At 44.4% G+C, this 72,089-nt stretch overlaps 1 protein-coding gene, 1 long non-coding RNA gene and 1 pseudogene across 2 annotated transcripts; all 3 read right to left on the bottom strand.

Annotated features, from left to right (window-relative positions):
- Positions 1–17,394: 17,394 nt before the first annotated feature.
- On the bottom strand, positions 17,395–18,058 carry LOC136454935 (probable galactinol--sucrose galactosyltransferase 6; annotated as a pseudogene).
- Positions 18,059–27,050: 8,992 nt separating this feature from the next.
- On the bottom strand, positions 27,051–27,566 carry LOC136452619 (uncharacterized). Its single transcript, XR_010758860.1, has 3 exons — positions 27,423–27,566; positions 27,284–27,361; positions 27,051–27,224 (listed from the first exon to the last, which is right to left on the bottom strand). It is a non-coding gene; the product is annotated as an uncharacterized lncRNA (long non-coding RNA).
- Positions 27,567–54,061: 26,495 nt separating this feature from the next.
- On the bottom strand, positions 54,062–61,491 carry LOC136450240 (long chain acyl-CoA synthetase 4-like). The gene is made up of 19 exons (XM_066450616.1): positions 61,262–61,491; positions 60,060–60,123; positions 59,884–59,973; positions 59,634–59,690; positions 59,429–59,477; positions 59,167–59,243; positions 58,688–58,727; positions 58,513–58,607; positions 57,961–58,128; positions 57,762–57,872; positions 57,586–57,673; positions 56,792–56,858; positions 56,569–56,644; positions 56,365–56,482; positions 55,564–55,809; positions 55,243–55,382; positions 54,892–55,074; positions 54,677–54,796; positions 54,062–54,380 (listed from the first exon to the last, which is right to left on the bottom strand). Exons 1-19 carry the CDS (start codon positions 61,402–61,404, stop codon positions 54,345–54,347), a joined length of 1,968 nt encoding a protein of 655 aa, XP_066306713.1. The 5' UTR covers positions 61,405–61,491; the 3' UTR covers positions 54,062–54,344.
- Positions 61,492–72,089: the final 10,598 nt, after the last annotated feature.

Below are 72,089 nucleotides of genomic sequence, written 5' to 3'. Positions count from 1 at the left end.
TTAATCGAGGTTATCCTATTATTGAAACCTAAGATCAGAATAATGGCTAAAACATCGGTTCCGGTCAGTCATGATTTGGTTTCGATTAGTTCTGTTGGGTTCAACACCTTAGAGCATGATATTAAGCATGCCTGCACGGATGACCCTTTTGAAAGCAAGGCTGAATATTGCACCTAGCTTGCTGCCGTAGGACTCTCGACAGTGCACAATGGGCCATGCTGGAGAGTGGGATCTCCTTATCGACAAGGACCTTGAGTACAACAAACAAGTCAACGATTGCTTGCTGATTTGACCTTACCAGGGCACTCGCTTCCTCTGTGTAGGAGTACCCAACGCCCATCGGAGCATCTTGCGCCCAGCGCACCATTGCCATCACAAAGTAGTCAAGGACAAAGAATAAGAATTACAGATGTGATGAAATGAAAAGACTATGGTTTTGCTGCCCAAGTACAAAGATCAAGTTCGTACAACTCAACAATTTTCAGTCACGTCCACTTTTGTGGCTTGAAGTCAACATCTATAGCTAGCTCTTAGGGTTGCCCACCCCTTAGGAGAGCCAAGTCACCTCCTATGGTTGATGATTTCTTGTATATGTTGCTAGATCTTTCCACCACTAAGAATCCAAAAAATGAAAATGACAATGTTGAGACTTGAATTCAAATGGACATATTCCACCACTAAGAATCTAACCAACTGAGCGATGTTTATATGTCACATACAAAGTATCATTTAAGTTGAACGAGGGTTGTAAGGCTTATCGTAGATTCTTGTACGCGTATGTTACATCGCATATAAAGTATCATTTAAGGCTGACAAAAGTTGTAAGTTTTATCATAGATTCTTCATTCTTTTGTATGTTGTACCTAGGTATGCATCAGTAATCGAGAACAAACTTGGTCAAATGGAGCACTTTCAACCAACTACATGTGCCAAGAGTTTTTTTTCCGAAAGATCATGCGACAAGAGTTAAAGATGATGCTCTACCTTGTCGGGTGATAGTGTTCCTATGCGCGTGACCATTTTAGCAACAGTTAGGAGCGCGTTAACGCGTGACAGACGCGCTCTTCGGGAGAGCGCGACCCCACCGCCGCCGCCACCCACCGTTGCCATAGCCATTCTTCGTCCCCGCCCAACCTGGCCCGACCGCCTCCTCTACTGCCCCCTTTCGGTGACGTCATCGCCACTTCCACCTTGCCGCTGTATCTCCCATCCCTACTGTTTGGCCTGTCTACCTCCCCAAAACTTTTTTCTAAGGCCGCCAGAGGTGAGAAAGAAGAGAGAAGAGAGAGGGCAGGGGTCGCGCCGTCGTGGGTTTACCTTTGCGCAAGGGTTATAGAACAATACTCCTATCCTGGAGCAACGGTTCAAAAAGGGAATACTGCTATGACAGTAAACGGTAACTAATAGCTTACAAACACGTTAAAATGATTATTACTATATAGTAGCGTTGACCTAGTATTCATCAGTCATATTGAATTGCGCGAACATATATACGTATACGACGGTGATAGCAGTGCACTTAATCAAGAGAGTGATTCTTTTACCAATACTCCGGCAACCATTAGGCCTAACTTTTGATCAAAGCTCCTTGACACGGTAACGACGACATGAGCACTAATGGTACTACACTATAAAAAAAATGGACTCGACCACCAAAAGATCGACAGATGCTCTTGCTTAATCAATCATCAAGCGTGACGTTGACAGGATCAGCGGTTCCGCAAGCGGCAAGGCCTGCTGTCGCGCTTCCATGGGCGCGCTGCACAAGGAGCGGCCGCGTGCGGCGCGGGTCATCCGTGGCATGCATGGTCGTGGACGCTTGTCTGGGTGGGTGGAGCGGAGAAATAGCAGGCGGCCTGCGCCGTTTGGAGCGCGGCGAGGGGACGCGTGTCGACGGTTGCGGACATGCGGGCCATGCCGGGGGTCCAGGTGCAGCGCGCGCCCTGCTCCCGCCCCACGTCTCCGCCTCCGCGCGCAGCACGGCAGCCTGTGTACTCCTAGTACTCCTGTGTGCCGGGCCCCGTCGCCCCCACGCCGTGCGACGTGGAGACCGGGCGCGGCAGTTATAACGGACGCGTGCCCTGTCGCCCTCGGTCTCGGTACGACGAGGGATGGACATGGACCACGACGGGCCTGGCGCTTTCGTACGCCCGCAGGTTCGCCGCGCCGCTCGCCACGTGTGGCGCGCGCGCCACCGAAAAGCTAGCCTCGCTATCCGGGCCGGGGCCCCAGACCCGCCTCCATCTTTTAAAACCGCGCGGCTGAATGGCGGGTCGTCACTGACTACTCGGTCTCGGTCGCGTCGGTGTACAGTGTGGGTGTCGTTTGAAGCTCTCTCCATCGTGTAGTGGCGATGGCGTGTGGCGTGTACTGAGAGACGGTCCGGCGCGTACGTAGCGCCTTTCGGTGGCGCCTGGTGCTGGTGCTGCGTTACTGCGTACTAGCTCTTGTGACTAATGGTTTTGGAAGCTTTGAGTGACGATGCTTCTCAGCCGTGATTAAGCGGTGGAGTGCAATGATCTGAGATTTAAGCGGTGGAGTACAGATCACCATGGAGTTTTAGCCAGTTATTACTGCTTGCATTCCGCTTGTCTAATCGACAATGTGTACTTCTTGTCCTCCTTTTATGTTCGACAAGGACGTGTACGTATATACAATCGAACGTAGATTATGTGGTAGCCCGTCATGATAAGCCGTACACGACCAAAAGATTCCACCACGTAAAGGTGAAAGATGCATGTCATCAACCAAGCGTGGTTGTTTCGTTTGTGTGAGCCTGTGTACTACCTAGACTAGACCTAGAAGCAAGCTACCACAAACTGTAAAGCGACGCATATGTACGTGGCACGCTAGACCTTGCGCTAGCTGCTCGTTATCTGAAAAGTCACCGCAACAAGGCTACGTGGCTCCTCGGCCAAATAAAGTGATTCCTTCGCTGACTCAGGCCCGGTTTAGTTTTGAAAAAAAATTTTGCTAGCTACAGTAAAAGAGCATGTTTGGACATATATACGGAGTACTAAATGTACATGAAAAAAAACTAATTGCACAGTTCTCGGCAAAATCGCGAGACGAATCTTTTAAGCCTAATCAGTCCACGAAAAGCCTTAAGTGCTACAGTAAACCTCATGTGCTAATGACCGATTAATTAGTATCATTAGATTCGTCTCGCAGTTTCCTGATGGGTTCTGTAATTTGTTTTTTTATTAGTACCCAAAAACCCTTCCCGACATCCTTCCGACACATCCGATGTGACACCCAAAAATTTTCGCCTCTCCGACTAAACACACCCTCACTCAGGCGTGTCGCCGATAGAAGATAAAAAAAATGTTTTCGTATTCACTTTATTCTGTGTACTCTTACGAATACAAGAAACGTTTTTAATTTTGTTCTTTTTTCGACGGAAGTACTCGTACACGCACAGCACACAGGATGAAATGTGTGTACACGTATACAGTACCAGCTACTCCGCTGACATCCTACGCCAACTACCAACAGAAAAGCGCAGAGAGTCGCAGACGCATGAACATACACGTGGGGCACGAGAGAGCCTACAGGCAGACACGCAGCCGTGAGGCCGTGAAGGCAGCGGCGCCGCATCCAGGAAGCGGTGCGCCTGCGCTCGTCTTGTCGTCCACTGGCAGGCGGGCCACATGACCTCATGCATCTTGCACCCTCTCGGAAGAGGCCAAATTTCCAAATGATGAGACGATCGACGACTGCGTCACGCATGGACGCACTTCGATCGGCACCACTAGATGGAACCACGCATGCAGCTATACGGTCTGTTCGCCGGTGGATTTATGGACTGATAAGTCCGGTTGATAAGTCCGGTTAGTATTGATTTGTTATGAGAGAAAAATACTATTAATTGACTGATAAGCTCTAACTGAAACCAACAAACGAACAGGCTGATAATGCACACAACCGCAGGCCACGATAAGGCCCACCGAACTATATCTATCTCAGCGGTCCAGCCCTGAACCCCTCCACCATCCAGAACAACAATGGTTCAACATTCAACAACAATTTGGGTACAAGGTCACCTGAGCTATCCACCGATCCACATCAGTTTTGGCTCCTATCTCCACCGGCACCGCTTTCTTTTTCTTTTCGATGGCACGGCCGCTTTCTTCTTATATTCAAATAGAAATAGTGGGACTTGGGTCATGTCAGCTTCAGTTTCTCCTTCAACCGCTATCTTCTTTCTTAGACGGCATATCTGCTTTCTTTTGATATTATGACATATGGTAGATAGTAGACCACCACAGAACTTAATAATGGTAATAATAACTGTAAATGGCAACTTTTGGTAATAATTCACCAATTCCACGTGCAAATAATAAAGGGATGTAACATTTCATAGACAGGACTAGATTAGTCCATGACAATACCTCGGTATTCTCCTCCATCGTAGCCTTTCCCGTAAGACCATATTGCATTCCATGTCATACATGGCCCTGAACTTATCGGCCATGATAATATGCCAGAAATTTCTTAATACAAGCAAGACCCAAGTAAAAGCTACACTTTACCCTTCCTGCCATGGAGAACCTAGCGGACGCAAGATTAATCTAACAATTTTGGGATAGTCTGGGATATGTAGATGGGTCGGTAGGGAGAGGAGAGGTGGGGTTCCTGCTTTCCTGGCCTTAATGCGGCTACAGCGCCATTGGATGGAGTTGTGGCTGGGGCAGCGGGGCTGGGGGCCAACGAAGGCAAAGGCGATGGCGGCAGCGCAAGGGGCTTGGGCGGCTTCGCTGGTAGGTGGCGGTGGCGGAATGGCAGATGAGGCTAGAGTGGCGGCGGTGGCGGATGGGGCTAGAGCGGCGGCGGAGGCGTCGGTGGAAGGGGCTCGCGCGTTGGCGGTGGAAGGGGCTTGAGCAGCGGCGGTGGGAAGAAGATGCGTGCAGACCGCGGAAGGAAGAAGCACGAGGAAGAGAGAGGGACCGAAAAAAGTTAAATGCATCATTGGTCCATTAACTTTTACCTATGTTTCACTTAGATCCATCAACTACAAAAGTGGCTTTTTAGGTCCATAAACTTTTGAAGTGATGTATCTCTAGTCCATATCCCTTCATTTATCTTTTTAATCTGACGTGGCAGTCCACGGTGTCGCTGCATGCATACATGGCGGGAGCGGAACGGCCGAGCAAGCAGCCCAGCTTGCATGGTGTGGCGATCGAGCCATGGGGCGCGGCCGGCGACGGGGACACGTACGGGCCAGGCCACAAGCAGTCCAGTACGCACGCATGCCATTTGGCAGCTAGCGACCGAACCGCCGGGAACTAGCTTGCCCGTCGAGCTCTGGCCGGCCTCTAGTCTTCCCGGGAGATGGTCGAGGCGCCGGCCGTCGTGGTGGTGCGGGCGTACGACGACGACGACGCGCGCGACCGCGCCGGCGTGAAGGAGGTGGAGCGCACGTGCAAGGTCGGGTGTATGAGCGGCGACGGCAAGATGTGCCTCTTCACGGACCTCCTCGGCGACCCGCTCTGCCGCATTCGCCACTCGCCGGACTCCCTCATGCTGGTACGTATACACGACCACGTACGTGCTGCTCGCTCTCTCTGTCTATAGACCCACGTTGTGGTCGTGCCTGGCTGGGGGCTACGGGCCGGCTGCGGCTAAGCACAGTAAGCAAGCACCACAGGCCCAGCGGCTTGTAACACCTCGGTGTTAAGCATGCATTAACATTCCATCTCATGAGCATAATCATCATTTCATTATGCATAAGCAGCATCTATGCATTCCATTCTAAAGAAAGGAAGTGTCATTTCATGTGGTGCTGAAATTAAATTGAAATTCATAATGTTTAAACTATTTGAAATACCATGCTCATGTTGGGTGATATGATTTCTTGGTTTGATCACTAAGATAGCTTATAAATATTTAGGATACAATTTGGAGCAAAGTTTATATTTAAATTTTTGCCAAATTTTGCTTTTAAAAATAATTCTTCAAAATTAGGGTTTTAAATTAATATTGATTTTAATTTTGTAATTCAAAATCTATTTGGAATTTGACTTTGGTCATAAAAGCAAAGTTGTAGAGAATAAAGTTTTGAGCAACTTTTATTTTTGGGCCAAAGTTTGAAACTTCTTTGAAAAAGTTCAAAAATTTGTTTGAATGAAATAGGGAGAGAAAAGAAATTGAAAAAAAAAATCATTTTTACCTTGAATGGGCCACCGCCTCCCTTTCGGCCCAGCTCGCAAAGCTGGCCCGGCCTGCCTCCGTGCCGCCGTCCACTCGCCCGCGCCAGCGCCCCGACCGCGTCTGGCCGCGACCGCCGCGTGGCGGCCATGCGCCGGCAAACTCGCCGCGCGGCACCATCGGCCTACCGTGTCCCGACCGTCCTCGCGCTGCCTTCAAGGCTCGGCCAGACGCGCCCTAGCGTCGCACTCCCCCTGCCTCTCTCGCTCGGACAGCAGCAGCAGCGCACGCGCCCACCACCGCCCGCACAAGCTTCCTCGCCGGAGTTGGCCGTTCTGGCTGCTCCAGTTCACCGTCGACCACTCTGTCTCGCCAGTAGCTCCGCCTCCACCTCGCGCACCCCATGCTCGCGTCGCTTCGACGTGGTAAGCCTTCACCGGCCAGGAATTCCTCACCGGAGTGAGCTTCTCCTCGCCGGAGCTTGGCTCCACACGGACAACCCCTCTCCGCTCCACTTCACTCCCTTTCTCCTTCCGATTTCGCGCGCTTTAGCACCGCCTTGCCCTTGCGAACCTCATGCGCGCCTCCCCGTACCTTGCTGTGGCCGAGAAGTGCCCGCACGCGGGCATGCCGTGCCACCGTGTCGCCATGCGCGCCGGCGAGCTAGCTTCCGAGCTCCTCCAGTGCCCATTCTTGGCTGAAAGCTCTAGTTTGGTTTTGGTGAATTGATGAAACCCTAAGTGCTAACCTAGTTTATCAAGTGATCATGAGATAGGTAGCACACTCCAAGTTTGGGATGCCTATACTCTTGTGGAGAGTGCTCAGCTATGTAGGCTATCTTGATGGAATGGAGCCCCGCTACTTCTGGACAAATGAGCAGTTGGGGGAAGGTCTCTTGGTTACTGTGGAGGCCGTTGTTCATCCCTGAGGTGATGATTCTGAGTGGACTGGTTTGCGTTATGAGTGCAACTAGCAGGGAACCGCCTGAAGGAAGCAGCTAACGCAGGGCAGTCCTTGGTATACTGAGGGATATCATGGATCATTTCCTATGGAGTTGGCAGCCGCTTTAGTTGGAGTCTTTCTGAGGGGCAACCCCTCCACTGACTCAGTGGCAGCAAGCAAGAGGAAGATCTCTAGAGATTGGTGCATCAGAAGGACAGAACAGTGATAACCCTTCTATGAGCGCCATGTTCGTAGTGATGAAGGCTTTCGATGGAGTAAGAAGGTAGCCTGAGACGCGTGTCTAGTGCTCTTGGTCATGCCTGTGATGATCGATGTCAGCTTCAAAGGGACCATGACACCGAAATGGAGAGGCTCAGTGCAGAGATGGCTCAGTTGACTCATCAGAGGGATCAGGCGACCTAGAGGACTAGAGCCTATGAGGGAGACATGCGTGCACTGAGAGAGCAGGTCGAGCGTCTGACCCCCACCAACAGGAACGCTGAGCGCATGTTGATCCATGTGCTCCACCAGAGGAATGAAGCCTAGTCCGTAGAAGATGTTCTAAGAGCTTGATAGGTTGAGCTAGAGCAGTAGCTGGCCAATGCAGAAGAGTACAACGACAACCTACATGAGGAGGTTCATCAGCTGAATAACCAGCTCCACCCTTACGTTCTGCCTAGAGCCACAGAGATGGATCTAGATGAGGACGAGGATCCCGAAGAGCTTGAGGCACCAGCTGATGATGACGACGATGATGTAGATGGTGACGATGTCGACATCTCTGACCTAGACAGCGACCATGATGAGTAGGCTAGTAGTTGTTGCGCTAGCTACTAGGGTTTCGTTTGCGATGACCTTTTGCATGGTTGACATGTCTGGCATGTACTCTTGAGTAGAACGACTAAGACCTTGATGTAATGTTGGAAAACTTGGATGTGTTTGTGGCGATATCTGAATGTCAAAAGTCAAGTGTATGTATGCTGGCAATTTGGTTGTATTGGACGCGATGTGTGCGCTTCAGTAATCTAATTAGTAATGTTGTGTTAATTAGAATGACTTATTGTGCCCCTATTTTATTGTATGAATTTATTCTCTCCAGTAAATTCAGTACGGCATAATTTTTCATTCACCTGCAATTTCTACAACATCGCCTAATAATTACTGTTGCTGAAATATACAGATGCCGAACACTTGTCGTACTGTGTATGACGCGACTGAGGTAGGTGGCAGTGCCGCTGGGAATGAGAACCGTGATCCACCACCACCACCTCCTCCTCCACCATACACCGTGGAATAGTTCTTCGCACAGTTCCTTGGAAGTCAACGCAACATGGAGGGCATATAGCAGAACATGGAAGCTACATTGCGCCATATTGCTGACAACACCCACCATGGGTTAAACCTAGGTGGACATGAAGCGAATCAGCATAGCAGTTTTAAGGACTTTATGGACACCAGACCGCCAATTTTCATAGAAGCGGCAGAGCCATTGGATGCGGAAGAGTGGATAAACACCATGAAAGATAAGTTTCGTGTTCTAAGGATGACAGAAGTGTTGAAAACTGAGTATGCAGCTCATTAGCTACAAGGCCCTGTAGGAATGTGGTGGAAGCACCACCGCACCACTTTCCCCCTAATGCCCACATTACTTGGAGGGAGTTCACGGAGGCTTTTCATGGAGTTTACATTCCACTGGGTTTGACCAAAATGAAGTTTGGAGAATTTCTAGCACTGAACCAAGGCACCAAGACAGTGACCCAGTATCTACATGCATTCAATAATCTAAGTCGCTATGCCTCTGACATGGTGAATATCGATGCCAAAAAGATCGCTAGTTTCAAGAGAGGTCTGAATCCCAAGATGATGAAGCACGTGGGTACCAACACAAGAACTGGTTTCAATGACTTTGTTAGTGACTGCTTAAAGCAAGAAAAGAACAATGTATATGCTACATCTAAGACTCGTAAGAGGGCTTTTGAATCAGGTCCATCCCAGCCAAGGGCCCCGATGGCAAATTGTTCTGCATATCGTCCGCCTGCCCCTGGTGCAAGGTTCAGGCCACCCCAATAGAGGAATCAGAAGCCATTCAAGATGGTGGTGCCACAAGCCAAGACCGGACAAGGCAGTTCATCTAGAGCTGCTACTCAAGTAAGAGGACTGTGTTTCAACTGCAATCAACCTAGGCACTTTGCAAAGTTTTGCCCATATCCCAAGAGGCAGCAGAATCAGTACCAAGCTCGTGTGCACCACACCACCATTGATGACATCCCGGAACCCATGACAGCCGGTATGTTTCCTATCAACAATCATCCTGCAGTTGTTTTGTTTGATTCTAGATCATTGCATTCATTCATAAGTTAAGCATTTGCAAGAAAGTATGAGCAAAAGATAGTTGAATTGGAATGTGCTTATCGGATCAGTTCAGCTAGGGCTGATCTGTTAACTAATCAGATAATCCAGGGGGATAACCCTATGTATAGCAAACAGGTAGTATCAGCTTAACTTGATAGGTATGCTAGGTCTAGTTCTAGATGTGATTATAGGAATGAATTGGATGAATAAGATGGGAGTAGTAATTGATGTTGGAGGAAGAAGTATTTCTCTCAAGGAACCTATTGGAGAAGGTACATTTCAAGTAACCTTACCTAGGAGAATAGATCTAACCCGTACAACTTATGCAGTCCAAACTACTCTCCTAGCCAAGATTCTAGTAGTGTGCGAGTTTCCGGACATGTTTCCAGATGAGTTACTCGGTCTTCCACCAGACAGAGATGTTGAGTTTGCCATTGAGTTAATCCCTAGAACACCACCGATCTCAAGAAGGCCTTATCGGATGCCTTCAAATGAATTAGCCGAGTTGAAGAAACAACTCTAAGATCTGTTGACTAAGGGTTTAATTCGTCCAAGTTCATCGGAATGGGGATGTCCCGCACTGTTCGTGAAGAAGAAGGATAACTCCTTATAGATGTGCGCGGACTACCGGCCACTGAATGCGGTGATAATTAAAAACAAGTATCCTCTACCTTGGATTGATATCTTGTTTGATCAATTGTCAAAAGCCAAGGTGTTCTCCAAGATAGATTTGAGATCAGGGTACCATTAGATCAAGATTAGACCACAAGATATACCCAAAACCGCGTTCTCCACCAGATATGGTTTGTACGAGTATCTTTTCATGTCCTTTGGTTTGATAAATGCTCCTGCATACTTTATGTATCTAATGAATTCGGTCTTTATGCTGGAGTTGGATAAGTTCGTGATTATGTTCATTGATGACATTCTAGTATACTCAGAGAACGAATAGGATCATGAAGAGCACCTAAGAATTGTCTTGACTAGGCTCAGAGATCACCAGCTGTATGCTAAGTTTAGTAAATGTGAGTTCTGGCTGAAGATAGTTCCTTTTCTCGGTCATGTGTTATCTGAGAATGGAATCTCAGTGGATCCTAGTAAGGTACAAGAGGTTATGGACTGGAAGGCACCAAGCACAGTTCATGAGGTTCAGAGTTTTCTTGGATTAGCCGGTTACTATCGTCATTTTATACTGGACTTCTCGAAGATTGCCAAGCCAATGACAAGTTTGCTACAAAAGGATCATAAGTTCGTTTGGACAAAGGAGTGTGAGACAGCTTTCTACACCTTGTGGAATTTGCTAACCACTGCTCCTATTCTGGCGCAACCGGATATAGAGAAGCCGTTTGATGTGTTTTGTGATGCATCAAAGAATAGTTTAGGATGTGTTCTGATGCAAGATGGAAGGGTCATTGCTTATGCCTCACATTAGTTGAGGAAGCATGAGGTTAACTATCCTACGCACGATTTAGAGCTTGCGGCTGTTGTGCATGCTCTAAAGATTTGGAGACACTACTTGCTTGGGAATGTGTGTGATATCTTTATAGATCATAAGAGTCTCAAGTACATATTTACTCTGTCTGAGTTGAATATGCGACAAAGAAGATGGTTAGAGCTAATAAAGGATTATAATATGAATGTGCACTATCATCCAGGAGAGGCAAATGTTGTGGCAGATGCCTTAAGTAGGAAGTCACATTCTCTTGTTGTGCAACCATTGTTTGAAGATGGGTTCAATTTGTTGCATCCTGCTGTGTTGCATAATATCCAGGTTAGTTGTACCTTGGAAAGCAAGATCATTGAGGGTCAGAGAACAGATAAGGGAATATTCCATACCAAGGAGAAAATAAAGAAAGAACCGTCCAAGCACTTTAGAGTGGATGAACAAGGAGTGTTATGGTTTAAGGACTGTCTGGTTGTACCTAAAGATCGAGAGCTCAAGAACAAATTGATGGATGAAGCTCATCACTCTAAGCTGTCTATCCATCCTGGAAGTAACAAAATGTACCAAGAATTGAGACCTTGTTATTGGTGGACGAAGATGAAGAAGGAGATTGCAGCGTATGTTGCTCGTTGCGACATGTGTTGTAGAGTGAAAGCTCTTCACATGAGACCCGCAGGAATGTTGCAACCTTTGTCAGTACCAGATTAGAAATGGGATGATATAAGTATGGATTTTATCACCGATTTCCCCACCACACCAAAAGGGAATGATTCAATTTGGGTAATTATAGATCGCCTTACCAAATTAGCTCACTTTTTACCAGTCAAAACAACATTTCGACCACCTCAGTATGCTGAGAAGTACATTGTAGAGATTGTTCGATTACATGGTATACCAAAGACTATCATGTCTGACCGTGGGTCACAGTTTACCGCTCATTTTTGGGAGCATCTTTATAAAGGTTTGGGTACTAGCTTGATTCAGAGTACAACTTACCACCCACAGACAGATGGGCAGACGAAGCGAGTTAACGCTGTTCTTGAAGATATGCTTAGAGCTTGTGTGTTATTGTCTGAGGGTTCATGGGAATCATGGTTACCTTTAGCAGAGTTTGCTTACAACAACAGTTACCAAGAGAGTATCAAGATGGCTCCATTTGAAGCATTGTATGGCAGGAAATGTAGGACACCATTGAATTGGGTTGAGCCTGGAGAAAGAAGGTTTTACATAATCGATTTTGTTGACGAGGCTAAGAAAAAGGTTCATATTATCCAACAAAACATGAAAGCGGCATAGTCATGCTAGAAGAGTTATGCCAATAAGAGAAGGAGACCGCTTGAGTTTGAGGTAGGTGACTACATTTATCTGAAGGTTACTCCAATGAAGAAAGTACAACTGTTTGGAGTAAAGAGAAAACTTGCTCCTAGATTTATAGGACCATACATGATCATAGAGAAGAAGGGTCCCGTGGCTTATAAGTTACAGTTACCAGAAGCGATGGGTTCGATCTTCCCAGTCTTCCATGTATCACAGTTGAAGAAGTGCTTGCATGTTCCGGAAGAGAGAATAGAACCTCAGAGCATTTAGCTCAAATCAGACTTGGAATACCGTGAGCAACCGGTTCGAGTTTTGGACACTAAGGACCGAGTCACTCGGAATAAATTGGTGAGAACATATAAGATACAGTGGAGTCATCACGATGATGGTGATATGACGTGGGAAACAGGAGAATATCTGCAAAATGCTTATAAGGATTTTTATAACAAATGGTTCGTAACTCAAAATCTCGGGACAAGATTCTTATAAGTGGGGAGGGCTGTAACACCTCGGTGTTAAGCATGCATTAACATTCCATCTCATGAGCATAATCATCATTTCATTATGCATAAGCAGCATCTATGGATTCCATTCTAAAGAAAGGAAGTGTCATTTCATGTGGTGCTGAAATTAATTTGGAATTCATCATGTTTAAACTATTTGAAATGCCATGCTCATGTTGGGTGATATGATTTCTTGGTTTGATCACTAAGATAGCTTATAAATATTTAGGATACAATTTGGAGCAAAGTTTATATTTAATTTTTTACCAAATTTTGCTTTTAAAAATAATTCTTCAAAATTAGGGTTTTGAATTAATATTGATTTTAATTTTGTTATTCAAAATCTATTTGGAATTTGACTTTGGTCATAAAAGCAAAGTTGTAGAGAATAAAATTTTGAGCAACTTTTATTTTTGGGCCAAAGTTTGAAACTGCTTTGAAAAAGTTCAAAAATTCGTTTGAATGAAATTGGGAGAGAAAAGAAATTGAAAAAAATCATTTTTACCTTGAATGGGCCGCCGCCTCCCTTTCGGCCTAGCTCGTAGAGCCGGCCTGGCTTGCCTCTGCGCTACCGTCCGCTCGCCCACGCTAGCGCCCCGACCGCGTCAGGCCGCGACCGCCGCGTGGTGGCCATGCGCCGGCAAACTCGCCGCGCGGCACCACCGGCCAGCCACATCCCGACCGTACCTGCGCTGCCTTCAAGGCTCGGCCAGACGCGCCCTGGCACCGCACTCCCCCCTGCCTCTCTCACTCGGACAGCAGCAGCAGCGCACGCGCTCGCCACCGCCCGCACAAGCTTCCTCGCCGGAGTTGGCCGTTCCGGCCGCTCCAGTTCGCCGTCGACCACTCCGTCTCGCCAGCAGCTCCGCCTCCACCTCGCGCACCCCGTGCTCGCGTCGCTTCGCCGTGGTAAGCCTTCACCGACCGGGAATTCCTCGCTGGAGTGAGCTTCTCCTCGCCGGAGCTTGGCTCCGAGCGGACAGCCCCTCTCCGCTCCACTTTGCTCCCTTTCTCCTTCTGATTTCACGCGCTTTAGCACCACCGCCTTGCCCTTGCGAACCACGTGTGCGCCTCCCCGTGCCTTGCTGTGGCCGGGAAGTGCCCGCACGCGGGCATGCCACGCCGCCGTGTCACCATGCGCGCCGACGAGCTAGCTTTCGAGCTCCTCCAGTGCCCGTTCTTGGCGCATCGGGTCCGCCTCGTAGCGGGAAGCCACTGGTGGTGACCTCACCGCCAGTGAGCTCCCCGGCGGCGAAAGCCAGCGGGTCAACGACGACCCCTGCCTCGGCTCCGGCTGACGCGTGGGCCCAGCTTGACCATGGGTCCCACGTGGCAGCACCTCTGGGTGCACTGCACCAGGTGCACCTAGCAGATTAGGGTTCGGTGGAATTTCAGTTTTAAAGAAAAGGAATTTTAAAATGATTTCAAAAATTGATGAAAAAGCTTGTAAAATGTATATCTCGAGTTATATTGCTCCAAAATTGATGAAACACATTTTGTTGTGTTCCTTGTCACCAAATCTACATGATAAAAATATTTTATGTCATTTTTGAGATACTTTATTGTAGAGCTTTATTTAATTCTTGATATTGCTGATATCTTGTAAAATGTTTAGTAAATCCTATATGTATCAGAAAAATATGATTCCAATTTGATTGGTCTATTCTTGAGATGTACTTTCTGTGAAAAATATATGCCATGTATGTTCTGTAGAGAAATATTGAGGTGTAGTTCAAGTGCTTTTAATTGATGATTTTTGTTATTTTAATAGAGAGCAAAAATTGTATAAAACATGTGTATGATAATTTTTGTACAGTGATTGTTTACTGTGTAGAACATAGGAAAAATACCAAATCTGTTGTTTGACACTTTTCATAGTACAAAGTATTTTCATGCTCGTAATTATGCCATAACTTGTCATTTTTGTGTAGGCTATTTTACTTATGCAAATGCCATGAAACTTTTATGGTAGTCTACTTAGAGTAATACTATGCTACTGTAATTTTCTTAGATTTTTATGAGCACCAGAAATATATGTTGCTGTTATAGCCCTAGTTTAAAATGAAATAAACAAATCTTCTTTAATGCATGATTAGTTAATAATGTTTGGTTTGGTGTATCTTTGAAGCATCTTAGATTGCTGCGGTGACTTAGCATGTTAGTATAGTGGTTGTAGTAGTAGTATGGTAGTACATGTTCTTGGATGATATTGGCTACCTTGTAGAAGGGCTTTACTTCTACTATGTCCAATAAAGTTAAACATGTTCATCTACATTTCATGCATCATGATCATTACATGTCATCTCTTCGATACACCTATGCATTAGCACTCATACATCTGCATCATACAGGATCGCAAGAGGAGTTGCTAGCAGTAGTTCAGGAAGAGCAGATCGGGACAGATCCACAAGAAGTCTAGGCACAGGAGGTGCCAGAGGAAGAGGAGCCGGGAGAGGACTTGCCCGAGTGCGTGGATCATCAACCTAGTTCGTTCGAACGAGGCAAGCCCCGGAGCATTATAAGTCTCCTAATTTATAAAAGCAATTCTTTTTATATATATGAGTTTATATATTGTTGCATTAAGTTGTAGGAGTTGATTGAAATCATTGATGCATTTATTACTATCCTTGCCTACCTTATTACCTTTTATCCTGTTAGGTCAGGATCGAATAACTGCTTAGTCTTGCTTAGACCGGTAGCGATCGGTGATATCCGGTCACCTACATTATAGGTGGTTACTAGAAGAATTTAGCTATGGAAAGAATAATATCCTGGAATTAACCATGTGTGATGGATAATTGGAGACCAGATGGGAAAAGTTGGAGGCAACCAGACAGGGTTCTAGGGTGCTGTTAGTTTCTGTCTGTGTCGATTAAGGATCGATCGTTGCTCGTCCCTCTTATCATATTGAACGCATGCCTCACATTTAGCTGGCTAAATAAAGTACCTTTCGACCGTGAAGCTAGTGACACTATTTGAGCCGGGATAAACTAGGATTGGCAGACTAGTGCTGAAGGGGGTATGACGGGGACGCGAAGAGTGAGCCCAAGGTGCGTCCTGGCAGTCAGGTAGTCCTTGGGTAGTGCGGTCCCGGCTGTTATCCCGCGGCTACTTGGAAAGTGTCATTGGTGACCTGTAGCTCACTTGATCGGTGAGTGTGGTTTGTGTGAGGAATAAATCACCAGCTGGTTAGGAATCGATTCGAATCGCCATCGCTCCTAGATAGTGAGCACTTGACTCGAGCTACGACATTGTAGTAATTATTATAGAACAATGATGGTTATCTGGATGGTATGAGATATGCTAAATCTAAATTGGTAACTGGATGTTATTGGTTAATCAAGTGATTGCTATAGTACAGGTGCTTACCTAGATGGATAGGTCATAATAAAGATGATGCAAAGTACTTAAAATTGTTTCTTCATGATAGCTTATGCTTTTCGCAAATAAGTCAGCTAGCCCACTAAAGAAAGCCTTGCATAATCCTTGGTGTCGCTTTATTTTGGTTTAAGATGGGTAAGTCTAGCTGAGTACCTTCTCGTACTCAGGGCGTTGTTCCCATTGTTGTTGCAGATGGTCAAATGTACTACGGCTATTGCATTAACTGCCTGTACCCGGTGATGGGTGACAACTAGGACCAAGGGCAATGGTCACTCCGTATCTCTCATCTGATGCTTTTGTTGGAGATGACTACCTACTGGCACTGTATCTGAACCAAAAGTGTGTGTGTGGCTTCAAAACTATTTGCTTCCGCTATTTCAGTTTAAACTTGGGTTGTAATAACTTTATATTCTAAACTCTGATGCACCCAACTGTCATTGCAAACTTTATGTAACATGTGATGGTACTTGCTAAACTTGTACGATCTTGGTTTGTATGTCGATTGGTTTGAAATCCTTTGGGGTTTCATGGACTACCGGGTTATACGGGCTTAAGTTTGTTAAATTATCTGCTTTAGCGGAAGATTTCCTGACTTAATCTCGTATAATTGGTCGGTTCTGTTACATGGCTGGCCGGCCAGATGCAGCAATGTGAGGTGGTGAGCTGCTGGGCTCGCTCGACCCGTCAACCTAGCCTACCACCTGTCCGAGCTGCTGTACCGCTGGCACTTCACCAACATCGAGTTCTTCCCCACCGACATCGGCGTCGTCCTGTCCAACGACCTATCGCTGGGCACATTCCTGGCCCTGCCGTCGGGGTTGTCGTCATGGACGGGACTGGGGTGGTAGGGCGTGGAGGCGTTCCTGGCCACGCCACCACCGTCGTGGGCCATGCTCAGCGTGTGGAACTGCATGGACGCATGCTGGCCATGATGCTGCTCCTAAAGGGTGATGACGGGTGGGCATGGTACATTGCGGTGGATGCGCTGGCGTTCGTGGCGGCCAGCCTCGGGAGGCCTAGTGGCGGGTGGGGCGGCAGCACCGGCGTGGGGACCAGGGTCGGCGAAAGGCTCTGGAGCAGGTGGGCCACACGATTTCGGTGCATGGGAGCTCGGTGCAGCTGCGCTGTCGGGAGAGAGCGAGGCTGGCTATCCTCCTCCTCGTGTGACCGGCCACCGCTGTCTGTCTCATGTATCGTGCGAGAGCACCCATGCCACGGCACTGAGAACCCATGCAGCGTGCACGTGCGACACTTGGACGGACGTGTACACATCACCAGGGGGCCATCCCATCACCCACCGGCCATCGCTTACCAGTAGAGGGCGTTAGTGTTTGTGGCTCATGTAGGCGATGATGCCATTCTCTGAGAAGTTCTTTGCTATGGAGGTGTCGAGCGCCTGGTGGTACTGCCTGGTGAGCTGCACATGGCCGTTGTGGCCCACGCTGAGCATCTCTAGGATGCACTGCATGTCCACCTTGACGTCGTCAACTCCGGCGGTGGCGAGGTATGCGTGGAGCTCGTCGTAGAAATGGTACATGGTGTGTGGGTGCACGAGGTCGAGCCCCTGCACGGTGAGCACGCCGGTCTTCATGCCGAGCGCGTTCTCCATGATGCCTGGCGAGACCTTGGGGAACTACACGCTGGAGCAGTAGTGCTTCATCTCAGGCTCGCTAGGACAGACGCTGCCCCAATAGCTGGTGATCACGTGCCAGACGTAGACGTACTTGAGCCCGTACTCCTCCTTTGCCGCGCGCACCACCGTCTTGATGCCAGCGGTCGGGTCATCCACTTTCTGGCACTTGTTGTTCTCCTTGATGCCGGTGAGACGAGACAGGACGGGTGGCTTGTCCTCTTCGGTAGGTTCATCGGTGTTGGTGGTGGACTTGTCGATGCCGACAGACTGCCAGCCATCATCGATGATGATGAACTTGGACTGCCAGCCATCGTCGATGATCTTGAACCTGGGTAACATCCTGGTAGAAGGCGTCCCAGGTGCACCAGCCAAAGTAGTCGACGATGCCCAGGAGCTTCTTCTCGGTGCAGACCTAGAACGTCCTGAGCATGGACTTGGCGACGACAACGGCGCTGGAGATGGCCGCAAAGGGGTCGGACTCCGCGGCGCCCATGAAGAGCGCACGCTCGAAGGACGCAGCGCACGTGTCGGCGTCCCCACTCTCGACGCAGAGCTCCACCACGTCGCCGGCGCTGCCTTGGAGGCTGGCATGGAACGCGCCCTCCACAAGGGGTAGGAATTGTTGACACCATTTTTTGCACGTGTCAAAATGATCGGAGTGGACTAATCGACAGGAGGAAAGTTACTGTATACGATGACAGCCGATGAAAGTCAGCTTGTAAAGATGGTTGCCGATGATTGGTGGTGATCGATGGAAAGGTTGATTTGGACTCGGGCGTTGCCGATGAGGTTGGAGGTGTTATTGTCGATGCCGATGAAGGAAGGTTTGAAGACTACTGCCGATGAAACAGGAAGTATGCCGATGGAGAGGAGGTCGGTGAGATTTCTATCATAATTGAGGCGGACAGGGAAATAGATAGGAGTTGATTTCCTTTTCTGTATTTATTAGAATATGATTCATGTAAGAGTCACGTATTTCCTTAGGTATGGATTTGGTGTCCTAGTTATGTTTGGTTATGTCTCTTTAGATCAGGGTATAAATATGGATTGAAGGGCAATGTAAAATATATATCGATCAATATCAAAAACCAATTTTTACTCCTATGTTGCATCTACTTACTTTTCGGCGATTTCATCAATTTGCATATTTTCCCTTTTCACGAGTTCTCATTGATTCGGCGAGTTGCATAGCTTTAGTGCGACTTTCGGCGATTCTCGAGTTCCGCGTGAGTACCTCTTGGCCGTGGCTTCCGGGCGTATCGCTGTTGTCAGGACCAAAGTGCTCGTATCTTCATCCTTGTCGATTAATAGGTCAAATCGACTGGCATGCTTTGGATATTGACTCGGGTATTAGCCCTTTGTGTTTGCAAATCTACTTTTGCATCAACACATCTTTTGGCACGCTCGGTGGAACCAATCAATCTGATCAATATGTTCAATTCCGAGATCAATTCAGAGAACATTATCGCGGTATCAGAAGAAGATCTTAAGGAAGAGCAGAGGCAGGCTATGGAAAAAGCTGTAGAAGAATACAGGCAGCTTTGTCTGAAATCGTTTAGCCTGAACAAGAGTGGACAAGTCATCCAGAAGCAAGATTTGCCGTTGCCTCGGCAGGTTACCTTTGACTCCAATCCTAGTAAACTTCAAGAGATGGTTAATTCTGTAGTAAATCATGCTTTAATTAATCATTCCAATGTGTTGTCCAGTACTGTTCATAATGCTGTGGTTCGAACTCTCAAAGAAGGACAAATGGCACCGCATTATGTTGGGCCTACCTATCATCAACCAGAGCTGGTATCTGTTAATACTCCATCGGCTCCCTCGACCGTTGTGGGTACAGAAGTTACTTCTCCAGTATCGGCAGGCTTACCTAATATTCAATCTACACCGATACGATCAGATCTAGTACTACCAGGAGGACGAGTTTAGCTTAATACAGATCTATCGGCATCAGCTATGTCAGGCCCTGTGTCTCAAAATAGCCAGATTCCTGCTAATTGGTGGGGATATGGTATGCCTCCGGAGTCCTCTGCTTTCAATCCTAGGTTACCTCAAGTATTTGACGCAGTAGGAAAAGCTCCTATACCATTGGCTGTTTCGCCGATGGTTCAAGTGCCTCAATATGCCACAGCAACTACTGTGCAACCAACTTTAGGAGGTTTCCAAATGCCTTTGGTTCAAACACCCAATTCAAGTCCATCGGCAAGCTTACTGCTGATGCAGCAGAAAGCCCCTGCTATGAGTCAAACTGGGGTTCAGTTCATGCCTCAAGCTGGTTATAATTATCCAACAATGTCAACAAATTACTAGCCATTGGTAAGTTTTGTACCGATGAGTTCTAATAATGGTTGGCCAGGACAGTTACCTGTTCAACATAGAGTTCAGCAAAATCAGCAGGTTGCAGGGGTTCAACAAGGTCATATGCAAGCTGGTTTCTAGAATCAAGCATCGGCAGCTCAGCCGATGAATCTTTTCCAGCAGGTTAATGGACCACAAGTAACGGCAAATATGCCGATTGCTGGAGATCGTGGGCCACAAATATATGTGGAGGGATATCAGCAGGTACCTCCTGTAGAAATTTAGCCAATTCGTCAGCAGGAGGCTGGTGCTTTTTGGGCCGATAAGATAGCAGAAATTATGAAGGATCAATTTGGGATAAAGCCCAAGGTCAATACTTATTCTTATCGGACTCCTTACCCCCCTGTATATGATTTAATTCCTCTCCCAAATCAGTACAAGATACCAGATTTCACTAAATTCTCTGGGCAAGATGATACATCAACAATGGAACACGTCAATCGCTTCATTATTCAATGTGGAGAGGCTGGTAGCAGAGATGAATTAAGAGTTCGATTGTTTTCATCATCTTTGTCTGGATCGGCATTTACATGGTTCATTTCATTACCACCAAATTCTATTATTACCTGGGCTGATCTAGAAAACAATTTTATAAGTATTTCTTTGCTGGAATTCATGAAAAGAAGCTTACCGATTTAGTAAAATTGAGACAACGTAATGATGAATCGGTAGAAAGCTTTGTGCAAAGGCTATGAGATGTAAAAAATAAGTGCTACAGCCTAGTGCTGGATGATCGGCAGCTTGCCGATTTGGCTTTCCAAGGGTTATTGCCACATCTCAAAGACAGATATGCTTCTCAGGAATTTGAAAGCCTCAGTCATCTCGTGCAAAGGATCTCTGATCAAGATACTAGGGTTTTTGAACCTAAAAAGAATTGGAGTAAAAAGGTATCATTTGTTGAAGAAGTAGGAGATTCTGATTCTGATGAGGAACCAGTTATCGGCTTAGCTGAGTGGGTTAAGAATAAAAAGCCGATATCTTGTCCCTTTGGTCAAAAAGAGCCAGAAAAGTTTACCTTTGATATCACCAAGGCCGACAAAATATTTGATCTTCTGCTTCAAGAGGGCCAAATTAAGCTGTCACCTAATCATGTTATCCCATCGGCAGAAGAGTTGAAGAAGATCTTGTACTGCAAATGGCACAATGCAACTTCACACAGTACAAATGAGTGTAAGGTGTTCAGGCAACAGTTACAATTGGCTATTGAATCTGGGAGAATTAAGTTTGGTATTTCCAAGGCCCAGAAGCCGATGAAAATTGATCAACACCCGTTTCCAGCAAATATGTTAGAGGCCAAAGGGAAGACCAAGGTATTGACGTCAGAGGCTGCTGAGAAAAACGCATTAGTGGATCCCCAACATCGGATAACTACCGATGATGCAAAAAGTAAGGGTTTGCTAGGAGAAAGCAATAATTCCAAAAATCCTCCTCGACCTGGCATTGTGATTACTCATCGAAGGCAGCAGGAGAATTGGCGCCAGCGAAATGACCGATATCGATAACAGCAAGAAGAGAGACGTCGAGAAGAATGGCATCGGCATAAAGATTATTGGAGGTGCCTGTTCTTCATTCATTGCTGGGAAGAAGGTATTAAATTGCCAACTATTGAAAATTGCCCTGAGTGCAATGGTTATTATGGGGTCAATCGGTCAGAAAGGAGGTTTCAACTGGCAATCAGGGTTTATTTATTAATGAGCCAATCAGAGGCAGGGCATCAGTGCATGATCGGCTGGGGGCAGACTAAGTGTACATGAGAGGCTTGGTAAACGCGCTGGATATTTTCCAAGGAATCAAGAGGAGCTTGAAGAGATGGCAAACGCAAGAGTTCCCGATGAAGAAATATTCTACAGGGACCCTAATATACGCCGTGTAGAATCAACTAGGACCTGTTATTAGCTGGTTTGGAAAACCAAGTTTCCTCGATGGTGCCCGGAGGGTCTGACAAAGACACAGAGAAGGAGGATGCAACGTGAGCATCAGGAGGATTTATACCGAGAGGAAAATTCTTCCAATGAGAGGTCCAGTCATCAGCAGTGGTAGGTAAAACACAAAAATAAGGGTCCATCGGCAGACGTTAATATGGTATTCATGTTGCCAATGGAGTTTTTGGCACTATCTGATAATGAGGAAGAAGTTGTTCTCTCTGATCAAGTAGCTCAGTTGACACTAGATCCAATGATGGCTGTTTTTGAGAAACCTACTGATGACGAGAGACAACATCTTAAGGCTTTGTTTGTGAAAGGCAGAGTTGATGGGCAGCCTGTATCTAAGATACTTATCGATGGAGGGGCTGCAATTAATATTATGCCTTATGTGATATATCGGAAACTTGGTAAGGGAGATCAAGATTTGGCCAAAACCGATATGATGCTGAAGGATTTTGAAGGCAATGTGTCACCGGCTAAGGGGGCAGTATGCGTCGAATTGACTATCGACAGCAAAACCTTGCCAACAACGTTCTTTGTCATTAATGGCAAGGGTGCATATAATCTGCTTCTAGGGAGGGATTGGATTCATGCTAATTGTTCTGTACCTTCTACAATGCATCAATGCCTCGTACAATGGATTGGGGATAAGATTGAGTTTGTCCCTGGTGATTCTTCTTATATCATCGCATCGGCAGAATCAGATACTTATGAGCGAACTAAATGCATATCAGGAGAGGTTTGGGAAAAAGAGTTCCTTAGAGTTGCTGATTATGAAATTCCACCGATCCAAGCAGTCGGTTCTGAAGAAGAGTTTTAATGGATAGGTTTGCCGATGATGGAAAATTAGGTCAAGGGTTCACATCGGTAGATGATTTAGTAGAAGTAGATATTGGTGATGGCGATAGGCCAAGGCCTACTTTTATTAGTGCTAAGTTAGATTCCAAGTGTAAGCAGCAAATGACTGATTTGTTAAAAGAGTATAAAGATTGTTTTGCTTGGGATTATACTGAGATGCCTGGATTAGACCGATCGATAGTTGAACATCGGTTACCTATCAAATCTGGATTTCGGCCACATCAGCAGCCAGCGCGCCGATGCAACCCTAATATACTTCCTGACATTAAGGCCGAAATAACTAAATTAATTGAGGCGAAGTTTATTCGGCAGTGTCGATATGCAGAGTGGATCTCTAATGTGGTTCCTGTTTATAAGAAAAATGGAAAACTTCGTGTTTGTATTGATTTCAGGAATCTTAACAAAGCCACACCAATGGATGGCTATCCAATGCCGATTGCTGATTTGTTGATTGATGCTGCAGCCGGACATCAAATTATCAGCTTCATGGATGGTAATGCAGGTTACAATCAAATATTCATGGCTGAAGAAGATATTCCCAAGACTGCTTTCAGATGTCCAGGTCATGTAGGGTTGTTTGAGTGGATAGTCATGACGTTTGGTTTGAAAAATGCCGGTGCTACTTATCAAAGAGCTATGAACTTTATTTTTCATGAATACATCGGCACATTAGTGGAGATCTACATTGATGATGTAGTGATTAAGTCTGGAGATATCACAAAACATCTAGCCGATCTACGAAAGATACTGGAGTGCACAAGGAAGCATGGATTGAAGATGAATCCTAATAAATGTGCATTTGGTGTATCGGCAGGTCAATTCTTGGGTTTTATGGTGCATCAGCGGGGCATCGAAATCAGTAGGAGGTCTATTGATGCAATTAACAAGGTGGTTGCTCCTGCCAATAAAACTGAATTGCAATCTTTGATTGGTAAGATTAATTTCATTAGAAGATTCATATCTAATCTGTCGGGTAAGATCAAGGCTTTCAGTCCATTACTTAAATTGAAAGCCGATCAGGAATTTGTATGGGAAGCTGAGCAGCAGTTAGCCCTAGACGAAATTAAGAGATATTTAACAAATCCTCCAGTGCTAGTTCCACCTCAACACGGGAAACCTTTCAGGTTGTATTTGTCAACTGATGATACCGTTATCGGTTCAGCTCTTATTCAGGAATTTGAAGGGAAAGAACGTGTTATTTATTATTTGAGCAGAAGACTAGTGGATGCTGAGACGAGGTATTCGACCATCGAAAAATTATGTCTGTGTTTATACTTTTCTTGTGTCAAATTAAGACATTATCTGTTATCTGCCGAATGTACGGTCATATGCAAAGACGACGTAGTCAAGTATATGCTGTCGATGCCGATATTAAGTGGTAGAATCGGCAAGTGGATGTTGGCATTGTCAGAATTTGAACTACGTTACGAATCGACTAAGGCAGTTAAGGGGCAAGTTATGGCTGATTTTGTCACTCAGCATTGTAATATAGTAGACTCTCTGGAGGTTGCTCCTTGGACACTTTTCTTCGATGGGTCTACATGTGGAGAAGGAGCAGGTATCGGCATTGTGTTGATTTCACCTCAAGGAAGGAAGTATGAGTTTTCATTGCCGATTGCTGCTACATCGACAAACAATCAGGCTGAATACCAAGCCTTGATAAAAGGTTTAGAATTGCTGAAGGAGATACGTGCCGATGCTGTTGAAATCTTTGGTGATTCTATGCTAGTTATAAATCAATTGGCTGGGATTTATGAATGCCGGAGTGAAGTTTTAATTTCGTATTATGAAAGATGTTTGCAATTATTGAAAGGGTTTAGAGATTTTCGTCTTGAACATATTTCTCGACTGCATAATGAAGAGGCTAATCGACTAGCTCAGCATGCTTCAGGGTATCAGCCTATTCAGGAAGTGCTAACATTGGCAGTCAATACCGATGATTGGAGAAAGGAGATTGTCGATTATTTAAAGGATCCATGTAAAAAGGTTGAAAGGCGTATAAGGTTCCAAGCTACCAAGTATGTGCTCCTCGATGATGAATTATATTATCGAACTATAGATGGAGTTTTACTCAGATGTGTTAGCAGTGATGAATCGAAAAGTTTGATGGGTGAAATTCATGAAGGAGTGTGTGGAGCGCATCAATCGGCTTTCAAGATGAAGTGGATGATCAGAAGGAATGGATACTATTGGCCGACTATTCTTGAAGATTGTTTTAAATATTTTAAAGGATGTCAGGGGTGTCAAAAGTTTGGTAATATTCAAAGAGCGCCTGCATCGGCTATGAACCCTATAATTAAACCTTGGCCGTTTCGGGGATGGGCTATTGATCTCATTGGTCAGATTTATCTGCCATCAAGCAAAGGACATAAATTTATTCTAGTTGCTACCGATTATTTCACAAAATGGGTTGAGGCAATTCCTTTAAAAAAGGTGACATCGGCTAACATGATCGATTTTGTGAAAGAGCATATTGTTTACCGATTTGGTATTCCTCAAACTATCACTACCGATCAGGGTACTATGTTTACATCAGGAGAATTTGATGAGTTTGCTGTGGGTATGGGAATTAAAGTTTTAAATTCTTCTCCATATTATGCTCAAGCTAATGGTCAGGCTGAGGCTTCTAACAAAGGGATCATCAAACTCATTAAGCGGAAAATTGAAGAAAATCCTAGGAGGTGGCATACAGTATTAAATGAAGCCTTGTGGTCGTATCGGATGTCATGTCGTGGTGCAACCAAAGTAACGCCTTATCAGTTAGTATATGGACATGACGCGGTATTGCCCTGGGAAATTAAAATTGGCTCTAGACGAATACGTTCTCAAAATCAGCTGACAGCCGATGATTATGATACTCTTATGAAGGATGAGTTGGAAGATGTGGCGGGTCATCGGTTAAGGGCTTTAGTTAGCATTGAAGAAAATAAGAAAAGAGTAGCCAGATGGTATGACAAGAAGGTGAAGGTAAAAGAGTTTGCCGATGGAGATCTGGTCTAGAAATTGATTTTACCGATTGGGACTAAAAGTTCAAAGTTTGGAAAGTGGTCTCCTAATTGGGAAGGTCCATATCGGATAAATCGGTCTGTTCCTAGGTAACTGCATATATTCTAGAAACCCTCGAAGGGGTCGTGTTTCCCAGAGCGTTAAATGGAAAATATTTAAAGAAATATTACCCTAGTATTTGGATGGATGCATAAAAGTATAAGTGCCGATAACAGTCCTATCGGCTAGAATTATACAAGGATGTCAATGTCTCGTAAAGTGCCGATGCAATAGACAAGATTTACAAATTTAACAAGGATTGGATAGCTAATATCGCATGCAGGCGAATTTGGTCGGCTTCCTTCATTTCTTTGATGTCTTCATCGGCAGCACCTTCTACAGGCTTGAGTTTTTTCTTCATGGCCAAGGCTTTGCGAGCCTAGGTGTCTCTCTCTTGCTGAAGGGCTTTGATGGCATTGGGTAGCTGGCTTTCTTCTTGTTGAGCATGAGTTAAGGCTGCCTCGATTTCTTTCAATTCAGCCAATAGAGCCATCTTCTTTGCTGATAAATCTAAGATTTTCTTTTTAAGTTCAGCGCCCGAAGTCTACAAGTTGCCAATGCCCTTGTGCTTCTCATCGGCAATTTGTTTTAGTTGTAACATCTCTTCTTTGAGTTGAGCCTAAGCTGCTCTATCGGCAATACGTTGAGCAGCCCGTTGATATTGCAGTTGGCGGCTTTCTAAATGGGCTGTTGAGAAGAGTACTTCTTCAACGTCGGCAGGGACCTGGCCACGGATTATTTTGAAAATTGCCTTTGCGGGGTCCGAGTCATCTACCAGTTGGGCGGTATCCTACTGTAACAAGCTCAGGAGAGCTTCCAACTTGGACTTAGTTTCTGCCGATATTGTTCCCAGTGCAAGGGAAGAACTTGTTTCTCTCCATCATCGTCAGAGACATCAATGGCAAAGGAGAATAGGCTGTTTGGGGAGTCTTGTTCCTGAGGAAAAGAAAAGGAGGTCAGTTAAGGATAAGTATGAGTATTGTAAATCAACTAGGTCAATCGGTTTACCTGTTTCAAGGCAATTTCCTATGCTTGACTGGAGGAAGCAGCCTGGAGTATGCCGTGTGGGGGATTGGCTGAGCTTGCCGATGTGATATCCTCTGTGATTCATCGGTGGTTGGCTCTTGGGGTATGATGACCGATGACATTGGGGCAGATGTGGGGATCGGCATGGACTTCTGTCGTTTTGGCTGTGCCTCGACATCTGTTAAGGCTTTGCGCTTTGCTTGGGCATCGGCAACGGTTGGCTAGGGGGCATCGGCACTTGTTGGTTGTGAAGCTTGGACATCTGGTACGCTTGCCGATGTACCCATTTGTTGCTGCAAAACAAGTGTAAGGTATGATATTTAACAGATAAAATGTGAAATCAAAGGGATACCTCTGAAGGTTTGTCAGAAGAAGTGGTGCTTGATATCGGAGGAATTGCCGATGACGATCCAGCAGCGGCTCTTACCCCCTGATGATTAATGTTAATATAGTTTGTGATCGGCATAAGTAGAAATAAGCAAGGTTGTTACCTTGAATGCCTTGACCAAGGTTGTAGCAGCAGCCGATGGAGTGGCCCTAGCTATAGCCAATTTGGACTTGGAGGTGATGGTCTTGGTACGGATCTTCTGGTGAGTCAAAGCAGCTAAGGTGGGGGCGTTGTAGCCGATCGGTGATATCGGGGAAACAGGCTGAAGATCGAAGGGTTTCCCACTTTTGCTCATAGTTGGTGCTGGGTTGTTAACCTGTCATGAGAAAGTTAGTTACCGATATATGAAAGGAAAAAGCGGAAGGGAGCTAAAAGGAACTTACTACGTCATCGGGAATGGCGTATTCAGGGTTGATCATGTGCCGATATGTGTGAGCAGATGTTGCAAACAGTTCTTCCCTCCACTCTCGCCACCATTGCTTATATGATTCGGTGATGAAAGATACTGGCGTCCAGACGGATATATCGACATTTGTAGTATCGACATCGGGGGAGAGTTGCACTACCCTATTCCAATCTATTCCGCAGGTGATTGTTTCTCGAGGTTTGATCACATCAGCAAAACAAAGTTTGATTGGTAGTTGCCCAAAAGCCAATTGACGGGATACTGCCGATGGGTTGTAAAACTCATATGTGATATTGGTGTTTTTCCCGCTACCGAATGTGTTTACTAGAATTGCCCTGGGAGTAATGATAGCCATCATGAGCTCATTATCTTGATTCGGAGTGTCATCGGCAAAGTTGAAAAGAAGGGGGAATCTATTTTCTTCGTCAATATAAGGCACCTAGGCCCTATGATCACGAGAAAGACCATTGTAGAAGCTTTGAAAGAATCTGCCGATCTGGTCTTCATTGGCTTCTGTTCCAGGGAGAACAATTATGGCTTCACCAAAATTGAGAGGTGAGCGTGTTGCCGATTCCTCGTCCCCAAGCACATGGTCTTCAGCAATTTCTCATGGGAATTGTTGGGCAAAGAAGTCCCATTGCAACCGTTTGTGCATATGGGTATTCAGCCACATGTTGATGAACCACCACGGGCCTCCTAAGTTGCTGATGGGTTCGCCAAGCAGAAGTTTCTGAGACACTTGATGAAGAAGATGATAAGTGGAGCTCAGAAGGTATCGGCCAAGAGGGAAATCTTACACCATTGGCCAGGAGTTCAGCAGCGGGGAGGAAAGCAGTTGGTTGGTCCTACTGATCGACCACAGAAGATAAATTTTTCTAACCACATATTCAAGAATGTGGCATGTTCCCTCTGATTAACTGTCCCAGTCTTCTAGCATTCTTGGATGTATCCTAACCAACTGCCGATGTTGTAGGTATTCACCCTATATTCAGATTTTCTGCCATAGATAGAGCCTTCATCGATAGTTGAAATATCCAAACCAGTGAGCATGTATACATCGGCAAGTGTGGGAGTAGCTGGGCCATGTCCAAACATAAAAGTGTTTGTTGTGTCTGACCAGAAGTAAGCAGCTGCAATCATCATTGACTCATTCTTCTGCATATCGGCAATAGATAGCCTAAAGCATTGGTCTAGTTTCCGTTCTGCCCAGTGTACTTGCATCGACCTATTGACCTTTAAGTACTAGTCTTTCCACCCTTTTGTGGTTTTGGGCCAAGATCGGAATGTATCTTTCCATAAATTCAGAGAGAAATTTTGGGCTCTAAAGGGGATTCTATTGACCTCTGCATTAATCAAATCAGTTGGATCTGGGTTGCCCATTGGTCCTAGGCATTGGATATGTGGCTGATCGGTTGGAATAACTAATTTGTTGCGCAGTTCCTAAGTTTAGAGGATCCGAAGAACAAAAGAAAAGAAAAATTACCGACTGTATGAACTAGCAAAGACCAGAGGAATTGAGGTAAAAGGTAACGGAAGAGGAACAAACCGCAGGGACATCGAAGTTGATTGCCATTATCTTGAGGTAGATGGGGGCATGGGCCGGAGAATCGAAGTTGACGCTGGAGAAGAAGTCTTGTTGGTTGAGGTCGCGTAGTTGTTCGTCGGAGTCGCCGCCGGGAAGAAAGAATGCCAGAGATTGGAATATAAGGATAGAAGATGAGCATTTCGGAGAAATCTATTTATAAGCCGCTCGGAGTAGGGGTATTTTGGACTTATCTCTATGCCACGAGCTGTAGGTCAAGGTGGTTCAGGTGGATATGGTAACTGTTCACATGGTAATCAAGGAATTGTACAGATGATTCGATGGCAAGTAATCATGACTTGGAAGAGATCTTGATACAGGATATTTTAATTCTGAAAATGGTGGCATTATTATGTTAGGATCTTGCCGATGAATTATTGTTTCAGTGTCTTAACCATAATCAGGGCAAGAATGGTTGGGAATTGTGCGATATTTGCTTAGGTGCGTGAATCAGGATTAGATTTGATTAAATTTGATAATAGATCAAGTTTTGGCTTGGAGGATGAGTTGCAGTAAATGGGCAAAGGCCAACGTTATCTGGAGTAAATTTTGGAGCATTAATGGTTTTATACTCCAAAATTGGGGGGCATGTGTTGACACCATTTTTTGCACGTGTCAAAATGATCGGAGTGGACTAATCGGCAGGAGGAAAGTTACTGTATACGATGATAGCCGATGAAAGTCAGCTTGTAAAGATGGTTGCCGATGATTGGTGGTGATCGATGGAAAGGTTGATTTAGACTCGGGCGTTGCCGATGAGGTTGGAGGTGTTATTGTCGATGCCGATGAAGGAAGGTTTGAAGACTACTACCGATGAAACAGGAAGTATGCCGATGGAGAGGAGGTCGGTGAGATTTCTATCGTAATTGAGGCGGACAGGGAAATAGATAGGAGTTGATTTTCTTTTCTGTATTTATTAGAATATGATTCATGTAAGAGTCACGTATTTCCTTAGGTATGGATTTGGTGTCCTAGTTATGTTTGGTTATGTCTCTTTAGATCAGGGTATAAATATGGATTGAAGGGCAATGTAAAATATATATCGATCAATATCAAAAACCAATTTTTACTCCTATTTTGCATCTACTTACTTTTCGGTGATTTCGTCAATTTGCATATTTTCCCTTTTCACGAGTTCTCATTGATTCGGCGAGTTGCATAGCTTTAGTGCGACTTTCAGCGATTCTCGAGTTCCGCGTGAGTACCTCTTGGCCGTGGCTTCCGGGCGTATCGCTGTTGTCAGGACCAAAGTGCTCGTATCTTGATCCTTGTCGATTAACAGGTCAAATCGACTGGCACGCTTTGGATATCGACTCGGGTATTAGCCCTTTGTGTTTGCAAATCTACTTTTGCATCAATAGGAACAAGATGAGAGGTCGGCCGGAGCTCGACGGGCATGCTAGTTCCCGACAGTTCGGTCGCTAGCTGCCAAACGGCATGCGCGCATGCTGGACTGCTGGTGGCCTCGCCCGTACGTGTCCCCATCGCGCTGGCCATGCCCCATGGCTCGATCACCATGCCATGCAGGCTGGACTGCTTGCTCGGCCATTCCGCTCCCGCCATGCATGCATGCAGCAACACCGTGGACTGCCACGTCAGATTAAAAAGATAAATGAAGGGGTATGGACTAGAGATGCATCACTTCAAAAGTTTATGGACCTGAAAAGTCACTTTTGTAGTTGATGGACTTAAGTGAAACATGAGTAAAAGTTAATGGACCAACGATGCATTTAACTCGACCGAAAAAGATAAGGTAGGGAAGCGCCCATGCGGTGGGAATTTTTTCATGCTTTCCTTTTCCATGTGCACACGTGTCACAGTGACTGCCAACTAGGCCAGCTTCAGCGCAAAATGAGTGTGCTAATCCAATCTCTATCATGGGAGGGGCTGAAACCAAGCCTCCATCACAGTGCGGATCCTTTTCTCGGTCGGAGCTGGGCCATGTAGGGGAAGGCTGACGGTTCCTGACAGAAGAGGCTCATGGGATGGGAATGGTCTAAAGCTATAGAGAGAAAACTGGTTTGGGGAAGTGACATCTTGTCCACAACACATATTACCACCATTTGGATCTCTCATGTCTATAATTCTCACCATCCTTCATTTAGTGCCAACCACTAGATTAATTATTAGTAGGATCCACACCCATCGGACCAAGGCTAGGCGTTCTCTGCGCCAAATCTTCGATATTCAAAATTGTAGGGGATACCACACTTTACATTGACTCATGCAAATAAACCATGAATAAGCCTAAGATGAATGACCCTTTCTGCTTGGGAGAGGTGATGCACCGGCAAATGAAACCACTAACAATGATGTGAGTATTTCTACCTATGACTTCTTATTGTTGTGATTTAGGGAACTGGGAGTATATGGAACTATTTGGGGTAATATATGGAACTAGGAAGGAAAAGTATGTGTTCAAGAGATCAGCGTGATCAATACCTCAAGCAAGACATTAGAAGATATACAAAACATGTAGAAAGTCCAAGACACAAGATGGAACCATGTCAATCGAATGCAAAGACTCAAAGAAACGGAGTCAAGTACATGCATTCTACATGCACTCGATAACTCCGGTGTGCACCCTATGGCAATACTAGATAAAGCGGTGTCAAAGGCACTTTGGCTAGGGTTTGAAGATCCTTCGAAAAACTCTGGTGGTTGTGTTACAAGATCACTAGAATATGCGGCATCATTGTTCACCAGGGGAGTTCTCATTCATCGAAAAACTCCAGTAATAGAGGGCGAGCATCAGAGAAGAGGTTACCACCAGAGAGGTTCTAAAGAATAAAATTGGGCATCGGATTTGTCTAATGATGTACACAAGAGAAAGAGATATGAATAGTGCCCAACGGTCAGTAATGGTCACTTTCCAACAGCTAGTTTTGGAGAGGCACCCAAAAGCTCCAGTGACCCCACTGGAATTTCTGGTGAGTGCACAGAAACTGTAGCACTTTCCCAGCTAGTTTCAAGTGTTGGGGCTATTAATACCCCCAACCAGCCATTTGAGGAAGTGAGGAGTCAAGGATCATTAGAGTTCTTGCTCCAATCTAGTGCTCTTGCCACCATATGAGCTTAAGGCATCATTGGGTGATTAGTGTATGTGCTTTTGCGAAGTGCTTAAGATGGTTAGACACCAATCATGAGCTTGGTATAGTTTTAGGCCTAGTGTTCAATGTGATTTGCATACCTCTTACTACTGGTGCTTGTGCGTACCATTGTTGTACTTGGAGGGGCTTGTAGTCTTATGAGACCACACCAATCGCGTTTCTAGTATGGCGCCACCTTGTACCGGAGGGAATGAGGCCTAAGGTAGTGTGGCTAGGAGCTCAATAATGAAGATGATGGGGAGCGGTCCAGGAAAGGCCATCTAGGAGACCCATTTGCATGTGGAAAAGGCATGGGGGCTATCCATGGAGTTACCTGACCAAGACCTTGGCCCTCGCATGGGGATCCTCGGAAGGGGCTCCAACAAGGATTTTGGGAAAACATGAATTTCTCGATATCTTGGTAAAAGTACTAAAATTGTTGATGGGAGTTTGCATATGTATCTCAATTAAGCTTTCACACTTTTCATTTGTGTGTCTAGGTTGTGTGCTTACATTTCTAGTTTAGCTTGTTAAGTGAGTTGCACATCTAGATAGTTTACTTCATTGCATAGATTTTGATAATTGGATTTTAGAGGCCATAGTATAGCATAGAAATTTTTAGAAAGCCTAATTCAACACTCTCCCTCTTAGATGTCATGGTCCCCTCAATTAGTATCACATCCAATTTGTTCAATTTGGACCTTGTGTAAGGACCCGCCGCATTAATTTATCCAAATCAAGTGTAATCCCTCTTGACCAACCCAATTTCAGCAAATCAACCTTGATGATCCCTGAGAGCCGCCACCCACATCTCCACTACATCAATGCAAAAGATCCCAATTGTCACCACAAATCAAGATCACACCTCAACAAAAGATTAAAATCACCAGAAACAAATATTACAAAATCTTGTCAAATTAATAAGTTACTGTTTTGATAAGTCAATTAATAAGTTAATTGCACAACATTAATGAGGACATTAATTAAATTAGGTGCAGTTAGAACCGGATTACTATCAAATATGGTAATCCAACTTGTAGGTATCGTACCTAACAGGTGCAAGTGTGAAAGCAAAATTTTAACTATAGACGCTAGTGCAGTTACATAATTTTATTTTTATCCATTAGACAGACAATCTTGAGCCTCCATACATGCGCCCTCGCTCCCCGCTCTTTGCAAGTGGCGCATCCGGTTCCTGCATCGCTGCCGCCCCGCCCCGTCTGCCCCACCCTCTACGCCACCGATCTCGTCGACGTCGTCGTCACTACCGCTGCACACACACCCACCCTCGGCACCACCGCTGCCGCACCCACCCATCGTTGGCGTCATCACCGCCACCCATGCCACTCCCACCCTGCCCTCTATGCGCCATTGCCTAGCTCCGCGTTGCAGGCGAGCTCTACACCGGTGACCACACACCGACGAGCTTCCATTCACCGAAGCAGCAATGAGATGTTGTGTTGAAAGCGTATGTTGTAAAAGTATGTTTCAAGTGTTTGAGGTGTTTCAGAGGTACTTTGCAAGTGTTGTATATCAATGTTGCAAAAGTAGATCGAGATGTTGCATATGTTTCAATTGCTATATACATATGTTTCAAGTGTTTGTTTCAATTGATTCATCTGTTTTAAACATCTGTTGCAAGTGTCTTGTCTGGATGTTGCATATGTATGCAAGACATCGGGGGTATGGCAAGGATGGGGTGCAGCGGAGATGGGCACGGAGGGGAATGAGGCACGACGGGGGATGGCAGCGCAATCGGGACAGACCACTACGAGTGACGCCCACGCTCTGTTCCATTCCGTTACGGCGGGATAAACGCACTCACTCCAATCGTTTTTCTATTGCAGGTTCCATCCAGGTGCCGAACGGTCCGGATGCTAGCTGTGACGATCCTAATAAGCTACCGCTCCAACAATTATCACCACAATCCATGCGCAAATAGCATCCATTATGGACCGATAGTCGCACTGTACATGGTCACTCATGCACGCACCCAGTGGGAGAACCGCTGCCATTGCCCATTCAGACGTGAGAGCCTAGCTTGAACGAGAGCCACACACGCACACACTACTGCACTAGGGACTATCACAGGGAGGCGCGCCGAGCAGCGGCGATCATGCCGCCGTGAGATTTTTTCCTTCCTCCGCAAAGGCCCACACAAGGACACCAGGTAAACGCCCTTCTAATATTTCGGCACGTTCTGGATCATGGAGCAAATTGGAGGCAAGGCCCGGGTTTAGCTCGTCCACATGGAGATGAGCGGTGGGACAACCCCGCCATATGAGTCTGATTCGACAGGCTGCTCTAGCTTTGATCTGATCAGTCTAGTACTCGGGTGGGCCGAGCCTCACTCTACAGAGGCAGTGGCCGCACACGTGCTGAATTTTTTACAATTTAACCCTTTTTTTTAAAAATTTCTTACAAATAGACCCCTGATAGAAAGAATTCATAAAATGGACCCTTAGCTTGGCGCCATTGATGCTGCCGCCTACCTCGGCGCCAGCATCTCTGGCGCCAAGCTCCTAGGCATGGAGGATGGCATGGCATGGAGCTCGGCGCCAATCACTCTGGCGCCGAGCTCAACGCCGTAGATCTTGGCGTCGAGCTCGACGCTAGAGTGACTGGCGCCGAGCTTCCAGCATTTAACCCCAGCCCAACCTTCCTGCCCGAGCGTTCTTCCTCTTCTTTTTCCTCATTCTTGGGTTTTTTCTCTCCCCACTTCACCCTACCTCACAAATCTGCATATTGGACCTTGAAAACCTTGATTTGATCCGTAGATCTTCGAGAGCAAGGTATCCTTGCTCCCCTCCTAGTTTTTTTCTTATCGATTCGGTATATATTAGTTGGATTTTTCAACCTAAGAATCGTCATCACTTAGGGTTTCATTGTATCCCTCAATATATATATTATACAACCGTGGATGATGCCAAGGCGTGGAAAAAGCTAGCAAACCTAAGCGCATGTAGTTATGTTATGGGTTCATTGTTGTGCATCAAATGGGAAACCCTAGGTTTAGGGTTTAATGTTAATTGCTTTCGTTTCTTAGAACAAAATTGGTTGTATTGTAGTTATGGTTCTCATTGATATTTATTTGTGATGTTTTGATTTATGTTTGTTAAATTACATCGGTTGTGTTAGATGCAAGAACTGTTTCGGGAGGAGTTTTGGCAAAAACGGGGTCATCCTCGAGAATTATACCCCGACGCGTCTAGCAAAGATGCCCCCATCCCTCCTGACCTCCTTGTCCCTAACTGTGACTGTGGTTTCCCGGTCTATGTTTTTCAATCGAAACATCCAGACACAGCGGCGCATTGCTTCTACACATGTAGTTGTTTTAATATAAGAAATTGTTTCCACTATCCTTTTTCTTTATTTGTATAAGTATGGTATGAATATTTTGTTGGAATCTCATTGTGTAGGACCATGAGAGGTGCCTTTTCTTTTAGTGGATCGATGGTATAGATAAGTTTGATCCTAGGTACCTCCTTTTCGATGATTGGTTTAGAGGGAGACATCCACGTGAGCACTTCAAGCAGTGGGTTCCACCCCCTAACCCTCCACTAATGACGACTAAGGAGAAGCACCTAGCCGCAGTTAGACAACTCGAGGAATCTCCTCTGTGCGATTGCAGAGATCGAACTATGATATACCCTGAGAATACGTTGGAGTTTGTGTGTCCAAACAAGCATGAAGTAAGTGCAAAGTGTATGTGTTCAAATCTTGAGCTATATGTGTTTATGTACTAATGTCTCATTTTTTAGGTGTTTTCAATGGCAAAGTGTCGTTTCAAGGAATGGTTGTATGGTCCTAAGAACCAATGACTGGAAGAACCACGGAGGGTTAAGGAAAATAAGAAAGAAAGGGTAATCTACAAAGCACCTCCTGTCATGTGCGAATGTGGTGTTAAATCAAACTATGGCCTAGTTCCTTCGGAGGTTGGAATAGGCCATTATTGCGGCCATATGATTGAGTATGATGAGGTTCGTTATTTTTGTGGGAAACATGGAATCGTATTTTGTTTCTTTTGCTAAGACATATATGATATAATATTTCTTTTGAACAGAGCACTAGAAAATGCAGGTGGGAATGTTATGATGGTCAAGCTAAGTTCTTGGATGATCTGAAGAAGAGGCAACTAATTGCACAGAAGAGGGGATATGGACCTGACTACGTCAATCTATTCATTAAACATCACAAAGAAAAGATACATGAGTTTGCTAGACAGCGTGGTATTTGCAACCCGATCGATGTTGGGCTTAATAAATGGGGATTGGAGAGGTGGATGATGTTAGAGGAGGAGAGGGCAAGGAATGAGGCAAGGGAGGAGACAAGAGTACAGATGCAGGTCTTGAACGAGCATGTTGCTACATTATGTGCCAGTGAGTGCTTGAAATCCTTTTTTCATTGCCTGATTTTAAAAGTAATATAATCGCGTTGCTAACTGATTGCATTTTATACATGAAGGGATTGGTTGCAGCGAGGAACATGCCGTAGAGGTGGCTCATGTAGGGTATGAGGAGAAGTTAGATGAGCATAGATCACGAGCTGGTTGCACCGTTCAATCACCGATTGTGTTGTCTGATGAGGGGGATGAGGATGAGGACGACACTGGCAGACTGAGTGAGCTCATTGCTCTAGCAGAGGCGGGCATGCAGACGTAGGAGGCTAAGGATGACACTGGCAGACTAAGCGAGTTCATCGCTCTAGCAGAGATGGGTATGTAGGCGAAGGAGGCTGAGGATGACACTGGCAGACTGAGTGAGCTCATCGCTCTAGCAGAGGCGGGCTTACAGGCGAAGGAGGATGACGACGCGTTCTTCACTCAGGCCGCAGTGGCCACAGATGAAGCGAAGGCCTCTTACTACAGGCGACAGGTAGGTCAGAGCAACCCAGGTGAGCCTAGCCATAGCAATAGGGTTGTGGTAGAGGACTGGTACTCGGATGATGAGTTGCTTACTCAGTACGTTTTAGACTGAGGATTTGAAAGTGCATTTGCCCCTATGTCTACTGTCGGCACATACTTATAGTATTAATATGTTGTTTAATGTGGCATAGTATTGAACTTTTCATTATGTGGTTGTTTTCATTATTTATGGTCTTAATATTCCGCTTAATGATATAGACGTATTGAAATGTGAATACTTGCTGCAAAAAAAACTAACAACATACGACATTATATAAATCAACACACGAAACACATGAAATGGCATGTGACTACATGTACCGAACCTAGGTACAGAGTTTCCTTCGACTAAACCTAACATGCCTTAGGTAATTAAACCAAACAACAAACACATAGATGTGGTATGTGAAAAAGATAAAGTCATCCTAGTAGTGTGGCCACATAGCAAATTGTGTTGCACCTTTTCCATAGTAGCCTCCCATTGTTGTTGTTGGTGGTGGCGGGGGTGATGGGGGAGGCCCCTTATTGTTGTGGTTAGGGCAGGTGCAATATGGATCATTACAAAGTGCCTGCTGTGAATCGACACCATTGTTGTTTGTCGTCCTGTCCGTCGTCCTTGTAACCGCTGCTTACTTCCCTTTCTTGATCAGATACGGTCCTGTAGGTAGTAAATGTACTCCGCATGTGGATAAATAGGTTGAGGATTGACCCACCTACTGAACCCACAGTTTTCTTTGACCAAGGAAGACTACAATAAGTATGTCATATAAGTTATATACAAGAGAAACATATTGAAGAAACAAAAAGTAATAGCAATTACCCATGCTCACGGGCATTTGAAGAAACGACGACCTCCATCTATTCCCTCGGTGAACATCTGCACTAGGCAGTCCTCACCATGCATGCATTTTGGCCACTCTTCTTTCCTTTCATCGTATCCTCTTAGTGGTGCCTCTTTGGTGAAATCACTTTTGCTCTCAACTGGGAACCTCTCATAAAGAGCTTCCTCAAAGAAATCAGGACCAAGAGGACCCTCCCACCCCCAGGTAGTTCCCTTTCCCTTTCCTCTCCCTCTGAATGACCCTCCAAACATTGGTACTGTAACAAAAGAAAATGCTGAGGAGTGTTCTTCTTCCTTGTTGTGTGTGTGAATGAGAGGGAGTGAGTGGTTATTTATAGGTTGAGAGGAGGAATGGAGGCCTCTCAGTGTGCCATGTCAGCGATCCATGTGCCTCTTCACCTAAGCCCTTGGATCAAACAATAATAAGATGGATGGTGGAGATAGAGTGGAGTTGTGCTTCCTTGCATGCCAGTACTATGTCAGTGATGTGATAAATCGCTGATGTCCCTGTATCTGAAAAGTCTATTTTTATTATCTAAAAACCATAGAATAATTCATTGTTGCTTGGTAACCCTAGATTCATCTATAAAGTGTATGTACGATACGTTTGGATTATACTCTTTGTAATAAATGTATAGTTAATCTGTGTACTACATTTGTGCCTTTTTAGCAGTGTAGTATGATTATTGTTTCACAGAAAAAATTCACAAGAGTTTCCCTTGTTTTAGGAGCATCCACAGTTACAAACAGAGACATCATTATATATTCCAAATATTTAATCATCCAAGGAGCAAAATGCAACCACAACGAACATCACAACCAACATAATATGTCCTGTGCAGTCCAAATAGTCCACAATGTCCATACAGTCCCAAATAGTTACAGAAAAGTTAATACAAAATCCATAATAGTGCATACTAACAACTACCACATCCCTCACTGCCTCCTACTCTTGCCCTTACCCTTGTGACCGAGAGCGCTTGTACCTAGAGTGTAAGGGTCATGCGGACGGCGTCGCCTAGTGCCTAGAGGCGGTGTAGGATGAGTCGAGGGAGCGTCATGGAGCTAAGAGGGGCCAAGCTCCTCGTGCCTCTTGTCCATGTCGTCGTCGTCGTCTTCCTTGTCCCCATCCCCATCCCCTGTAGGTGCTTGACTAGAGGAACCCAAGCCTCCTCTGCCTACGAAAGGAACGTACATGTCTTGCGTCATGTCTATCCTGCAACCACAATGACCAGCCGCACGGCGTAGATGACGTGACAGCCTCTGTTGTACAAAACTATGTTAACTAAAAGAATCTAACGTATTAATGATATGTTTGAAAGAATATTTTTAATCTTACATCCAAGATGCCAAGTATGTAGTCGTCATTGACTCTCGGCCGAACGTGCTCGATCTCTTCAACTGAGCATTTGAGTGTATTGCCCTGCAACAAAGTTCTCAATAATAATACTTCTGAACAGATAGCAATAGGTTTTATTTTCTTTTGTACAAGAATCTAACGTATTATAAGGGTTATACAGCTCGAAGGTTGCACTAACTACAATAGATAACTCCTAACGTCGGTCCAAGAATGCCTAATGTATTGTTATGCAACTTAACGTACAAAAATAAGGCAATTGGCTTACCACTCTATCCAAGATCGATCCTGTCTCCACCTGCCTTTCTGCATGAGTAGACTGGTCGTACGCCGTGTCTTCATCGTCGGAGGACTCGATGTCGGCGTAGTCAGCTTTGGTCCACTATAGCCTCAGCCTGCACTGTGTCGCACGCTGGTACCAAGCTTGGTACCGCCTGAACTCACGGTTCGTGTGTGGTTTGTTGTTGTCATCCATGTTGTCGTGCATCTCCTCCCATTCCTCAATGAAGGACTGGTGGTGCCTCTCCCAGTCAAAAATCTTCTTGTTCCTCTGACGATCTAACCTGCACGTATGTCATCGTTACTTGAATCCATGTACATGTCACCATATTAATAGAAATGGACCATCATCATGAGACATTCAAAATATCAAAACACTTACTTGTGTAAGTCAACCCTAGTCGAGAACAGAGCCGTACGCCAAAGCTATCCCACTCTAAATTGGCGTGTAACCTTATCTGGCAGATGGTACTCAATAGCATAGAAGCAGATTAGAGGGCACCTTGTCCTATAGAAGTCGTCGTCGGCCCCACAAATGTTGCTCAGCTGAAAAGGAAGTGCGTCCTCTCCACCGTACAGCTCTCACTCCACCTACAGCATGTCCAAACAAGATGTTAGATGGTATACTAATCCTTTTCAAACTAGCATGGAAAATAAAATTTACTTACACTAGACACCATCAGCGTGTCTAGCTCGTTGGTGAACTCAATGTACGCCTAGTCTAACCTCACATATGGAACCCTGGCCTGGTCCCAAAGGTATGCCCACGTCGGCTGCCATCTTGGAGGCTGACCTTGGAACCACTCATGACGATCCAGAACCTCAGGATGGCCAACTAGAAGATGAGCCCACATCCACAGCTGTAACAGGTACACGCATCCACCAAGTGACGGGTTTGACGAAGACCGATGACACCCCTCACACAGCTGCCGGTATAGAAAACATAAGACTATAGAGCCCCAGCTGTAGTGACCCGCCTAGTCCCAGTCACCGAGGCAGTGGATCCACATCTAGGATGCACTATCACTCATGGCGTCAGGGAAGAGAACGTAGGCAAATAGGTGTAGGATCCAGGCCCTGCAGTAGTACCCAATTGTCTCCTCATCTGCCTCCTCGGAGCACTGTGCAAACTCTTCCCATAGCCAAGAGATGGGAACTCCAGAAGTGCGAGCCACCTGCTCGCCAAGCTCACGCCCAAGGAAGGCCTCCACTTGTGCTCTCCACCCCTCTGACCTGCACTACCCGGTGACTAAGTTGCCATGAATCCATAGGCCTAGCATCTTCTGACAGTCTTGGAGCATGACTGTCATCTCCCTGAAGCTAGGTGGAAGCTGTGAGTCTCTGGCCGCTACCTATATTTAAGACAAAGCAATATTAATTGTCAAAAAATCAATCGCATGAACAAATGGCCATGAATGGAGGCAATGATTCAATTTAATACCTATCAACTAGCACGGTTATGGCCGCTGAGTTGAACTTGGGCAACCCACGATGAACCTAAAAAGAGATGACATCCAGGCTAGCTCTTTGCAGGAAAGGAGTGTACCTGTCATCGTATCGCATGTCCAAGAACCCACTGTGGGTTCTAGGATGAAGCAGTGGAAGGTCCTGCATCGAATAAAACATAGTCTCCTGTTACATCATGAACACATGTACGTTCATCAAATTTTGAACAAAACTTATAGATTATTACCTACCCTAGCGCTATGAGACGTCCTTAGTGGGTCACCTCATACGTCAGGTCGAGCAGGTGGAATTTCTCCATCCTACAAAAAAGTGAATGAATTAGAATTTCAATATACAATGAAGCATGAACTTACAAATGTATAAGTAATTGACACCAATACAAGCACAAAAAGAGACATGCATAATTAATTAAATGAAGATGACAAATATAAAATAATAAAATGAACCAATAGTCACACCTCACTAATCTGCCAATGGCAACTTCGTGAATTGTGGCCAAGTCTACCGCACTTACCGCACTCGTACTGCTTGGGGTCAGTAACAAATGGAGTTCCTCTCCCATGCCTCGTTCTTCCGGGTATCTGATCCATAACCATCCTATGCCTCATCCTCTGCCTTGATCCACACTTGTTCCAATGGTAAGCTAGATCTGCAATGTACTTCGGCCCATCATATGGAGGCCACTCTCCAGGGTCCTAGAAAGGCACAAAGCGGGGGCTCGGTGTGTGCACCAGCATGTCAACACTGAACTCGTGAGGTATCCTCCTCTCGATATTATAGTTGCGATGCCTAGCTGCTGCCACCAAATGAGAACATAGAAAGTGGTATTGCCTTGGTTTACTACAAGTGCACTTGAAATCTTGGAGGACAACCACATGTATCCTCGACTCTCGGACCTCGCCATCGGATGTTGTACCGCCCCTATGCTCAACTTGATAAGTCCATGTGGCATGGTCAAAGCATGCAACCTCATGTGTGCCAGCCCTTTCTCTTGCCTTCTCTAGGTGTCCCTTTGGTTTCGGAGCCCATATCTCTCCATCACTCCGCAACTGCAATGCATGGGCATGCCTATCGTTGAACCAGGCAACAAGCTTATAGAAGGTGAATTGAACAATTGCATTCATGAGCATACCACGTATCCCTAATAGCAACTTATTGAATGACTCTGCCATGTTGCTGCATTAAAACTCGTACCTCCATCCACCGGCGTTGTGAGATCTCGTCCATTTCTCCAAATCCCTCATCAAACCTGTGAGCCATTGTCTGCCTTCTGCATTTGATGTGGTTCTGACCTACTCTAACTTTTCCTTAAAGTACTTGTCCTCAAGCTATCGAGCAGCCTCCTAGAATAGATCAAAGTTACCCTTGACACCATCCTTCTGGAGTAGATTCTCGGCAAGGTGCCGAGTACACCAACGATGGTGCAAAGGTGCATACCCCTCTATCTGCTCTCGCATGGCATTAAGTATGCCCTGATGCCTATCAGATATGACATCAACCTCCCTGCTAGGCCCAACCATGTGTATTCAGACTAGCCTCAAGAACCATCCCCAACTATCATTGTTCTCCTTCTCAACCAAAGCAAATGCCAAAGGAACCAACTTGTTGTTTGCATCACAGGATATGGCTATAAGAAGTGTGCCCTAGTATTTGCCAATCAAGAACGTACCATCAACGGAGAAGACGGGACAACAGTGCCTAAAGGCCTCAACACACTGAGGGAAGCACTAGAAGGCATGGAAGAATATCTGTCTCCCATCCTTCCATGCATTAGGTTTTGGGATGTACTCATAATGCATTCCTGGATTCACCGCTTTGATTGCATTGAAAAGAACTGGCAGCTTCTCATACCCATCCTCCCAGTCCCCATATATCATCTTCCATGCTCGTTGCTTAGCCCTCCATGCTTTACCATAAGTTATCACATATCCTCCATACAATGCCTCAACGGTTCTGATAATTGTCCTCACCTTCATGTTGGGTTCTCCCTACAAAATTCCCAACAACCGCTTGGCAATGAGGGTAGATGTCAATTGCCGATGCCTCAGTGTTAGCTCATGGTCAGCACAATTGTGTGGCCTGACAACTTTTGTGATCTTCCATTTTCCGGTTACCTATTGCTTCCTTGCATAAACCCTCCAAGGGCAGCATTCCTTGTCACACACAACTGTGTAACAGCGCTCCGCATATGAATGCAATACCCTATAAGGCCTCTTTTGTATCACTGCAAAAGCCTACAACCACCTCTTCAAAGCAGGGAGGTCATTGAACACGCTCCCATTCTCAATTACCATGTTAGCATCGGCCTCAGGAGCTTCTAGGAGCTCATCATCATGTCCTTCTGCAAACGCCTGATCGGAATGAGCAAGATCGCTGAACTCATGGACTCTAGGATCATGGTAGCCGGGAAAGATATGCCTCATCATCTCAACATCACTCTCCATCAGCTCTCCAACAGGGCGATCATCATCAGAATCAAGAGCCCTAGCCATCTCATATGGCTCCGAATCATGCATAATTTCAACACTATTGGAGCCATAGAATCCATCTCCAAAGTGCACTTGCGCGGCAACAGGGGGCACATCCACATTCTCAGGAATGTCTCCTTCAACATCAGTACAGAAATGAGGAAAGAATGAAAGAAATATATGTAAGGAATGGGGTAAGCTCCCAAAAACCATGCGGTTAAGACACTTACTCAGATTATTCTGTGTCAAAGAGATATCATAAAGAGGATCTACCATGGAAACATCAGTCTGACAACCATCTACAAATACCGCATTAGGGGCAGATTGAGCATCGGGAACCATAGGTATAATCTGCACATGCAGGTAAGGTTCTAGAACGGGAGGGTCGATGTGTGGCTAATGATCCATTGCTGGGGTAAACCCATGACGGATGGGATCAACTAACACCCGACGCACAACCACGTTCAAACATTGCAGCTGGCTCTTCATAGCTGATCTCACATAGTTCTCCCACTGATCCGCACAACCAATTGAGATCATTCGCCTGAAGATGTTTGGAGGAGAACCTAGGTGCAATACACCATCAACTGCAATGTCATCATCTCCAAGGCAATGCAGCTCCTCCCGAGCCTTTGCAACCATCTCACTAAATGAAGGCCTATCATTGAATAGCATAGGCACGCTTTGCATATCAAGAAACTCAACATATCCATAGCGATCGCTTTCAACGGTGCCTCCATGATATATGGTCATTAGGTTGTCCATCTAGTTCAAACACGTAACAAAACATATATCCTTTAGTCAAAATTAGACGATACATAGTACCTAACAAGTACTTTCTAGCTACAAACTAAGTAATCAAGATAATAACTATGTATATATATATAGTGTACTCACTAAATAGCTAGATCATATGTAGTTAACTAAATATGTAACTACATATCTAAGTAGCTATCTAACTATATCTATGAACCTATGTATCTATGTTACTATCTATCCATATATATATATATATATATATATATATATATATATCACTAGATCACTAACTAAATCAACTACCTGAGTCATCACATTAACTAGTAAATAACAAATGCCAACTAAGTAGGTACATTGCATATTCATAATTTTTACCTTTCCAACAACTGCTCCACGGACGTCGAAGGAGTCACAGCGGACGATGGGCTTGGGTCAGGCCGACGATCCAGACCGATGGTGGCACGGCCAGCTACTGTAGGTGGTGGGGTTGGTGGTGGCATGGCCAACGACGGTAATGGCGTGCGGCGGGCGTGGGATGCCTAGGGCTCCACGCGGCGAGTCCGGCTCGACGGGCGCGGGAGGCACGCCGGCGCTGGACAGCGGCAATGCGGGGCGAGTGTAACACCCTAGGTGTTAAGCTTGCATAATTTGACTTGCATTGCATGAGCATGAGCATCAAACATTCATATTTAAGCTCTTACATTTGAAACATGTGGTTGAAACATATAAAACATGCTTGTTATTTTATGTTTCCTTGTATATATGCATATGACCATGAGTGAATACATGTAGATGGTGGAGGTGAGTCACTAAAACATCATAGCTATACTTAGGATGACTAGTGGAATAATATTCATGAGGATCACCTTGCATGATCAAGTACTTAAGTGATGATATGTGTGTTGATCTAGAAAGCTTTATGTGTAACCAGTGTATGAAATGATTGTGTGACCTTATAAATAGCTTGAACATGTTTAGAGTGTCATTATGAATAACTTTGGTATTCATGGCTAGGGCTAAATTGGTCACTAAGTCATAGTTCAAGTACAAGTCATCATTTGAATGTAATGGGATTGACCAAGTTTGAACTATATGATAGAGACCTTGCATGGATGTGGTCTCTAAAGCAAAGTTGTAGTATTTGATAAGGGGAACAACTTTTATTTTTAGGTCATAGACTACTTTAGCTCCTAACATCCTTGAAATAGGCTCACAAGATTCAATAATTCACTATTTCCAACACTTAGCAAATTTTTTCTAAGTCAAGTTAACTGACAGTGTTGACGCAACCGCTTTGAGATGATTTTACTCACTAACCATTTCGAATTGGGTCTTGATCATTTAAGAAGAATTGTAGGTGGTACTTAAGGCTACAACTTTAGTTTAGATCATTGGCGTTAATTCTTCACGGTTTAGAAGATCAAGCTTCACGAAATACCGCTGCCAGGCTCGGGTTCAGGTGCTGATGGACGCCGCGCCGTGCTCTGTCATGGCTGACCATGGACAGAGCATGGCCACCACGTGGCCGCCGTCGGCCGACGCCTGGCCTCGACGCCGCACACTAGCAGCCGTTATCTACACCACACCGCGCTCCATTTCCACTCACTCCCGTCCGCTCTCTCACTCTCCTGTGCTACCCCTACCTCTCGCCGCGGAACCAAGCAATGCCACCGAGCACAACACCGTCTCCGCCATCGCCTTGTGTGCGCTCCACCGCACCGCCATCGCCTCCATCTCGCCCATAGCTATACCACGTCCACCTCCACCACCTCGACGTGTTTGCAACGTCAGACGAGCTTTGGTGAGGGCGTATTTGCCATTTCCCTCTCGCCGGAGATCTCGACCGCCATGGCCTCCTCCACGGCGAACTCGCCACTGGTTGGCTCATGCGCACATTGCTTCTAGTTGTGTGCGTTAGGGCTTGGTTAGGATGGGTGTTAGCTCATGTTATGATGTTACCGCCGTTAGTGGTCTCACCGGCGCGAAACATGGTGACCTGCGCCACCGCGCTCTCACCTCTACGCCACCACGCCGTGGCCAGAGCTCGTTGGAGCCTCTCGTCTGGTTTGTGAAGTAGATATACCGTCGCTTAGTCACCACGGATCTCATGCGCCTCTTGCCGAGCTTCGCCGTGGCCTTCCATGGCTAGCACACCACAGCACCGCGCCACCGTGCCGCCATGAACGGCGACAAGCACTCTCCTGTGCACGCGCACCTCCACCACCTAGGTCACCCAATGCGCTTTAGTCTGTAGATCACGTAGATGCACTTGGTTTCATCGGAGAGCTCACCGGCGACGAGCTGTGGCCGGTACGCGTCGAGTCCGCGCCACTGCTCTATTTTGTCTCGCTGACATGTGGGGTCAACTGACCAGTGGGTCCCGTCTGTCAGTGACTCAGTTTAGAAAAGATGGTTCAATTATTTTCAGATTTCATGTTGTTTTTAAAAATTTATATCTGGAGTTTGGTAGATCCAAATTTGGTGGTTCAATTTTTTTAGGATATTGGTGAAGTGTAGTATTTAGGAAAAATATAATATTAGCACTTCTAGTAGAGTTTCTAGAAGAATTAAATTGAAACTTGAAATGTGTTTTTAAATGTATGCAAACTTGTTTAATTTATATCTAGAGTTCCTGTGCTCTAAAAATTATGAAATTTATATGGTGAGCTTTTCTTGATAAGTATAAGCTCTGGTAAAAATTTGAGGGTCAGTGCATGAATAGTTTTTGAGTTATAGATTTTCCTTTTATAATTAGGTGATCCTTGTGTGAATTGTTATAAATTATCTATGAATCCAATGCTCATAAAATTTATTGGAGATTGTTCTAGTACCATATGGATGCTAAGAAAAATATAAAATATGTTGCTTGACACTTTTCACTAGGGTTTTCTATTTATGTTATTTTAAGCCTTTATGCCTTGTCATTTTTGCATAGAATGTTTTACTTGGTAAAATGACATGAAACTTTTACAGTAGTCTATTGGTAGCACTAGTAAGCCACTGTAAATTTCTGAGAATTTATGATATATATTTGGTATATGTTTATTATTTAACCTAAGTATCTTAGTAAATTGATAAAGGTATTTAAATAAATAGTTTGGGCATGGTCATTATGATTTCTTGAGTGTATTTGATGTCCTTGTACTGTTGGTATGATTGGTGAGGTCAAATTTGGAATGTTTATATGCAATAGAAATATCGTTACTTTATAATTCGGGTGAGAAGGGTTTTCGGACAGATTCTGTGGTTTGGTATGTAGCATACCAAGAATGATGTTTGCTGTAAAAATGATTAATAACAAAGTTGTAGGTAACTTCTTCATATATCTTGTGTCAAAATTTTAGGACAATAGGCCAAAGGGTTTAGGAGTTATAGCTGTTTAAAGTTAGTTTTTCCAAAATGCTCGCTCTCTGGAATTTCTGGACAACACTAGATTGATTATCTGTTTTGGTTAAGATAGATTGTGAATTAGCTTTTGGTGATTAAATAAGGGTTGTAGACAATTTTATAAGCTTTCCAGAAAGTCCAAGATCACAGCGTTTGGATAGGTAGAACTTCAGTTATGAGTAAAACAAGTAGCTACTATTTTGTGGTATAGTAAATGAATTGTTGAAGTGTTTGATTAAGTAATCAAGAAGAGATATGCACATACTCAGTAAAATGTGATGCACTTGTTATTACTTTAACACCATGCTATTAAGAATACTTACAAGAATCCATTCATCATGTATCATCATACTATACTTGTCAGTAAGTATGCATTCGCAATATCTTATGCCATACTCATGCATCTAGGATCGACAGAGGAGATAACGTTGTTGGAGTTCAATGAAGGAGAGGAAGGGGACCAGTAGGAGATTCCTCAAGCCATAGCTCCCGAAGGTGAGGAGCAGATCCCAGAAGAGCTTCCAGAGTACCCTAACCACCGCCCCACTTTTTTTCTGAAAGGCAAGCCCCGGAGCATTCTAAGTCTCCCAGTATTTTACAAAATATTACTCAAGTCCTTTATGATTGATGCATTAGGTTATAAGAGTTGATTGGAACCACTCGATGCATATAATTTCCTTGTCCAGAAATATACCTTTAACCCTATGTAGGTCTAGGATCAAATATATGCTTAGCCATGCTTAGACCGGTAGAAGTCGGGTGTTTTCCTATTACCTACGAGATATAGGTGGATACCGAAGCACGGTTGGCTATATTTGCTATCGTGGAAAAGAATCATGGGGTAATGTAAATCGAGACCGGGCAGAGTCTATGGTAGGTTGACTCATGTGATTCCGTCTGTGCCAATTAAGGACCGTACCGTTGTTGGACCTTTTGACAAGATTGAACGTATGCCTATCACTTAGCTGGCTAGATAACTCGTTCCGACCGCAAAGCTGAGTAGCTCAACTCAGGCCAGGCCCCGCTCTATAAGAGTGCGCACTCTAGATGGTACTAAGGATGTGCGGGGAGCCAGACTGAGCCCAAGGGCAGGCTGGGTCTGAACGTCCTGGCATTTGGTGTCCCTGATTATGCGGCGCTGGGCGAACCCACGAAATGTGTACTTGAGTTGTACCAAAGGCGACCTAAGGCTACCGTGGCTGGTAGACCCAGGTTTGTGTTAGAAATAAATTCTCAGCTGGTTGAAATCGATTCGAATCGCTGTCTCTCCCGGATAGTGAGAAACTTGGCTAGCTCCAACCTCGTAGTAATTGTATTATGGAATATGATGGTTCAGATAAACATGGAATTACAAGACCTGCTATGGTTACTATTGTATGCTCTAAAAATGATATACCATATGTTTGGCACAGGATAGTTGCTAATTTAGAGATAGATAGTTATAAATAACTTGTTAACGGAATTATAATGATATAACTAAGTTAATCGCTTTTATACAAATGTGGTCAAGCTATCTCCACTTATATAGCCTTGCATAATCCTTGGAGTCAATTTATTTCTGGTTTATGACGGGTAAGTCTAGCTGAGTACCTTCTCATACTCAGGGTTTTATTTTTCCATTGTTGTAGATGGCACAGTTTATCATGGTTATTGCAAGAGTTGCTTCTATCCCGTTGTGGATGAGGAGTAAGCCTTGGGAAGGCTTCTTTATTAATCCCTCTATATGCTTTTGTGGACTGTGATCGTATGTTGGTATTGTACTAAATTATGTTGGCAAATGCTACTTTCAAACTTAATTTGCTTCCGCTATTATCTATCAACTTGGTTTGTAATAACTTTGTTTCATACTCTGATGATGGAAATGTATCTACGAACTTTATGTAATATGTGACATGTATATTGAATCATGTACGATCTTGGTTGTTGTGGATCGTTTATCGAGACCCATCGTGGTACTCAACAGACTATCGGGTATATATGGGCTCAAGTATGACAGTGTGACCGCTTACGGGCTGCCATTGTACTTGTGCTCTTATAAATTGGTCGGTTCTGCGACAGCGAGGCCGGCGGTGGAGGGCAGCGCAGCGGCCAGCCATGGGCAAAAATGTGGCGCGGGGAGCGGCGCAGCCTCGGGGTGCGGCACGGGGCGTGGCACGGGGCGAGGGGGGGACACGGCCAAGGGGCGCGCGGCCGTCCGCTGGGCGCACGGCGCGGGGCGGCCTCGGGGCGCGCTGCGGACGAGGGCACGGCGCGGGCAAGGGCGGCGGCGACGGCGGTGCGAGCGAGGGCGGCGGCGGCTATCCTAGGGCGAGAGAGGGAGAAGAAGAGAGGAAAGGCACGGGCCCAGTAGGTATTAAAGGCTCGGCGTCATTAACGTTGGCGCCGAGCTTGGCACCAGAGTGACTAGTGCCTAGCTCCCTGCCATGCCATCCTCCGTGCCCAGGAGCTCGCCGCCAGAGACGCTGGCGCCGAGGTAGGCGCTAGCATCAATGGTGACGAGCTAAGGGTCCATTTTCTGAATTCTTTCTGTTAGGGTCTATTTGTTAGAAACTTTCAAAAAAGGGCTAAATTGTAAAAAATTCGGGCACACATGTGCCGGGTGCACGCCTAAAGCCTTTCTCGCTGGTTTCGACCACGGTAATGCTGGAGTCAGACGGTTTGCACGCTACCACTATCGGTCTAACAGGTTTATGTACCCTATGCGCTTATCTCTTAAGAAAATATCTTTCCACTCCGCTCTCCTATCATGTGTTCACCGCACGAGGCCGTGTCTGCGCTCCGTGACCACGTTTCACCGCCTCTCGCATGCCTTCCTCTCCACCATACCTCCCACCGGCCTTCATCTCCACCACCACGGTGTGCTCCCCCCCCACCCACCGCACAGTCGATGCCGCCTCGCGGCGCGAGGCTGCACCCACCCAATTGCTGTTGCACCTCCACCACGGGCACCGCTCGTCTGGGGCACCGCACGCGCCCTATCGTCGGGGGCAGCGCAGCCGCCCGTCCGCTGCCATCCTCCTTCTCCACTGCGACCACACGGGCTGATGTCTCTATGCAGTGCTCTACCCGCCTGCCTGCTAGGTTTTACTAAAAGCGCATGTTGTAAGTGAAGAGACCATGATGCCTAAGAGGGGGGGGTGAATTAGGCAACTTAAAATTCTAACTCCAAAACTATGGCCTCTTTTTCTAACCATAGCAAAACCTATGTAATAGATAAACTATCTAGATGTGCAACTATGGTTTTGCTAGTGTGTTGCTATCTCTACTGCAAACGTAGTAAAGTAATCAATGTAAATGCGAAAGCTAAAGAGCAATGTAGAGATACGCAAACTCCCATCGACGACTCCGGTATTTTTACCGAGGTATCGAGAAGCGCGCAAGCTTCCCTCTACTCCTCGTTGGAGACCCTCGCAAGGAATCCCTCGCAAGGGTCAAGCTCCCGGTCGGGTAACTCTGTGGATAGCCTCGGGCCTTCCCCATGCGCAAGTGGGTCTCCGACGTGCCTTCCAACAAGCCTCTCCCGGATGCTCCCCGCCATCTTCACTATCAAACTTCCGGTCGAAACGTCGCGGGCCTTGTTCCCTCCAGTACACGGTGGCGGCCACACCACAAACGCGGTTGGTGTGATCTCGCAAGACTTCAAGCCCCTCCGATGTACAACATTTATGCTCGTAAGCACGAGATAGCAGGAGGTATGCAAACCTCACTAAACACTAGGCCTAAACCTAGAGCAAACGCATAAGCGGTGGTCTAATCAACCTAAGCACTTCGCAAAGCACCTACGCTAATCATCTAATAAATACACTAAGCACCATGCAAGTAGAGATCACTAAAATGGTGTATCAACACCCTTGGTATGTTTCCTCAGCTCCACACTTCTCAAATGGCCGGTTGGGGGTTGTATTTATAAGCCCCACTGAGAAAGTAGCCGTTGGGGTCGAATTCCCGCGAACCTACTACTGACCGGACGCTGAATCGTCCTGACCGGACACATCCGGTCGTCCCGACCGTTGAGCCGGCAATATACTGATCGGACGCTGGCCAGCGTCCGGTCGCAGATTTACCGCTCTGGAACCTTACTGTATTCGATCGGACGCTGCTTCCCTGCGTCCGGTCGGTTTCGCCGCCCGCGTCCGGTCGTCCCTGACTACAGAGCCACCGGTTGGTTGTCCCGACTACAGAGCCACCGGTCGGTTGTCCGACTGCAGAGCCACCGGTCGGTTGTCCCGACTGCAGAGCCACCGGTCAGTTGTCTGACTGTAGAGCCACCAGTCGGTTGTCCAACTGTAGAGCCACCGGTCGGTTGTCCGACTGCAGAGCCACCGGTCCAGCGTCTGGTCGTCCCGATTGCCGAGCCACCAATGTCCGGTCCAGCGTCCGATCGCCTCTGTGAGCTCGTTTCTTCGCGATCTTGCGTACGGCTTGGTTTCAATCTTTATGCTTGGACTTGGCTTGATCTCTTGGGTCTTCTCTTGTGCTCCTAAGGTCTTGCTTGAGGTGTTGATCATCGGATCATCACGTCGCCTTCGTCTAAGTTACGTCTTGCATCCTATTGAACTACAAAACAAACACTTACAAATTCATTAGTCCAATTTGGTTGTGTTAGTCATCAAACACCAAAATCCCAAGTAAATAGGCCAATGGTCCATTTTCCTTACAGTAAACGTATGTTTCAAGTGTTTCGGATGTTTCAGAGGTATGTTGCAATTGTTTTAGATGAATGTTGCAAAAGTAGATTGGGATGTTGCATATGTTGCAATGGTTGTACACTTATGTTGCAAAGGTCTATTACCATTGTTTCATCTGTGTTTTGGGGACGTATGTTGCAAGTGTGTTTATCTAAATGTTGCATATGTTTCACACATATGTTGCAAGTGTTTTATCTGGATGTTGTGTATGTTTGCAATGATCTTCAAGTGTTTGCATGAGTTTTTTTTTAAGTGTTTCAAAAACATATTTTAAGTATTTCATCTGTCTTCTTTTGTATGTTGCAAGTGTTGTATCTGAATATTTTAAAAATAAATCGAACAATTGTTGTGGATCTCCATCTAGTTGGTATGGATCAGATTTTCCACAATGTTTCTCGACTCCACGGTGGTTCGTGGTGGTGAGCAGACCATGCCCCTGCAGCAGTGGTCAGCGATGGCTTGAGGCAGCTCTAGTGCAGTTGCCTCCTGCACGCAAGCCCCGCGTGGGACGCGTGAAATGGTGTGGAAACATACTGCAGGTGCGGACGTCAAGCGCTAGCAGTTCTCTTTGGACAACGCCTACGCCTTAGCAAGTACGGGGCGCACGGACGTGTACACTGTACAGCATTGTGCCGTCGAGGCACCGCCCGCCCACACGGCGAGCGCATTGCATAGCGTTTGGTGCCGCGAGGTCTACTCCTTTGCTCCGTTTCACTCTGATTTTACGTGTCTACCGGCGAGATCAAGTACAAATTGGCTCTGTTCTTGGCTAACGAAGCTGCCTGTCGTCGACCCAGCCGAGAGCACACAGCCTGTTTCTTTCGTAATACATGTCCAGCTACGTGTAATTTGCCGTACTAAGCTGCGGTCCCGGTCTAAAAGACGAGACGGCCAACGAGATCGTCACATTTGGTGAAGGTGGTTGTGGCGTTCGTGTCACTGCGAACACAGCACCAAAGTCCAAACGAATATTGGTCTGCTGATAAACGCTGATGAGCTGAAGCCCAACACTGCTCCCTTGGATTTTCAAGGGGAGCTGCTGGCTGCTGCAGCAGCTCCAGAAACGAAATAGCAGCAGTGCGGGCTGCAGCGATGCGTCACCACTCACCGGTTTCGTTGCTGGATGAGTACAGTGTAAGAACAGGAACTTCAACTGCTGGCCTGGACATTAGGACCGGCCGAGACATGCGGCAGAGACAGGCCGATTTGAACATTAGGACGAGAGTCGAGAGAAAGATTCTTACATATCACACTCAAAAGAGAAACGCATACCTAGATCTAAGCAGAATTTGACATGTTGCAAGTGACAGTGTGACACAAGCAAAGGTGTGCGATGCAATAATAATATAATGACTGGAAGTTCACCCCGAGCAGTAATTCTTCTGTCAATCAGTATTCACCGTTTGACCAGTCCCAATGGGAGTTTCATGACTTTAAATAAGCTGACATGGCATGAAATAGAAGAAGAGAGATGATAAAAGATTCATGGGATGAAATGAGATTTATGGGGATGAAACTTATCTACATTGTTTTCAACAAACTGAGTCAAACGCTTTCTATAGAATAAGTTATTTTGTAGCCAGCTACAGGGTATTAGTTATATATATATATATATATATATATATATATATATATATATATATATATATATATGCCCAAGGCAAATCGTTTCTGAAAAACTGATACAGAAAGAATTCTGGCATACAAACTACGAACATATACACAGCAAACTTATGTCTGCTCCTTCCAGATTCAGCGTTTGGAATCTTCATCTGCATGTTCTGTACTGTAGAGTGAGTTCACTTAGCACTTTTGTACATGTTGTCAATCACGCCCTGCAAAATTGGAGGATACAACTCAGAAAACACTCTCCTGTCTCACTGCAACACATCACAGTTCACAGACCCATAAACAAGCAAAAGAATGCTAATAAAATGAAACAATAATAGCCTCAGAGGTATACAATAATACAAGCATCACTATTGTAATTGTAACAGGCGAGTATCATAAGATGCTATCTCGTTCATACAGCTTAAACTAATTCAAGGACATTTCAACAAACACACTGTTATGCTTGTAATAAACAGAATATACTGGACCAACTTTGCGCCAATAGTTCAAAAAGAAGTACCTGGTAGTACTTGAGCAGTTGCGGACGCTTCTTTTTGTATGTTGGAGTGATCAAATCACGGTCCATGTCAAACGGTACTGGTTCCAGGTGCACATCTTTTATGAATTCAAAACCTTTGAGCTGAGGAAACAAGTCGGGTTATGATATGCGCATCAGTAGCAAGCAGACAAGAATCGTTGGAACAAGCAAAACAAAAGAACAATCATATTCCTCACCTTCTTCTCTTTTCCTATTCTTGACAGTTCTCCTAAAATGTATTCTTTTGCTTTTGGATTCTTGCACAAGGACTCAAAATCACCACTTATTCCATTTGCTGCAGCCCAACTCTCGACAGCCTCCTTGTTGGGATTGACCACAGCAACAAGGAAGGACTCAAAGCTGTTCCCATATACCCATATCTAAAAAAAATGTTCAAAAAGATTGAAGACAATTCAAGTTCCTTCAGCAGAACAACTAGGACAGAAGCATAAGCAAAACAATCCAGTTTTATTAGCATTTCATATATAGAATGATGTTACAGAAAAATTCAAAATACCAGAGAAATTAAAATGTTGAGCATTACATACCGAGTCTAGAGCAGAAACAAGGCCGTAAACATTCTCCAAATTTTCAACCGCCACATATTCACCCTGTGAAAGTTTGAATATATTCTTTTTGCGATCTATGATTTTCATACATCCATCAGGTTGCCACTCACCAATGTCACCTGCAACAGAACATGGAGATGTGTCAGATTTCTGCTTGGTTGAAGCACAAAATAGGAAATTCTGGTGATGGTATATGACTGGAACCCTGGAGTTCTACATCGAATTTTAACTGCTAACAATGTGTGTCATAAATATTGTGATCACTATGTAAAAACAGAGCAGTAGTACGGGCAACACTACCAGTGTGGAACCATCCATCAATCAGGACCTCCTTTGTAAGGTCTTCACGCTTGTAGTATCCTGAGAATAATGTTTCTCCCCTGATGCATATCTCTCCACGAGGCGTGCTCGCGAGTGCATCGTAATCCATTTCTGGGACCGACTCCAGACGAACATCGATGTTTGGCACTGGGGGGCCAACAGTTCCTATCATGGACATTTGATTTGGTAGCGAGACAAAAGATCCAGCACAAGTTTCCGTGAGACCTAAAAGGAAAGAAGATGAGTGAAGACATTCAAGTACAGGTATAGGTTGGAGAAGAGAAGCAAGTTCTGTTCACATCCTCAATAAAAGCATCATCAGCTTGCACGTGACCTAACCTGGCTAGAATATATTAAATTCTTACTATTCTTCTCTGTTTATGTTGAAATCGATTTAAAATTAAGTGCATGTCATGAAAAAATAAATAAAAGTGGACCATTCTGCTGACAGAATCTTATTTATTGGGTGATCGTTAACTACACCGACTACAAGCCAACAGCATTAGTCATGCTGCAAGCAGAAAACCAATAAGACACTCTTATCAATTAACTAAACTAAGCTGCCAACTATGACGTAGCAACTTAATTTACACAGTTACACCAATTTTCCATGCTTTCGTTGTGGATCTTAGACACTACTAAATTATAAGGGGCTCCAACTAGACAAACTGCAGCAGAAAAACGTCAGTACTCAGGACTCCCGAGTCAGGAGCAAGGTTTTAACATGAATCAATCGCAAGAGTAGGAATTTCTAGCTTTCACATCACAAAAGAAATGTACCATATCCTTGTAAGACATGTGCACATGTCACCACTCGCAAGTATTCTTCAACATGGGTAGCAAGTGGAGCAGCTCCAGATAAAATAACTCTAACGTTTCCACCAAGACCCTCTTTCACCTGAAAACCAATAAGTTCAATTCTAAATGGTAAATAGTCTAAAGAGCATACATAATCAAGAATTGTTGTCTGCCTAATTTGATTACCTTACTAAAAACTACTTTGTCACATATGGAAGCAGCTTCATTGTGCTTAGCTCCTCTCATCATTCTAAAATGCTTGCTGCAAAATACAATGTGGACTTAAATACTTTCACTTGTAAAATGTGAGTAACTGCAGGTACAGGCACTTATTGGTCAAAGAAAAAGGTTATCATTAGCACACTCAGAAGAAATACTAATTTTAGAATATTTAGGACAGAAAACTTACAATTTGTAAGCAACATTAAACAGTGTACTCTTTAAAAACCCACCAGAGGAAATTTTTGCTTGTAGTCCTGAAAACAATCAGGTAAATGTGAGAAGAGTATACCCATGAACACGCAAAATTGCAGAGACAATGGTGGCTTCAAAGCCTTTTGAACAGTGAATGGAAACTGCACCAATAGATAGACAAAGACATCAGGTTCATGCATGAGCTTATACGAAAGACTGAAACAACCTCGCCTAACAATTCTTCCTTTTCTTTTTGAACGCAATGGCAGGAGCTCTGCCTTTCAATTATGGAGAAATATAATTGATCCAGTTTATGAGGAAACCAGGTCTGAAAACCTCACGGTCGCACAGTTTATAACAATTCTTCCTGTAGTGAGAGCACGAATACAGATTCATAAATTAAATAACAGACTAATGGGGTAAGCCGTACAGTCAGGACATGACGAAGTAGCTAAGAGACTAGAGACGATATGGATATATATAATCTACTAAGGTGAATAGTAGATTAGGACATCTGGCTAAGGCACCTCAAGATTATTATGGGACCACCAGATACAGTTGTACAAAAAAAAACAAAGGTGCAAGTTACACCATAAGCATTAATTAATAAGAAAGTGCAGAATAAGTACTTAATGAAGGAAACTAATAGACCTATAAGCATCAATGCCAAAAACAACCTGATAATAATCATACAGTACATTGTATTATTCTGCCGCTCATAACCACATTAGATATCTCATCCATGAAAATTATTTATGAGACCGAAACAAGCCATAACTAGCTCCTTACCAGAAAATATCCGATCAAGAACACGAGGAACAGCACACATAATTGTTGGTTTCAGCACACCAATATCTTCAACTAGCAGCTTAACATCCTGTGACAAAGAAGTTACAGTCACTAGAGGCCCAACAAAAAATGACAAAAAGGTATTCAGGTGAGAACACAGTGTCATTGATGCTTACCCCTCGCCAGAATCCAATAGAGGCACCATGGAAAATAAACAATTCCTCCACAACACGATCAAAAATGTGTGCAAGAGGAAGGTAAGACATGTAAACGTCGCTTTCTGCCAACTGAAATTCTCATATTGTAGAAGATATTAAATGTCTGCCAATGTGTAAGGTAAGGTCACATAATTGAAGAGCTTCAAGAACATCTCACCTCCTCGTTTTGAGAGCTAAGTAACCTGTCCACACCTGCAATGAGACAAATAATGCTCGCATTTGATATCAGTACTCCTTTCGGGTCACCAGTAGTTCCACTAGTATACATTATAGTGCATATATCTGACTTCTCCTTGACTGGAAGATCAAATTCTTGGTCAGCCGCCTGCAGATATGATCATGTAAACGGAAGGGTAAGCATAGTCAACAAATTTCTTATATGAATTGTACAGTTAAACCAATCACTAATCCATTTTGTGTCAGCCATAAATAGGACACCGTAGTAAAAAGGTCATATCAACTAAACAATTAAACAAACATTTAACTTTGGGTAATTTGTCATCAATAATGTACTATTGTATGATCATGCACAACAACAACAGACTAAGCTAATTTGCAATGTCAGAAGTCTTTATTTTGATGTTCAGCGAATGACAATATGTATTTTCTTATGTGGTGATTCACTCGCATGTTGTGGATAGACACAACATTAAAAAGCTGTAAATCCATAATACCCCAATGAAACCAACAAAGAGCTCGAGCACCTTACCAGGGACAGAAATTCATCCCACGAGTACACTGATAGCCCATATTTGCGAACTTCTTCCTTCTGTTCCTGAGTTACCTTGCTGAAACTCACGATCGCTACAATAAGAAATGTATAATTTAGTTTCATAATATTTAGTTCTTGATGTTGGAATCCATCTAGGATATATCAAACTTACTTTTTAAGAACTCATTTGACTTGGGTAAAGTCTTCACGAGCTGCCCAAGTTGAAAATATTCAACATGCATTTAGACACACCAAACATATGTATCGATAATAGAACACAAAATATCATATCAGCGACACAACTCTCATAACTTTTGCGCAGAATACAACAATAAAAAGACCATATTGGAGGTATGCTTAGCCAGATATAAATTTTGACTCATGGAATGTATAACCAACATACTTAACCATCTAACCTCGTACAAACTATAACCCTAGCCCTCCTCCCTGGCTCCCTGCCCCCACCCACCAAAAAAAAACCTCCTCTGCATCATGACATCATCTCTTCCACCTCCACCACACCGCCCAAATTATAGCTAGATTATAGAAAAGTCTATATATGATTCTATTGATTGAGATAGGTGAACATGACATAGATTATACTACACACTGCAAACCTATTAATTCTGCATTCATGGTAAAGAACCATACCAGCTCAATTTTCTTTTCCTCAGCAAAAACAATCTCAACTTCTGCATGGCACAGAATAAACTCTACCGCACCAGCTCCTACAAAATGAGTTTGGTCAATAAGAAAACTGAACTGTATTCAAGACCCATTTCTCAAAAAAAAAAGGAATGTGGTGCACCGATGCACAACCAATAAAACCTAGCAAGATGAACTACAGACAGAAAATGGTGGCCTCGTTCATGTATAGCAAAATCTGAAGCCACGAAAATGGCAGAATATATACCAAGTGTGTCGTATAATGGAACACAGTAGATTCCATGGGCGTTGCAAGCCTGCAAAGGATAAAGATTTTAAGGTGAATAATTTGACAAGGGAAACTTATGAACACAGTGATTTAGTTTGTTCAGAATACAAACTTAGTGGATCTAATTTTTCCAGCCAAAATATGAGAACACATTGAATCAAAATCTGGTAACACAACATTTTACCTCCATTGTGATAATCCATTCAGGACAGTTAGCACCATAGATACCACAACGACTACCCTGCAAAATTGCCATATTGAAATTTTTAGTCAGCAAGAGATGGCACCAGTGCGTCAAACTGATGTGCCTAAGGGGACCAAAAGTTCCCAGTGTTCTTCCAAAGCAGTGAAAAGAAAAATACAACTTCTAGATACTCAGGTAAATTAGTATCGTGGCGAACAAAATAGCATAACACTAAGAACAGTGGCCAAACCTTTGCAAGTCCACAGCTCCTAATAGAGTTACCAATTTTGTTTGCAATGCCAAACACCTCCTTATATGTCTTCCAGACATATGCACCAGCCTATTACACGAGACAAATTGTCATTGGGCAAAACACCATATTGCTGGAGTCTTCCAGGCAACGGAAGTTGTTCACCGACTAGTTACCTTCCCATCAACAATCTCACGGTGGCCAAGCATTCTGTTGTTTGGATACTTCTCCACGGCCATGCTGTGCAAGGACCCACAGACTAAAGAAATTAAGTATGTGGAGACAAGAGGCCACTAAATTTATTGAAATGAAGAAAAAAATAGGCCACCCCAAATTTAAGAGTTGTCAGAAAGTCAGAAGTAAATGCAAAGGGCCGACTTATATTCTGTTAATTCCCCTGGCTAATTTAAGAGTTGTCAGAAGCCAAAAATGCAAAGGCCAACAGTCGAACATAAATAAAACAAACATGAGACCGGTGTTGCATTGACACCAGGAACCATCTGGCATCAGCGTGCTGCACGTCCGAGCAATGCTACATGACAATACAGAATCGCATTCCACATTCCACATAAAGATTCCTCGTCAAAGTGCGTGACATGTTTGTATCGCCAGCCAGTTCTACTGATTCAGAAAGTTTTCTTCTGATATTTCCAAACTTGATTAACAGTTTTGCAGGACGATAGACGAGAATGAACCAAACAACTGCATGCAGTGCCTACCGATCAACATATATATAGATCTTACCCGTCAGGAACTGCAAGGAGTGATCAGTAAAACGTAACACAAAAGGGGCAAATCTGGCAACAGAGGCAGAGAAGAGTGAAGCATCCGAGATTCGCTATCTGCCTACGGAACGACGAAGGACGGGATCAGGAGCAGCCGAGAACCTGAAAGAGTGATTGCATCACAACTGCCAAGCGAATCTGAAGTGTAACTAATCAGGATCTCAAAACATCCAAAAAAAGGGGTAGGTGAGCATGCAAACTATCTCACACATAAATCCCATATATAATTGGATTATTATGTTTTTGGATCAAAAGCAACAGGAGCAGACAAACGATAAGCTAATCCACTACTCCTTTTGTTTGTTCAGGCATGCTGGCATAAGCAAAGTTAGCAAACAGCTAACCGAAAATTTGAACATGTATCAAATCCAAATCTGCATGAAAGAGAACAGAGGCAAATAGCTAAAAGGCATACATCGACGGCTTCTGATTAATCACCAGAAGCCAAAAACGGTTGCAAGCACTCTTCCACCACCCCCTGGTCTAACGGCACGCTAGTGCAACGGCAAGCTCAAAAAAACCCCACCCCGCGCACGCGCAAAGACGGAACCGAAGCTCGAGGCGCGCGCGAGAGAGAGGGAAGGAGAGCTCACCGGAAGATGTCGTAGCAGCTGTCCATCCCGGGGACGGGGGGTGGGAATCCGTCGCGGGCGAAGGCGCTCCGGTAGGTGGGCCCCACGGCCGGCCGGCCATCGGCAGCCGGGCGGCCTGGCTCGACCTCCGCCACGTTCTGCATCTCGCTGCTGGGCGCTCGTGAATCGCAGCAGCGTCTGCTTTGGACTCCCTCCGTTCGCTCGAGCGAGTGGGGACTCCGATTGCTGGACGCTAGCAAACCGGGGACCGGGGTGTGTTAAAAAGGAAAAGCCGCTGGGAGTACAGGGAAAGAGACGGCGGACGGCGGACGCGGGCCCATCTGACATGGGGCAATCGGGTATCCGGATGGGTAATGTTGGGTGGCCTGCCAGGCTCGTGCGACCTTCGGGTATTTCGGGTGGGTGAGGTTGGGTGACCAAAGCGTTGGACTCTGGGTTTCTTTCTCGTCAAGCTCCACGAGTTCACTCGCTGCGTGACACGTGAATCCACATGGAAATGCTTAGCGCGTGTTTGGTTGGAGGGAAGGTTGGAATTTAGCTATGGTAGTATTTTCGTTTTTATTTGACAAATAGTATTCAATCATGGACTAATTAGGCTTAACACGTTCGTCTCGTATTTTCCAACAAAACTGTGTAATTAGTTTTTTTTCGTCTATATTTAATGTTCTATGCACGTATCGCAAGATTCGATGTGATAGCTACTGTAGCACTTTTTTGAAATTTGGGTGCCAACTAAACACGCGCTTACTACTTGTGTGTGGTCGGGAAATAATTGGTGTCGTGAGCTCTTCTGTTCGAGCAAGAAACCGAGTGTTTGTTTAGTTCTCAAAAAGTTTTCTAAAAAATGCTACAGTTGCTATTACATTGAATCTTGTGATACGTGTATGGGGCATTAAATGTAGATGAAAAAAACGAACTGCACAGTTTAGTTGAAAATTACGAGACGAACGCTTTGAGCCTAATTAGTACATGATTGAACACTAATTGCCAAACAAAAACGAAAGTGCTACAGTAGCCAAATTTCCAAAATTCGCAAACTAAACACAGCCTGAGAGAATTTTATGTCATACTACCTGAAAGCGAAAGTTGAAGAAGTTTGGTCGTGTTTGTCCCTGGTGTCAGCCTCTCGAAGAACTACGGGCGCATCTTGCGACGTAAGCTCATCATGATACTCTTCGCTGTTAGGGCTTCTCCAGTGGTCTTCCAAAACCGACTCATGGTCCAACGTGGAACTCAGAGGAGTCGATTTCATCACCCGAGAAGGCTGACTCATCGAGGAGAGACAGAAAGGAGTCGATGCATTGCATCGGTTCATCCGAATAATCAAATGAATCGAGGACGCGCCGCGGGGCCCTTCCTGTCCGCGACGTTCGCCATCGGCCTCGCCTGGCGCCGCCGCCCATGCTGCTTGGGCGCGTCCGTCACTGGAGGTCCGATTGCAACTCGCGGCGCCGCTCGGGAGAGCTCGTTTGGCCGCGACCTGCGCTGCCGTTCGGGGACCTCGACCGGCCGCGACCAGCGCCGCTCGAGGGACTTCGTCCTTCCACAACCCACGGCGCCGCTTGGAGACCTTGTTCGGGCCGCGACCTTGCCGGTAGAGACGGTGTGGGGTTGAGATGGCGGATAAAAAAAAAAAGGTGAATAGTTCTTTTTAAAACTTAGTCACGTCGGCTAATCGATACAAGTACGGAATTAAAATTATCGGTCTAGTCAAAACTACACCCCTCTATCTAAGTTATCAAGCACCTTAAAAAATCCTAAACAAACAACTAAGGTGTCGGACCAGTTAGAGCTCACCTAACCAATCTAGCTTGTAAGGTCACATAAAACTATGTAACTAGTACTTCACACCACCGAGGAAGCTCCTACACAAACTAGTAAGCAAAAGCACAAAACCACCTAAACTTACTAGCAATGCTCAATAACAAGGCTACATAAGCCAAATTATAGAGCACAAATTACTTAGCTACACAAACTAAGCAATGTGACTAATAAGGTTACTAAAACCAAATTAACCACTTAAAGGAGCTATTTCTATACTACACAAGCAAGAAGGTAACTAACAAACTACTAAAGCTAAACTAGTTCCAAGAGCAACTGCACAGGCACAATGTAAATAAAAGTAATACAAGCTTGTGTTTCACAGAATGCAAATCACCGAGAAGATGATGAAGATAATGTTGACACAGTGATTTTCTCCTCAGGTTCACTTGGTTGCCACCAAGCTACGTCCCTGTTGTGTCGACCGCTCACTTGGTGGTTCGGCGGCTAATTAGCATTGCCTGCTCAGCCCGCATGTCAGGCACAGCAAGAACCTACCCTGAAAGTGAGGATAGCTTAATGACACGCTCAACTAGAGTTGCTCTACGCGATTTCCGCGGGGTGAGCACAATCCCCCTCACAAATCCTCCTCTGTAGCACCGCACAATTTTCTCACATGCTTCAACGGAGTCACAAGCCACCAAACCGTCTAGGAGGTGGCAACCTCCAAGAGTAACAAGCACCACCGGCTTGCAACTCGATCACTTAGTGTCACACGATGCAACCTCACGATACAATCACACTAGAATCGCTCACTCACTTGATCGGATGATCACTATCAAGCACAAGTGAGTTAGAGGGCTCCTAAGCACACATATACAAGCCACCGAGGCTTAAGGGTGCACAGCTGACCACCAAAGGGCATCCAAGTGCTCTATTTATAACCCCATGAATAAATAGAACCGTTACCCTTTCACTAGGCAAAAATTGCAGCGACCAGACGCGCCGGTCAGGATGACCTGACGCGCCAAGCCCTACGTTCGGTCACTCCTGGGCGTCCATGTGTCCTAGCCATTCAACATCGCGTGTTCGATCCCAACGATCGGCAGCCACGCGCCAACGGTCAATTGATGACCGGACGCACCGAGCCCTGACCTGACACTACCGTGGCCCATCAGATCGCGCGTGCCAGCACTCAACCACCATCTAACCAGATGCGCCTACGCGCAACCCGACGTTGCGCCACCATCGAAGTCAGGTCGACTCCAGAGAGCTCCTAGAGCCTCTAAACTACGACCGGACGTGTCAGGTTGGTCGCAATCGGACGCAACACCCGCGTCAGGTCTGCACCGCGCTCACAAGATCACCCACGTCAATGTTCGTCAACATAACCGGACGTGGCCACTGCACGTCAAGTCACCACTTCGCGCCAGTGTCCGGTCATATGGCTGAGACCGTGCCTTCACTGCTGAGCATGACCGGACACGTAGGTCCAGCCGAGGCCTACGTCCGGGCACTGTTTAACAATGACAAACACCTCCCTTACTTCACAAACTTCTCTACCCTTGCTCGAATGTGTCAACCACCAAGTGTACCACCTTTTGTACATGTGTTAGTATATTTTCATAAACATTTTCAAGGGTGTTAGCCACTCAACTTGCCACACCACTCGATCCTAGCAACGATGCAATGTTAGATCACTTGAGTGGCACTAGATGACCGATATGCAAACAAGTTTACCCCTCTTAATAGTATGGCCATCTATCATAAACCCGGTTATAAACTTCTCTACACACCTATGACCGGTGAAATAAAATACCCTAGGTTATACCTTTGAGTTTCACATTCTATTTCATCTTCTCCAATGTTAATGCAACACATGCACCAACCAATCACAAATGATATGATTCACTTCATATCATCATGTGACCGTATTGTTTCATCGATCTTGACTTCACCTGCTCTTCACCATTGCTTTGGTCCATCGGCGTCGAGTCATCACTCAACTTGCCATTCACATTTGCAACTGGTCCATCGAGCCAAGCCTTGTCTTGATCTTCTCCATATTGATCACATGACTCAATGTCATGTCTCATGTGCGATAAGCTCCTTCATCATCATATGTGTAAGCTTTGCAACATCTCCGAGCCATCTTCACCTTCATGGCAAGTATTGCTCCCACACGTGTATTTATGGACTAATCACTTGTGTATCTCACTTTAAACATAATTAGTTCACCTAGGTTGTCACTCAATTACCAAAACCAAATAAGGACCTTTCAATCTCCTCTTTTTTGGTAATTGAGTGACAACTCTACAAAGATATGGAATTTAAGCACTTTTGGATTCATGTTGCTTGCCCAATCAAATTTACCATGTGTAAATAATTTTAGACAAGTACCGCAAACCCGAATTGGTAGTATTAGCTCCCCCTACATATGTGCTAGAGTATTTGGTTTGAAGCTCGCACATATACATAGATTAGAATTGTGGGAGAGTAATTACTACCAATGATGCTAAGGTGTAAAGAATTAACCTTTGATGCGTGATACCAATCAGAGTTGCACTTTTGACACCATCCTTAGCACCATGAGTAGCTAGACAACAAAAAATACTAGAAACCCCGTGAGATCAACATTATAAGTAAGGTTCTAGTACCACGTGTAGAAATATAAGTCTAGCTATCATCCTATGCATGCTAGTTATCAAATCATCATTCAAGTTCTATAACTAGCATACACCACACAAGCATGCATATCAAATTTAAAACTTATGCAATGCAATCAAGCACATGACTATGCACATATCAAATGCAAACAAACAATTTCATGAGCTTTCTCCCCCTACTTGTGTGCTTCTTTTGTCCAAGAATTTTGATCCCCTCACATTCTTCAATGTTACTCCCTCTTTGTCCATGTCCATGTCCAAATCTAACTTCTGCTTCTTTGTCTCAATCTCTCCCAAATCTTTCATATCTTTGTAAAATCTCTCCCCCTTTGTCATCAATTTCCATAAAAGGTGTGCTTCTCATTGATGCAAAGGCTTGCATTGGGGTAGATGGTTGAGGCTTGAATCTTGTATTTTTTTATGGACACCACTTGTATAGCTCTTTAGACACCATGTGTTGGATCTTGTGACCATGATACCAATTGGTGGGGCACCTCCCCCTATGTCCGAGCATAGGTCATTCACTTGATAATCTTGATCTCTTGTGTATAAGGTATGTATTCTTCATTTAATGATCACTTAAAGTTGAGGATCACTTGTGGAACCACCATCTTATATGAATGATACCATGTGTAGAGATGTGATACCACGTGTATGATTAATTTGTCAATAAAAACTATTTCTTGAACATTTGCTATCATCATGAGTACCACTTGTGGGATATCACTTGTGAGTTGGTCTAGACATCACTTGTGAATTTAATAAAATACTTGAGTCTAGATATCACTTGAAACAATCAAACTAGATATCTATTTGCATTGTTGTCTTGTGCTTGGACTCTTATCACTATTATGAGCTTCTATGGTTGACTTAAACTAAATTGACTTGCCTAAGCTTCCAAGTCCGATTTGAACCAATGACAAACTTCTTCATACCTCTTACAAGGGTTATCTTGCCAATATTGTACTTGTCACTTGTTTGTAATCTAAATTAAATCAAGTACTTGGGTTCACTAGCTCATGAACAAACTCATATACTACCACTAGATTCAACTAACCATTCAAGCAATAGTGGTAAGCTATGAATTTTAAAATTTTCATTTGTCATGCATGATCCTAATAGGCATGTACTATATGCACTAACCGCATACTAGTAAGGGATAAAACTGATCATGCATATTATAATGATACATTTGCTATGTTGGAGTAGAGGATAGTCACCTAGATTCCAAATCATTACTCCAATAGCAATGTGAAGTCTAATTTAATAGTTTGGTGAAGACCAATCATCAATATGAAATCCATTCTTCACCCATATAATTTGAAAACCACTAATGATCAAGTGCACTTTCTTGTTGTGGTTTGTTTGCTTCTTTATTTCACATTTGCTTGCATAAGAGCATTAATGTGAGAATACCACTTGAAATATCATGACTCGCTCTTTTTTTTATGTTGCTTGCTTTTCTTGATCAATCATTTGATTGCTTCAACTAAGCATCTTAAATGTTTCTTGGATCACCACTTCCATATTAGCCTTCATAGTACCACACTTAGTTTACCTTCACATAGGCGGTAAGCCCCTACACTAGGGAGAAATGACCTTTCTCTAGAGAATTATCATTGATACTCACTTGAAATGACTTGATTGATTAATCCAAGTGATGGACTTAACTTGATGAGTAACCTTATGTCGACATGGAATTTCGTCCTGTGCCGAGGACACACGAGCAAGCTGGAAGGGTCTACTCGATGGAGCTAGAGATCCACCTAGCTTCAGCGCAGGGATGGTCGATCCTATGCACTCCTCCCGAGACGTGCCAGTCAATTTGACCCTACAATTGACAAGGAGAGAAAGTTTATCAGTAATTAAGGGCGGAACATGTTGGTGTTGCCAGACAGTCCCGAATGTGCGGCTCTGAGAGCCGATATAAAAGGAGATCGACTAAATAGTCGATTCCAGCATATTTATAAGAATAAATCAGTTAAAGCTCATGGGGCTATATAAGAAGAATCGGTTATCATTCTAGATAAATATCATTGTTTAGACAAATATTGGTCACTGGCAAAAGGATATCAACAATAATTAGTTCTTGCTAAGCCAATGACTACAAGTAACCGAACCCCTTTTATAAAAGAAATAATTCATCACATTCAACCATTTAATAGAGATAAATCTAATAAACATATTAGATCTCATCTATCGCTATAACCAGTGGGGCATGAGGCAGAATCATGCAGGACATAGAAACAATAATAGACTCGATGACCCTAACTTATTACTAATATCAGTGGGACATGAGGCAGAATTATGCAGGTCGTAATACAATAATAAGATCATGGGGCTAACACATCTTTCAACCTATCGCTGCTTCAACGATCTCGTGACGCGAACTATTCGTGAAAGCGCTCGATATTGGCTAAAACACCGATTCAGACATAGCGCACAGTTAAGGTCATGCCCTCTCAGGAATAGATCTACCAAGTAACGATCCCCACTCTATGATGTTAACAGTAGGGTGTGAGGTAGAATCACACAGGCCATGATAATGGGTCATGGAATAATTTTCGCTAGCCAACAGATCTACTCAAGATCAAACATGCCTTAACCGCATGCTATGCACAATCAAGATTGATGTAAAACAGCCGATAAAACATAACTCATCGTTTAAAGTGTAGATTAGATCAATTTAGATTAACAAACGATGGGTTAAAAAAGATGTAAGGCTGATCTAGATCAATCTCAATCAGGTGAAGTGATATTGCTGTAATTAAATAAATAATGGAAGCAATAAGCAATATCAGTAACTTAATGAATCTATCCGAAGGAACACCACCCTTAGATTGAGCCGATAACTTGACCTTAATCTAGTTCGAGCAGTGGAGGTCGACCGGATCGATACAGCCATACTTGAACTAAACAAGAGTCGATAACTACCTTATACTAGAGTCGTAGTGGAGGTCAACTGGATTGATGCAGCCGTATGAACAGAGGTATAAGCCATGACGGTACTTATAGACAAGCAGTGGAGGTCGACCGGATTGATACAGCCGTACTTGCTGAAGAACTCACCGAGATCTACTCTACTCCTACTCCTAAGGGGTGGCCGGAGCCAAAAAAAGGTAAATAACTGGTATTTAATTGATTGTGTGTCTTTTACAATAGTCGGGCTTTGATATTTATACCCGGGGCCTACGCATGACTCCTATCTAAGCATGACTCATCACAATCTTTGACTCTAGAGAAAACATTCCTAATTTAAGATAACTTGGACTCTAATCTTTCCTTTTTGTAGAGTCCAACATGCTTTGTCCCAGTGTTGATCATAGCCTTTGTCGTTATCTGTTGGCGCTTCCCGAAGAAAGCCGATTTTAGTGTTGCATTCGAATCAACTGGTTTCGATCTGCACACAATCGATTCCTTGATGACATGCTCTTAGGAGCTTTCGAGTCCCTATGACTCTTCTTCCAAATTTTGGTGTAAACACCTTGATTCCTTCTTTAAGTTCTTTTCTTTCTACTTGTTTAAGTCTTTTTCCTTCTACCAAATGATTTTCAATTGTCACAAGAACTTAAACCTCATCTTCATATTGAGCTTGGTCTTGATCTTCAATTTTAGTACCAAATATATGCCAAGTACACTCTACAATCAAATGGCCTTGTACTCTTTGCTTGTCATGCTTATAGACTAATCCAAAACCAAACTTAGGTACCTCAAACACTTGTAAACATGTTTCCAACTTGAGGACCTTTCAATCAAAATGACTCTTGATCAATCCAATAATTGTCACTTTTTTAGCAAATTATGTACCATTCAAAGAAAAATACATATCTCTCAATGTACAGATCCAAATGCCACGAAATTTAGTGGAGATATGCTTCACTAAGTCATCTAGAAGCTGTAAAATTTTAGCTTCATTTGACTTCCATATTTCTACCAGATTTTAATTCTTCCACCACTGCTACATGCTAAAAATTGCTGCACTATAGCTGACAAGATCCACTCCAAAACCAAAGTATCTCTTATCCAATTCTTATAAAATTTGTATAGAATATTGTACCATAAGTCTAGAGAATGCATACCAAATTTCAAGCTAATCCAATAAGATTTGGTCACTTAAGCATGGGTAAGATCATAGCTAGCTCAGATTCTCGCTTATAGGACAGATTTCTTCACATGAGCTATGCTTCATCAAATATGAATTAAACTTGAAGTCAACTTGTTTGAACACTTTTATAAGACATATATCCATTCAATAAACTCACTCTAGGTCATCTCATAAATTTATCCAACACAAATTAATCCAAACTTGATTACAAAGCTATTTATCCATTCAAACATCTCATAGCAAGTAACATTGCATATTTATCCAATTCAATCAACTCATATGCACCCAAATAAATGATCAAAAAGAGATATACCTTGGTTAGATCATGATCATCCATAGCAAGCTTCCACTTAATTATTTACAAGCCATCAATTATATCCAATAAATCATCCACAACTTGAATATGACACTTGTATGTTGTAGCACTTGGACTTCACTATCTTGTCATGGCATTGGGATAATGATCATCACTTGTCAATGCTTGGCTCAATCACATGATCAACACAATGAATACCACTTAAACCAAGCCTCCAATTCCCATGGTACCTACAAACAATCATCCACTTTTCGATGGTACCCAAACTAGTTTGGGTCCTCTCAAGTTAGGAGCAACATACTTAGGCATAGCCTTAGTATGAATAGAGGGATGTTTTGAAATTCCAACCAATAAGGTACCATTGCCATCCTTTCTAAGCACATCATGATCATCAAATGAAATGGGCTTAGAATTATTACCTAGGGAACATAAATGAGCCATGTGTCCCTTTTCCTAGCATGAGTAGCACTTTCTCTTTGATTGTGCCTTCTCTTCATTGCTCATGTGGTGCTTCTCATTGCCTTGCCTCTCATGAGTTGCTTGAGCCTCCTTCTCAAGCTTGGTAGGACACTTCGAGGCAAAGTGTCCCATATCTTCACACTTGAAGCACTTGATGTGAGCATACACCTTCTTCTTATCTTGTGTCTTGCTCATCATTTTGGCATCTTGAATAAGTATTGGATACATAGCCTTTCCACCCCTCTTTGTCTTCTTCTTCTTCTTCATCAAGTCACCACTATATTTATGGTTGATCTTGATTTGCTCTTAGGGTAACTTCTCTAGCTCATCTTGTGGCTTTGGTGGAGGCTCTTCTTGTTGCTTCACCAATTGCTTGGTTGGGAACATTAAGGTAAGGTGACCCCAAGTACGACACTTGAAGCACTTCACATGCTTGAACCTCTCTTCTTCCTTCATCTTCTTGAGCTTCTCAATGTTTGGGCAACCATTTGCAAGGTGTCCTGCTTCATGACACTGGTAGCACATGGAGTGAGACAACTTCAATTGTAGTTGCTTCTTCATCCTCTTTACCCTTTTTCTTTCGCCCTTTGTCATCTTCCTTTTAAAGCCAAGGCCACTCTTGTCATCGAAGTTTTTTTGAGTCTTCAACATATGCTCAAAGGTAACTTTTGAGTTATAGCACCTCTCTAACTTGTTACTCAATTTCTTCACTTTATTCTTGAGCTCATTGTTCTCCTTCAAAAGGTTAGTCTCATAAGACAAGAAAGTAGAACAAGCATCTATATGTGAAGAGCATGGCATAGCTAATAAATCATCACAAAAGGTGGATACATACTTCTTCCCTACATCACAAGAGTTAGTCACATGTTGTAATTGATCACTTGACTCATGTGATGAGCTCTCATTCTTTTTAAGTTTCCTTGAAAAAGCTTTAATGAGAGAAGCATGTTGTTCTAATAATTCTTCATAAGATGCAAGTAGTGTCTCATAAGTCAATTTTAGCTCACCATGTGAAGATTTAAGAACATCAAGTAAGTACTTATGTTCTTCACATGAGTTCTTTAAAAATGAGTTTTCATTTTTTAATTTCAATGTTTTAGCTTTCTCATTTTCTAAAGACATGGTCATGCTAGCAAGTCTACTAACAAGCTCATCATATGAATCAACATGATCAACCACATTAGTATTTTGTACCTTTGTGTCACCTTGTGATATGAAGCAATGTGGTGATGGAGAGCTTGTAGAAGCATCACTTTCATGGCCCGAGCATGAACCATCATCAACAAGAGTGCATGAGGTAGCATCATCATTTGTATCACTTGTAGCATCGTCATCAACCATGTCAAGTGAACTTGTGGTATGTTTTTCATCATCATCATCATCACTTGACCATCAGGTGGAGCAATCTTCCACAATCACCAAATTGTAGTCATGCTCAAAACACTCATGCGCAACCTCATTCTTGGACTCATCCTTCTTGAACTTGCCATCGTCCCATGTGGAGGAGTCACCGAAGGTGTG

This window comes from Miscanthus floridulus, chromosome 5 (assembly GCF_019320115.1).
Source record: "Miscanthus floridulus cultivar M001 chromosome 5, ASM1932011v1, whole genome shotgun sequence".
NCBI classification, from domain to species: Eukaryota; Viridiplantae; Streptophyta; class Magnoliopsida; order Poales; family Poaceae; genus Miscanthus; species Miscanthus floridulus.
This window is presented reverse-complemented; position numbering and strand designations above follow the sequence as displayed.

Coding starts and splice junctions, on each gene's coding strand:
- LOC136450240 (XM_066450616.1), bottom strand. CDS start 61,404: ATGCAGAACGTGGCGGAGGTCGAGCCAGGCCGCCCGGCTGCCGATGGC. Junction 58,608..58,687: donor GTCAAATGAGTTCTTAAAAA/GTAAGTTTGATA, acceptor TTCTTATTGTAG/CGATCGTGAGTTTCAGCAAG. Junction 55,810..56,364: donor ACATGTCTTACAAGGATATG/GTACATTTCTTT, acceptor CTTTCCTTTTAG/GTCTCACGGAAACTTGTGCT.